The sequence below is a fragment of the Humulus lupulus genome, chromosome 4 (genome assembly GCF_963169125.1).
Source record: "Humulus lupulus chromosome 4, drHumLupu1.1, whole genome shotgun sequence".
NCBI lineage: Eukaryota > Viridiplantae > Streptophyta > Magnoliopsida > Rosales > Cannabaceae > Humulus > Humulus lupulus.
In genome coordinates, this window is record NC_084796.1 from 73,791,712 (window position 1) to 73,863,800 (window position 72,089).

A 72,089-nucleotide genomic window follows, 5' to 3' on the forward strand; every position below is an offset into this window, starting at 1 on the left:
TCAACCCTTAAGAGAACCATCATTCAATCTCTTGCGAGAAGGTATAGATTCCATATCTGTATACTATGTCCCCAACCATCTATATTAATGAGTTCCCAAAACAAAAGTTTCTAGCCTGATCATTCTGACAGACCCTAACAAGTGAATCAAAGAACTCATATAACATAAACAGGAGTTCATAGTAACCTTAGGATTAAGATCTATTTGTATATGATCATCAGTTGATATATTTAATTAATACTTCGAAACGGTATTTAACTAAGTATTACTAAACATATCTGCTCCAGTTCTATATATTCCCTAATATATAAAGCACCTCCACTAAAGTGTCCTACCACACTAGTGATCCAGATCTAGATCACATGTATTCGTAATACTAGTGGACCGTACTTGCAGTAATTAATCTAAAGATTCCATAACTTTATTTTACTGCGAACTATTCAAGTTCATTTATCTCAAACACAATCCTCTCGTACTAATATGTGTTTGAGATTACATACATGAACTTAGGAATTTTCCTGATATTTACATAATATTATCATAGAATAATATAGTCCATAAAATATATGCATAACATATTCAATTTATTTATTTATTTCATAAAAACAATGTCTACTACATATGCTTTCAGGGCACATCTCCAACACCACCATCATCCTTTCAACCTGGATCTAAATGTAACCATGTTCCAGTGCGTAGACCACCTAGTGGTATGCCATGACAATAGTTATTCTAGGGGCACAATCGTATTTGACAACACCCTAAATTTTAGATCCGCCATTTTTGAAGAATACGGGACAAACCGTAGATCTTGGCCTTCTTTGCTCCAGGGTGCATTTGCCCCTGTATTAAGACAATATGTAGATGACTCCAACTTCGAAGAAGAACCTGAACCCCTTAGGATCCAAGAAGTATTAACTGTAGACTCCCCTTCTCCTCCATTAGTTCAAAGGCCAGAGGTCGTGCCTATTTCGGTCAAACCACCAAAGCTGGTGATAATAGACTCCTCCCCCTGCTCGGAGGGTAGGATCTTTGTTTTCTTTCTTTCTTTATAAAAACTTTTTGAAACATTATTTTTGTGAACTAACTCCTTTTTTTCATTTTAGGCAAAGAGATGGAACAACCAGGAGCTCCAGACCTCCGAAAGGCTTTCTAGTCTAAGAAAGTCGGCGTAGGCTTCGTCGTGAAGAGACTCAGGGTGGCAAAGAAGAACACCCCTACAAAAGGGAACACTTCAAAGTCCCCCGCCAAGAATAAAGACATGAGCTCGACTCGGGAGCCAGCTCTAGTGGCCAATGTCACTGTTGGGTAGCTTCCTCCTCCCCCACCTCGATTCATGCCTCCTCCTCCCCAAGTCATCCAAGCTGGGACTGCCACCATCCGGATACCAGTAGATCCTCAGGACCGGGAGAAGATCCATGAAGCCTTTCAGAGTATCATCTATGAGACCGTGAGCCATATGGTGGGGCATGCCTACAAAGCCAGCGTGAGGGACCTGAGAACCATCGAGGAATGTATCCAGGAGAATGTCATGGAATCCGCCATGGGGATGAGCCTCACTGTGAGTTCTCTTTCCTTACTTGGTGATTTTTTTTTACTGTGACTAGGTGTATATATCTGACTTGTTTTGTTATTTTTTAGTCTACCCTGGCTCAATATCGTAGCATAGCTCGTGCTACGGCCAGAAATGAGGAGCTCTAGGTCGAGCTGGACGCTGCCAAAACCTCCTTGACTGCTGCCCAAGAAGGTGAGCAGGCCACAAAAGCTGCTTTGACAGCTGCTCAGAAGAATGAGCATGATGCCAAAGCTGCTCTCGCCACGTCCCAAGAAAATGAGCAGGCGGCAAAGATTGCACTGTCTATCTCCCAAGCTCAAATGGCACAACTTCAGGCCAAGATTGCTGAGGTTAAAGCAAAACTGCTCGAGGCCGAAGTCAGAGCCAAAGAAGAAAAGGTGGCATCATCATCGGCCATGGAGGAGATGTTGTACCATTGCTGGGCCTTCAATCCGGATGGGAACTTCTCTTTTATGGAACCTGGGCTGTGGGATCCGTACCTTGGAAAATTCAAGGCTCGACTCTTGCAAGAATCGTCAGAGACTGGTGATACATCTGGAATGGCAGAGGGAAATGGCGAGAAGTTCACATCTTCGGGGCGAGCTGATGGAGCCCAATGATTCTCCTTTGTATTTGTTTTTCTTTGTAATTATTTATCAGCTTCTTGGATATCAAACAATTGCCTCTGGGCTCAATTTATTTGTCCTATCTTAATATATATCTAACTTTTGATCCATTTCTCTTTCCTTTATTATCTCTCATGCTTATGAATCCTTAGACTTATACATTCGAGATTTTAGGAATCAATTTTTAGATCGGGATAGATTTTATCGAGCTTGGTTATATCCAAGTTCTTGTTTGATTATTTTCATCATAACTGTTAAGAATCAGGCCTCAAACCTAGTTATATCCAGGGTTTTTTAATTATTTAAACTTAGTTCGCGCTAGGTTTTATTGAACACTCAAGCTTTAAAAAGTCGTTGAATACTCAATTTTCTGAAATTTCCAAGTATTTTACCTAGTTATGACCAAGGTTTTAAATGATTTAAACTTAGTTCGCGCTAGGTTTATTGAACACTTGAGCTCTAAAAATCCATTGAACACTCAATTTTTCCAAGCTTCTAAGTTTCGGACTTGGTTATGTCCAAGGTTTTAAATGACTTAAACTTAGTTCACGCTAGGTTTATTGAAAACCCAAGCTTTATAAAGCTGTTGAATAATCAATTTTTCCAAGCTTCTAAGTTTCTTAATCTTATCAAGAAGGATTAATTTTTCCAACCTCGGGTTATGTGCCCCCCCAAGTAACCAGAAAGTAGAAACTTTCTTGGTTGCTTTTACAAATATTAGAACACGAACTAATACAACCTTAAAAAAATTATTTAATAATCCATCTATTATTTAATCAAATGGCTTTTATAAATAAGCCTTACATTGATGGCGGTAATACTGGTAATACTGTTCAAATGTAGGGCATTCCAGGTTCGTGGGACTACTTCCCCATTTAGCCGAGCTATCTTGAAAGTTCCTTCACGCAAAACCTCAACGACCTGATATGGTCCCTCCTAATTCGATCCCCGTCCTTAGGATCCTTATTCGCTAAAAAGACCCTTCAGAGAACCAGATCGCCCAGTCCAAATCTACGCCTCTTAACTTTAGAGTTGAAATAGTGAGTGATTTTTTGTTGATAATGGGCGAGCTATAACTGCGATTTCTCTCGGTTTTCTTCAATCAGATCGAGAGATGCGTTAAGCAGCCCATCATTCTATTCTTGATTAAATGTACTTTGCTTGTGAGTGGCTACCATGGATTTGACTTGAAGCACGACCTCGCTTCCGAAAGTTAAGGAAAAAGGAGTATGCCCCGTGGAGGTTCTGTGAGAAGTTCGGTAGGCCCAAAGTACTTGCAGGAGCTATTCGGACCATAGTCCTTTGGCTTCGTCTAACCTCTTCTTCAGGCTTTCCTTTAGATTTTGTTCACAGCCTCGACCTGCCCGTTGGCCTGAAGATATGCTACTAAGGAGAAACTCTTCGTAATGCCATATTTTCACAGAAATCAGTAAAGAGATTGCTGTCGAATTGTGTCCCATTGTCTGACACGATCTTTTTAGGAAGGCCAAATCGATATATAATACTCTTCACCATGAAGTCTAGGACTCTTTTTGAAGTTATGGTTTCTAGAGGCTCAACTTCTACCCAGTTCGTGAAATAGTCAATCGCCACCACCACATAATGAACTCATCCCTTTCCCATAGGTAGGGAACCTATTAGGTCGATTCCCCATACCGCAAATGGCCATGTGGATGAAATCATCGTTAGCTCGACTGGAGCAGCTTGGGAAACTATGGCGAAACGCTGACATTTCTTGCACTTCTGAACATACAAGATTGAATCTTTCGTTAAAGTGGGCCAAAAAAAGCACTGCCACAGTATTTTCAGTGCTAGGTTTTGCCCCCCAGCATGATCTTCGCAAAAGCCTTCGTGTATTTCTTGTAAAATGATTTTGGCTTCCTTGGGCCAAACGCATCATAGGAGAGGCAACGAATGACCACGTCGATACAAGGTTCCATCCACTATTACGTACCGCAGAGCTTGATAAAGTATTTTTCTTGCATCTTTTCTGTCGTCAGGTAGCTTTCTTGTTGTGAGCTATCAATTATGGGAGTCATCCAAGTCAGTCTTGTGTTGATCATTTTCACTTCTATCATTTCTTCTGTTACACTCGGACTCTCCAAGAACTCCACTGGCACTACATTCAATGTCTCAGCTTCTTTTGTGGTGGTAAGCCATGGCAAGGCATTAGCATTAGTATTTTGCTCGCAGGGTATCTGTTCAACATAACTGTACTCAAATTCAGACAGTTTTCCATTCACCTTAGCTAGGCAAGCCGCCATGTTGGTACATCCAGCTTGATATTATCTCAATACCTGATTGATCATGAGCTAAGAATCACTATAGCATTGGATGGCTTTCCCCTTGAGCTCCCTTGCCACTCTCAGCCCAGCTAGTAAGGCCTCATATTTGGCTTAGTTGTTGGATGCTTCGAATCCGAATCTCAGAGCCGTATGAAATTGATGCCCTTCTAATGAGATCCAAATGATCCCAACTCCTGATCCGTTCTCGTTTGATGATCCATCCATGAATAGTTTCCATAACTCCTGCACTGGCTCCTTCAAGAGCTCCTCTTGAATTCCAGTGCATTCAGCCATAAAATCAGCAAGGGCTTGACTTTTGATTGAGGTCCTCGGCAAGTACAATACCTCAAATTGGCTAAGCTCGATAGCCCATTTTAAAAGACGTCCCAACGTTTCAGTTTTTGCAAAAGCTGCCTTCAAGGTTGTTCGGTCATGACGTTGATTGAATGGGACTGGAAATATGGACAGAGCTTCCTAGAAGCCAATATAAGACAGAATTCTAGTTTTTCTACCAGTGGGTATCGTGACTGGGCTCCAAGAAGTCTCTTGCTTATATAATATACTGGTTTCTGAGCACGGTCTTCTTCTCGAACCAAAATGACATTGACTGCATTCTTTTATCACGACCTGATAAAGAAATAAAGGTTCTCTAGACATAGGCTTAGATAACACTGGGGGCTGGGCCAGGTGCATTTTTAGGTCGAGGAACGCCTGTTCGTACTCCACAGTCTACTCAATTTTTTTTTGTTTCCTTTAAGGAAGTTGTAGAATGGTAGACACTTTTCAATAGATTTTGAAATAAAATGATTCAAAGCCACCACCCTTCCAGTCAGGCTTTGAACTTCTTTACGCGACCTGGGCGAGGGCATTTCTAACAATGATTTGATTTTCTCAGGATTTGCCTCTATCCCCCTTGTGTTGACTATGAAACCTAGAAATTTTCCAGAAGCCACTTTGAAAGTGCACTTCTAAGGATTCCACTTCATGTCATACCTCTTTAAGATCCCAAAACATTCTTCTAGATCGGATCCATGTTTATCAACAGTCTTTGATTTGACAAGTATATCGTTGACATACATTTCCATATTTCTCCCGTTCTGATTAGCAAACATCTTGTTGACCAAGCGCTAATATGTTGCTCCGACATTCTTCAGCCCGAAGGGCATAAATTTATAACAATATACATTATTTGGGGTCATGAAGCTAGTATGTTCTTGGTCCGCAGGATTCATCGTGATCTGGTTATATCCAGAATACGCATCCATGAAGGACATGAGCTTGTGACCTACTGTGGCATCTACCAATTGATCAATCCTTGGCACTGGGAAACAATCCAGACAAAAGCCTCTTCATTTTCTCTTCCATCAGAGCTACTCTCACGAGGGTTTGGTCTCTGGTCCCTAGGTTACCTAAGGGTTGTTCAACATCTCCTATCCTATCGTATGCGTTTGATGGGTTATTCTCCCTCCAAGCTCGAGCTTAGTTTTGTGGGGAATTATTCCCATTATCGCGTACTATGGACGGACCTCCCTCTTGTCGAGTATAACTAACATCTTCATTTCGAGCTAGATTCCCCCTCTGCGAATTCAGACGATCACGCAAATCGGGCTGTGGATCATACCAAGGGCTCTGTGCTGAACTCAACTGATTTCTTAGGTCTCCCTCAGACCTACCACTAGGATGAATTTCGGTCCAGTAACTCCCATTTGCAAAGCTTACAGCTCACGGTTGGGGTCGAGGATCTGGATTTTCAACATGTGTTCGTGGGATGTAAATATTGGCAGATGGGGGAGGATTTCTCCTACTGTCTCCATAAGTTAGAATGTCTCGTGTAGACGAGGTGGTGTCAGATGTCTCATAGGTGATGGGGGATGCCTTATTGGTGAGGAAATCCTTGTTCCATCAGGGCGGACTAAATTAGCCCGCCTATAGTCTACTCCATTGTCTCTAGCTCTCTGCACCTAATGATCCGATCGCGATGTAGGAGGGTTTGTTGGAATATTTTGTCTTTGTGAGCCTATCCCAGCCCCTCCTCGTGGATTTCCATGGGAATTTCTTGGGACCTGTGAAGGAGGCACCGAACTTGGGGTTGCGGTTCTAACCGACTGACTGACATGCTGATGACCCCCATGAGGGAAACTGGGTTGAGCATTCTGGCGATCTCACCCTGTAGGTACAGAACTTGGGGTGGCATTTCTGATAGATCTACTTGGTTTGGATCGATTATTCCTGTGGGACTTGTGAGATCCACTTTGCCACTTTCCAACATTGACGTCGGTTGTAAAAGGGGGTAATCGGGTCAAAACCTTCTCAATCTTCCTGTTTGCCTTAGCGAGATGGCTTCTCAATTGCATGTTTTCCAATTCGATGGTAGTTAGGTATTATGGATTTGGATTCGGTGGCAATGACGCCGAACTCTCAGTATCTCCATGACCCGCCAGTTGCTTTCTCGGACGTTGCTGGATCTTAGGGCCATGCTCGTTCAAAATAGCGGTATGATGGGCCTACTGCCCACTAGGCTGTTCTATCTTATTATCGTGCATTGAACAAGTGAGCACCATGATGAGAATCGACTGGGATTTTGATATAGCACTAATTTGCTCTCAATGAAAGCACCAAAATGATGACGCGGTTTTTTGCCAACAGTGTATTAAGAAATAATAGGGCAGATTAGGGCTTAATAGTAAACCGTAATGAAAAGTAAGCAGAATTCACTCAAGAACACATAGTTTTTACGTGGTTCAGTGGTTAAAATCCACCTAGTCCACGAGTCAATATTATTATTATTTTTCTCTATATTTTGGCAGAGTTCTGGTATTACAGAATAATTCCCCCTTTTCCTGTCCAATATTCCTAGTATTTATAAGGGAATTCCATGGACGGGTTTGGGTAACCATGTGAGTCAATCTCGCATTTACATAATGATTACATTTAATACAAATAACTCCCATTTATATTGGGATATGATTTGACAATAGAATAAAAAGGTTCTCGCTATCTCAGATATTAAATATGACAACCTGGTCATAAATAAACGTATAAATGGATCTTGAGTCTCTGGGGGTCCGCGGGTATGCAATATACTAGAATTACCACGAGCTGGATATAACCTCCACGCTTGTGCTTTGACAGCCATTTAAAATTATGAGCTTGCGCTTCATAGCCATTGCATCCTTAGTTCGAGATTAACTAAGGACGCCTTACAACACGTATGACCACTATGAATCTCGAGTTGTCCACGTAGATAATAAGCGGATATTATTTCCCTTAGACATTTCTCCGTATATTTATCAGCCAGCAGTACTCGAGCTGAGTGCATGTACTCGTGCTAAAATGAGGGTACAATAAGAGGAATTCCTATATTTTATTTTAGTTTTTGTTTTGAGTTTTAATTAGTGGAAAATTTTATTTTGGATTTTCTATAGTTTTGTTATTTTAATTTTATTTATTTTTCAGTATAAAGTTGGTAAAAATCGTGAAAATTGTGAAAAAATGTGAATTTCAATAAGTCATTGGGCCAAGTTGCGACTTGAATTAGCAAGTTGCGATAATACACAAGTTAGAGAGCAATTCAAAATATGAAGAAGAGGGGGGTTGTGACTTGGGCTACTGAGTCGCGACCCTAGGCTGAAACGGAGAGCAAAACAATTCTGGAATTTGGGGCGGGCCGCGACTTGCCCAAGTTGGGTCGCAGCGTGCCTGTGCCAGACAGAAGGAAGAAGGCTTAAAACTCATTTTTTCTGAAACCTTTTCTCTTTTTTTTTTTTTTTTTCTTTTCAAATTCTCTCATTTCAAATCACATTTCCTTAAGAAAAACCTCTACAATTCCCCCCCCCCCCCTTCTTTTCTTCTATTTTAAATTCTCTTCATCTATTTTTCTAATTTCTACTTCATATTTCTTATTAATTTCTTCCATTATTTTTTTCTAACCCTAATTTGTATTCTATTGGTGCTTAGTAAGGAATTCAAGGAGGATTAAAGGATGGCAGATTTTTCAACTTTCAAGGCTTGTAAGTTTTCTTTTTGAGGTTTTTCTTGAGTTGCATTTATATTAAGAGATTGACTTGGATGTTTGGACTGTTTGTTGGTATATTGGGTGAAAATTTTTGGGAGATTTTAGTATGGAAATTTCAGAGTTTTAGGGGAAGTTCTTCATAAATTTTTGTGTGCCACTTTTGAAAAATTGTGAAGGTATTGGACCAAGGAACAAACCCACCAGGGCAGCATCTTCAAAGAACACTAGTTGCCCTTCCTCCTCCCGTTCCCAACCACCCCAAACCCAGTCAAATCCGTTAGCACCTCAGCCAATTTTAGAATATGATCCCGCACGTTTCATTAATAAGGATGCCCATGATCTTTATCAAAGGCTATCCCAACGGCTAGTTATTCAAGAGCGTGGGATGGACATTAAAGAAGAACTATTCCCTAATGATACTTATCATATTATTAGGAATGAAATTTTACGTCGAGGTTAGCAATTTTTTGTGGACGATAAGATGCCAAAAGCCAATTGCTCCTTAGTTTATGAGTTTTACGCCAATTTTCCTGGGGCTGTAAATAGAAAGGTGTTATTTAATGTACCTAAGTTATCTCCAGAAGAGGATGAGTATTATCAATTGGCATATCATAGTAAGGCAAATTGGACTGAGGTGGCTGAGACCTTAGGAGTTCTTGGTGCTTCCTTTGTTATCCAGAATGGGGAGCCGAAACATTTAAGAAGATACCAAATGAATGACATAGCTAAAGCTTGGACTCATTTTGTGAGTGCAAGGCTCATGCCAAACACCCACTTGTCTGAAGTGGGTACTGATAGGTGTCTTTTGGTATATGCCATTATGACAGGGCTCTCCATTGACATTGGGTGAGTTATTTGCCAGAGCATAAGGGATTTATGTAGCATGACCACTACTGTTGGGTTGGGGCATGGTTTCATGATTACTGATCTGTGTGAGATTTGGGGGGTACCAAAATATCTTAGTGATATTTTTAGGAAGGCGATGGGGGTTATTTCTTGGGCTGCAGTGAATAAATACAATGTCCCATCCTTAGAGCCACTAGTACCGATACCCAGAAATGTAAGAGTTGGTAGGGAAGGAGAAGCAGTTGAGGAGCCCATACCAGCCAATGATCAAATAGAGGGAGTGCAAGCAGCTGTGGAAGAGAGAAGAGAAGAATACCCTCAATATTTTGCACTGGAGGCTCCACCGGATCCACACTTGGCCAGACTCGATTGCATCATTCGACAGAACCAGCATACGCACAATTATTTGGGCGAGCTTCATGATTTCCACAGAGCTCAAGTTGATAGGAAAAATGAGTTGGTTTACCGATGGTCGAACCAAGAGATGGACCGCCAGTACTTCCCTTATCCACCGCCTTAGCATCCATTTCCAGACCCACCACCATTCTGAAGTAATTCGCGCTGGTAAGTTTTCTTTTCTTTACTTATTTTTAAACATTGGGGACAATGTTTATTAAGTTTTGGGGAGGGAGCTTATTTTCTGTAAGTGTTGTTTTGTGTGATTTGTTTATTTTAGTGTTTAGAGTTTTGTTTTACTGTGTTTAGTTTGGTACCAACATGAATGAAAATTGCCAACAATTGTCGATGAGAATAAAGTGAATGTTATGAGTATAATTCAAAGAAAATAAAACCTGAAACAAAATCTGTGTGCTTGATTAAACACTTAGTCAGTTCATTTTAGTTTAGATAACATTTGTTGAATATTTTGTCATGATGTTAAATTTATGTTTTTGATATTTATTATGCTTGCTGAAATTGGGTAGTGGAATGATTAATGGAAAGTGAAAATTATTTTCAACAATAATAGAACTTGCTTACTTCTTATTTGAGGCGAAATAATATATCATGTATGCTTAGGAACATGATTTAGGCTATCATTTGGATCGTTTGAGCTTTTCTTGCCAACCTTAAATTACTTAATCCTTTGGTTACCCTTTTTGAGCCTAATTTTGTATCCTTTTTGTTCTAAACAATCATTTAAGCCTAATACTTGCCCATTGGTTATATATCCGTCCCTAATATGCTATGAGCATATGGTTGAGAAATAATTATGGGGATTGATGTGTAATGGGGTTTAATGGTGATTTGAGTGGGTTTATAAAGTGAAAGTGAAAAATCTAGAAAGAATATATATATTGAAAATAAAAAAGAAAAAAAATGATGAAAGATATTTCAATACACTCCCAATATGAGTCTATAAGAAAAATCATGTTTGGGAGAGTGTAGTTGTTATTGAAAAAGAAAAAAATAAAATAAATATATATCTCCCAAAAAGAAAAATATATATATATATATATAAGTAAGAGAGGGGATTATGGGATTTTATTCTTATGGAAATAATGTTGGTGAGTTTTGGTCATGTGCTTATAGTAAAATGAGCTTAAAATTTTATTTTTCATCTACCTTTATCTAAGCCATCGTTACAACCTATAAAAGTCCTATTGTTTCTTATGCATATCATTATCATGATTTATATTAGTGGAGAATAGCAAGTAAGTGAGCTTATGGAATTATTTGGTTTGAATGGAGCGATTGGAAAGAAATTTGATGAGCATAATTGATTTCAAATTCATTTATTTAATGATGATGAGTTGATAATCCAAAATGTTAGTAGACTAAGGTTTGTTGATGAAGTGTTTTGATCAAAATTCTAGATTGAATAAACTGTTGAGTAGTTTTCTGAGAATTATATGATTAACATTCATGATTTTGAGGCATAATTTTTGTTGTTGGTATAGTTCATGTTGTTAGAATTTAGGATTGTTTTGAGTCCTTTGTTTGAGGGCAAACAAAGAGTAAGTTTGGGGGAGTTTGATAACTTCATTTTAGGGTCATTTTAGAAGGTGATTTTGTGGTAATTGTAATGCCCCATGTCACTATGGCTGCGTCTTGGAATGACGATTGGCCCTACAAACCAACACGAGTCTTTCTAGCGTGCTTTGTCCTTGCTCGCATGCTTCCTGGAAAAACTTCCTAGGAGGTCACCCATCTCCAGATTGCTCCAGGTCAAGCACGCTTAACTTTGGAGTTCTCAAGTGATGGGCTACCAAAAAGAAGATGCATCTTGTTGATATAGGTAGTACCCATCAATCCACTTAAGCCCTCTTCAACTGTACACAGTCTTAGAATCATCACACTTGACCTTCCCTAGGCGGTGTGGGATTGCATAGCTTTACTCGGTCTTTCCCCTTACGGATCATGGGATTCTGACTGTCACAGTAATTTTGTGTTTTTATGTGTGTTCTGTGCAAGATTACGCTTTTGTTTGTCTTCGTTGTAGGTTGGTGCAATGAATCACGAGAAAAATTAAAAAAAAAAGTGAAAATGGTGGAAATATGAGGCTTTTGGCGGTTATTAGACTAAAAATGATACCAAGGATGAATTTTGATGAAGAGATGAGCTAAACGATCAAATATGAGAAAAATTTAATTAAAGTCGTGACTTGGACTTATGAGTCACAACTCAAGGTGAAGTCAGAGGTGCATATGCTTGCAGGAAGAAATTAATGTCATGACTTAGGCTTACAAGTCGCTACTCAAGAGGAAAACAGAGGCTTAACTAAGGGGAAATTCAGACACGAGCCGCGACTTGAGATTCCTAAGTCGTGGCGCCTAAAGCCATTAAACGAGAATAAAAGGCCCCAAAACAAACATGGGCTGCGACCCAGAAAAGGCCTAGTCGCGGCCCACACAAGGAAAAACTCGGATTCTTTTAATTTTTTAACTATAAATTTGTGTTTAGGGTTTGATTAAGTCATTAGGTCAGTTTTTTATTACGTTTTTAGAGACTAATTGTGGTTCTTAGGCTAGTTATTTTGCAGTTTCATATTTTTATTTCTTCTTGAAGTTTATTAATCTTATGTTTTTGAATAATTATTTTGTTGATTTAGTCATGTCTGATATGAAGTAAACAATTTTTATCTAGGGTTTAATGTAGTCACTTGGATTTCTATTCAATGTTATTATGATGTTCCATTGATTCTTTTTCTTTATTCTAATATGTATAATGTTAGCTTAATGCTAGTAAATACCTGATCAATATTTTCTTGATTTATGATTTTGATTCAAAATTTGAAAGATGAGAATAGAATATGCTATCGTTATATCATAGGTTACATATTGGACGAAAGTACCTGTATGACTTGTGTAGTAATTAGGTTTCCATGCTTAATGTCTTCTATATGTTTAAGTTTATCACAGAGATGTAGAAAACCTGCATATATGTTGAGATCTTATATCTTGAAAAAGAATAGGAATCGAATTATGTTAACCTGCTATTAGAATAGGAAGAAAGAAATTTAGAATTGATTAATAAAATTAGTAGAATGAAAAGTTGATGAAATTAACACCCTAGGTCTTATTAATAATGATTTAAGTCTTTTAATTAGTGATATCTTTTCTTAGTTTTCTTTTATAATTTTAAAATTAAATTAATTTAAATTTTGATTGCCAAATAGAAATTAAAATAACAATTAGTGGTACTTGGAAGATAGTCTTCGTGGGAACGATACTCTACTTATCATATTACTTGAATCGATTACGTGGACTTGCGTATATATATTTTCAAGATCAAGCGCTCACATCGAAAACTTGTTGTGACACAACCTTCACTAGTAACACAATGGTACTCTAGGAACAAGATATAGCTAAAAGGGTAAAATAATAATTTTATTCCCTTTTAATTATGAACCATCAATAGAGGATTAACGCTATATGTAATGATTATATCAATGGACATTTTATTCTTTAATAAAGTACTCTGTGAATATATGTCTGTATTTATTAAGAGTTCAATCTCAAATTTATAGTGGAGTAATCATGAGAATAATAAATACAATTATTTAATCAAAGAGCTTTGATTAATAATCTAATATTTATTGGAGCTTGATATAATAGGTCCATAGGTCCCAAGGGTGGCTCTATCAACACCATATCAATGTAAGAGTTGATACAAGGGTATACCTATAATTTGAGAATTTTGAGAAGAATTTTATTCTTCGGGTCAACTATATAATTATATGATAATTGATGTTAAATAATTAATTAGTAATTTTAAAAAATATATTTATTAATTTAAATATATAAAATTTTGAATTTCATATATATAAATAAATCAATTAATTATTTTATTTGAGTGGGAGAAAATAAAATTTGTAAGTCAAAAATAATTTTTTGATTTATTTAATTTTAAAAAGAAGATGATAATGATGATCATCAATTTGAATTTTGAATTCAAAATTTAAATTTTGAAATATGGTTGTCATCTTTTCTTTAAAAAGATTAATATCTTATTTTGTAGGAGATATGTTTTAGTTAACTAATTAAATTAAAGAAAAATGCAATATCCCTGAAAAAGGGATATAGCAGTGCACGCATGACACAATCCAAGGACTGTGCATTGCGTGTACCAACTATACAGATATTGTATCTGTCTTGTTTTTATTTATTTAATTATTTAATAATTTGAAAATAGGTTTTTCACATTTGGTAAGTTAGATATTTACCTAAATCAAATCCCATTATCATTATGATATTTTATTATATTACTATTATTATTAGGAATAATAAAGTAATAAAATTATCTCTATATATATGATATAGAAGAAGAAGAGAAAAGAAAACAGACACAAACAACACAACATACACAGATATCAGATACAATTCAGAAAAGTTCTCAGAGGTTTTGTTAGACAAAGCTCTCTCTTCTTCTTCTTCTTCTTTATTCTAGCCATTCTCAGACCATAATCTAAGTTCTCATGTGTTGAGAAATACTTGTCATTTCTAAAATTGCAAACCCATGTTCTCTATGTGCCCACACACATCTTGAGGTGTAGGGAACACTCCAGAAGATCATGGTTTGAGTGCTGAAAGCTTTGGATAGGAAGATCGAAAAATCTACAAAAAGTGTCAAGGATACTTGATAGGCTTCAAGAGGTAATTGTTTATGTTCTTGATTTTTTTTTTGTGTTTATATGTTGTATATAAATATATTATATATTTATATATATATATATCTATTGCATGATTAATAATATTGTATGTTAATGTTTCTGGATTATTTTCTTGGTCATATAAATTGTTTATATTATTAATGAATTTTTTTATTGTTGTTGTTCCTGAGAAAACGGACCCACCACACAAGTTTTCGCTGCATGCTCTGAATGTTTTTCCAACAATTTGTATCAAAGCAAGCCATTATTCTATACATATTATTAATTGCTGTGTGTGATTATATGCATTTTTATTTTGTATGCGATATATGTTTGAATGGATGGATGTTTATTTTCATGATGATAGATTCTTAAATGTTGTTTATTATGCTACTTTTGGGTTTATGGGTTGTTCTTAAAATTTTTAGATGAAATACGTAAGCCATTTTGGGGAATAAATATTGTAATTTTTTTGTTTAAAAATTATGGGTTATAAAAATTTTGTTGGAGCCCTGAGCCCGAGCCCGATCCCAATCTCGAGTTGCTACCTGCGCCCTGAGCCGCAATCCTAGCCAGCCATCGTGCCAACTGCCCAGTCCGCACCTGCGCACTAGCCCGTGCACGCCTGTACATCGCGCCCCTGTGCGCCTAGCTAGTTGTGCCCCTACGCGTTGCAGCCCAAGCCCAATGGCGCCCCTACACGTGCCTCCCTGCTGCCCACTCGCGCCTCTGCGCTCCTCAGCCGCAGCCTACCCCACTCCCAACCGAACCACCTGCTGCCACCGCCCCTTGGTACAACACCTAGTGTGTTGTTACCATAAATATATTTTAATTATTCATTTAATTAAAATTATAAATTGAATTAAAAATATTTTAATTTGGAAATTTCTTTAATTGAAATAATGTTGATTATTTACCTTAATTAAAAATGTTTTAATTGTTATAATTCCATAATTAAAATTGTTATAATTAAAATATCCAACATTAAAATTATCTTGAATTTTAATTTATTATAATTAAATTGTTTAATTTTATTTGTGAATTAAATTACCCAAATTCAAATTGGGCCTTAGAAACTTTTGGGTGTTAAAACCCAAAGTTTAATAATTTAAAAAATTTGTTTAAAATAATTAAAAAGTTGTATAATTCAAAATGGATATGGAAAAATGGTGGGATTGGCTCAACAAGACTACATCTCAAGGTCAAGATCAAAGTGTTCTTAATCAAGCCTTAGTTAGTCTAGATTACATTTTTCATGTATTTTTTTGCAAGTGCTGTAATTTTTTCTAGAAATACCCAAAAGTCACCATACCCTTTTTTCTTATATTTACTTATTATAAATGTTTGAATGTGATTAAAATTTTTAATATTTTTTCATGCATTATAACATGCAATTCATATACCTACACAATATGCAATTAGCATGCATTACATTCGTGTGAAACATGCTATTAGGAACATCGTATATATTGTTATATGCTTAAATTTGATAATTCATATAATAATAAATTTAGTCTTAAATTAGTTAAGATGGTAAATCAAAATTAAAGTTGTTTAATTTGTTGTTTTAATGAAAATGTTTTATTAAAATAAAAATGATATTCTCTTAGTTAAAGCAAAAAAAAAAAAAGAATTAGAATTAAGGGCACAATTTTAATTTTGGTTTTGATTAATTAGATTAGTAATTAATAGAATATCATTTGGTAAAAATAATTAAATTTATTTTTACAACTAAATTAAAAAAATATTGATTTTGTGAAAAACACACTTTTCCAAAATAGTGAGTGGGAGAGGGAGTTATGACAGTAAGTCCCATGGCCTCCATTATTGGTTGAACACCGAGAGGCATAGGAAGGGCCTCATGTCGCCTCTGTTTGTGGCCTCCCTAAGGAAAGACTTCCGAATATGTTTATTTTATCTCAAGGTTGACTTCTCATATGAGAATATATTTAGTCATGTATTTCAAGTATGACTGATCCTAAGGCACACTCTTGAGTTAAGTCATTGATTGAAAATAATGGGACACTCCAAAGATGTACCTAGGCTTTCAAGCACGACTAGTAAATCTTGACCAAACTAGCGGTAGTTCATAAGTCAAAAGATAAAAAGAGGTTTTAAGTTTTCACTTATGAAATTGAGATTTGTCTCAAAATTAATTTAGAGTTTGTTTGACCTACCCTAAGGCCCATTAACTTTTCAAATTAATTTATCGTAGATTAGTATATATTTTTATGTGTATTTTATATGTTGCATTCATGCATCATATTTGCTTTTCCTAATAGAATCTAATATTTATTATATGTTTTAATTCATTATATTTAATTTATTTATTTCCAGCAACAATGGTTAATTCTCTTAATCCCGATCATGTACTTGAAAACTTGAGAAATCAAATCTACCTGATCGACAAACTCTTGGAAATGATTCCATTTAATCTTAACCACATGAGAAGATGGTACAATGGGATTCACATTGTCTTCGGAACACAAAACTAGTATGCAATGATCTATGATCTACCACCACAGGAACCAAGTATTTCATCTAGCTTTGATGAACATGAAAAATATGGTGAATGGATGAGATCGAATCACTACACCAAATACCCCATTCCATAACACATAAATATAACTTTATTAAAAAAGCATTATACTAACTAATGTAAAAATAAAAGCGGTAAATAATAAATAGTTAAAAAAAAAGGCGGGTTAGGAAATTGTTATACTTTCCTTTTCCCTCTCTTCCCGTTCTATTCTCTAGACCTAAACCCAAAGCTCTCATTTTTTTCCTCTAATCTAAAAACCCTGTCTCTAACCCGGTCTCCTCACTCACTCTTCCCCGATCCCTCTCCTTCTTTCTCTCTCTCCTGCTCCCTCAACTACGACGGTGAGGGGATAGACGAGGCTTCAACCACGGTGGAGGTCGACGGGGTTGACAGAGGCTCAGCGGGACTGCCGGAGGCTCGACGACGTGGACTCGGAGACTCGTTGGTGCAGGTAAAGATCTCTCTCTCTCTCTCTTGTTCTGTTGGTGGGTGAAAGATTAATATTAATATATAATAATAATATTACACGATTCAACAATGGCGGAGATCACATGCGAGTGCGACAATGTCCCACCTTCTAAATACCAGTGCCAAGCTCTACTTTGCCCCCAGAGCCCATCTCTTTACCTCTTCTTCTAGCTTTGCTCGTAACCCTTTTCTCCGAATCCCTTCTTCCATTCCAAAGCCCCTTTCTCCTCTCATTGCTAGGGTCTCTCTTTCTTCTAAAACTTCCAATCCCACCATGGGAGACTCTGCCGACGCTGGAATGGACGCTGTCCAAAGACGCCTTATGTTTGAGGACGAGTGCATTTCTGATTACCCTTTTTCCCATTTCTTCTTCTTTTTTGTTTGTCTTCTCGTGGGTTTATTAATTTTTTGTTCTTCATTTTTTTTTTCAATTATTGTACTTTGTTTGTTTGATGTTTTTCTTCTTTTTTTTTTTTCACTGTTGAGGTAACGAAGTATATATATCATGGGGCTTAATTTTCTTCCTCAATCTTGCTTCATTGCCATGATTTGTTTGCTTAATTTTTTTTGGTGCTACAACATTTCTATTATCAGTATCCCCTTTAAAATTTCAGCCAACCGAACTGAACAATTGTTGTGGTTAGAAAGCATCAAGATATTGATTTTAAATCTTATATCTACAGATATGTATTGTGTTTGTTTGTTTTTTGACAAAAAAGTGAATTATTGGATTTTTTTTTCATTGCTTTGATCTCTTATTGTTCTTGATATTATAAAATTCCTTTTCTTGCTCTCTTTGGCTGTTAAAAGTATGAGAAAATGAAAACTTGGGTTTCATTTCTTTGTTGTTTGTTTTTGGTAAGAAATGAAAATTCAGTGACTGAGGTGATACTTTAATTAAGTATTAACTATAATCAAATGAGTTGAGGTCTATTTTGAGCCAAATATTCATGTGGTTTTGAGATTGGAGAACATTCAAAATCTGAATGCAAATTTTACGTTTAGATCTACATATCTTTCTTTGTGTTGTACTGGAGCTGATTATGTTTCTTCATGTGAAATTTCTATAGATGCATTCTAGTGGATGAGAACGACTGGGTTGTTGGTCATGATACAAAATATAATTGTAAGTAAAATTTGATCTGCACAATTCTTTTTGGGTATTATGTCATGTCTTTATGGTACTTTGCATTTTGCATACTCCAAGGCTTTCTATCCTTCCTAAATCTTATACCCTCTTTTGATTTTGGATACCTTCACGTTATGGAAATGAACTGTTTATTCATGTTTTGGGAATTCTACTACATTTTCAAATCATATACTTTGTACATAGATCATGTTCATTCTGTTGGATCAGCTGGACCTCTGTGGTTTGCTAATGCTTTTGTACCCTGTAGGTCACTTGATGGAAAAGATTGAAAAGGAAAATTTGCTGCACAGGGCTTTCAGTGTGTTTTTGTTCAACTCGAAATACGAGTTGCTTCTTCAGGTATTGCTTACAATATTTGAGGGACATCAAGCTATATGATTTGCCAATTAGGTACCTGAACCTTAGATCTTGTGGGAGCAAACAACAGACCTGACTGTTTGAACTGCCCTCCTAGGTGCTTACATTTATAGTAATAAGTGTCATGTGAAGAACCAAGTCAAGATCTAGATCTATTAGGAGGGCATAAATTGAATAATTGTGTCATATTCTATTTCCCATTTTAGTTTTCTATATTCCTGAAATTTCATGAACTCATGACCATGTCTACATATCTTTTCTTTATGGGAAATGTTTCTTGTACTTCTTTATCTAATCTGCATGTTTGGTTTGATAGTGAGTTTGGAGCAAAAGTTGTGCCTCCAAAGAGGATATTAAAGATGTTGCCTGAGCTATTTGACCATCAAGATCAAAATGTTCGTGCATCTTCTATAGGACTTACTCTTGAGCTTTGTCGATGGATTGGAAAGGACCCTGTAAAATCAATATTATTTGAGAAAATGAGGGATAGAATGGTATGATAACTTCTTACATGTACAGCTTTGCGTATGGAATTTTTTGTTGCTCCCTGATCCTTGGAAGTAATGACTTATTTATTATTTTTTATTTTTTGAAGAAAAAAGAATTGGAAGCTGAGCTGGTGAATGTAACAGGGGCAGCTAGGCCATGTCGCAAAATAAGGTGAAAATTCATTTTTTTCATTAGCTGTTTGATCTGCTTGCTGTTTTTATTTCTCTTAACCTAGTTGGTATTGATGTCTTCAGGTCTGAGCAAGAGAAGGAGCCAGAAAAGGAGGTTGTATCTGAAGTTGTGGGTGCTGGCCCATCTGAGGATGATGCAGAAGTAGAGGAAAAATCCAGCGAAGCGTTATTTCTGTGTTGAAAGTAGTAAATTTTAGACTCCTTGAATACTTAAAGAATATTTTGTTGTTGATGACAGTGTTGCATGTTTTAAACTAAATTGTGGATTGTTAATTCAATGTAGAATGTTCTTACTTTTTGTTATTTGAAAATCAAGTTCATTTGATGATGCTAGTATAATATTAGAAAGTTAATTTTAATTATATAAAAAAAATTAAAATATAATAGAATAAATTAGTGTAATATAAATAAAATATATAATGAGAATTTAAATATATCTAAATATAACAATAATACGAAAATTTAGTTATAATATATATTATAATAACACTTTTTATGCAAAGAATTATGTTATGGAAACTTCATTATATAACACAAATAATGTGTTATACTAAAGTGTAGTATAACACAAAAAATGTGTTATAGAAAAGTGTAGTATAACACAAAAAAAGTGTTATACTAAAGTGTAGTATAACACAAAAAAAGTGTTATACTAAAGTGTAGTATAACACAAAAAAAGTGTTCTAGTATCGACTATAAATAACATAATTCAACACTTATCTATATATTAAAATAACACAGAAATTGTGTTATCGTTGACTGTACAATAACACATCTGTATAACACTGATAAAGTGTTATGTAAAGTACCCTGACCTACGATAACATAGTCTGTCTTAACACATCAGAAAGTGTTATCGTAGGTTTTGATAACACATTTTTGGTGTTATTAAAAGCATATTTTCTTGTAGTGAATAACTTGGCACATCAATCCATGTTATTGATCATGCATGGTGACATAAAAGAAATATATATATATATGGTTATTGAAACGACATACGAGATGTGGGCCATAATAAATGATGATGCAATAACACATGCTCAATTTTTTAAATACGGGGTAAATTTGATTTACTCAAAAACTCTTCTTTAATATTTTTGAATGCTTGATTCAAAATTATGCCACTAATAATATTTTTCACATGTTCTTGTTTTCAAGGGTACATAAATCTTTTGAGGAAAAGAGTAGTTGCATTGAAACAAAGTGAAGAAGAGATGATGAAGACAATTGAATAAAGAAAAGATTAGTTTAGAAATTTATTTTCTTTAAGTTTGAAACAATTTAAATTTTGGTCATTTTGAAATAGTTAATTTTCATTATGAAAGAAATTAATAAGTTCTTTTTCTTTAAAGTAGTTCTAGAATTTTTTTTAGAAACTATGTTTTAAGATTCTCTTATTTGATGAATGAACAAGTTTAATATTTCTTTTTAATAATAAATTTAGTTGTTATTTTTTAAATATACTTGTTCCACATATTTCATCAATGAGTATAAATGATAATTATGAGATATTCATTATTGTGCAAATCATAAATTTAATAAGACATCTTATTCCAACCACAATTAAGTGAAACATATATGTGAGTTATTTTTTAGATTGATTTGTAATTAATTAGACACATAAAACAATAAAAGACAATCTTTTTTCGCAACCATTCAATGGTTTTATCCATATTTATATAGTTTATTAATTAAAGTTAACCAAAAGACCTTTCTCTAATAAAGGCTCAAAAATCACATAATCGTTTAGCTAATACATAGAGATGTATTTTGAACCTTTTATGTTCATAGCTAAAAAAAATAATAAATAGTAAGTCAATATTGATTGACATTTATTTTAGATATGTTTAACTTTGATTAAATGCAAAGAAAAATTTCTAGAAATTTTCATGCAACATTCAAAGTAAAGTCACTTAGAGACTTGTTTGATCTGATCGAAAGGAAGTGTAAAGTCGAATTTGGAATTCAAGTAATTTGAATGTGAACTTGGAATTCAAACCCAACTCACATACAACTAGAATGCTAAGCATAATTAGTATTTTAGAAATAGATAATGTGTAATCATTATAGACTTTATTATTTCTATAATTTTAACACTTGTTATGCTCTGTACATGTTTGATTGTACAACATCAAAGACTTAGAAGTTTGGATTCACAAGTGGCTATGTAAATAAAATAAATTTTTTCAATGGAGTCATTTACTGAAACAGTTTAATAATCATAAAAGATTACAAAAGAATTTGTATCTCTTTAAATGCTACTTTGATGAAGCATGGTTATTATAATCACTATATTTTCTAGTTAAGTTGTACTAGAAATAATGGCTACAAATCAAGTAAGCAAGTTACTAATAATAAACAATGATAAAACCAAAGAATATCACAAATTCTGTAAAGCATTGTTGTAGTGGGAGCGTTAGTTAGTAACTACTCCATTACAAATGTAAAGATAGTTAAATTGTGTGTAACATAATCTAATCTATATTTCATTTACATACTAGTATATGAAATGAAAAGGTTTTTACAGAAAACAATGGTTGAAATACCATGAATTTAGAGATTGAATTTGGAATTTAGAGATTGAAATACAATGATAAAACCAAATAATATCATAAATTCTGTAAAGCATTGTTGTAGTGGGAGCGTTAGTTAGTAACTACTCCATTACAAAAGTAAAGATAGTGAAATTGTGTGTAACATAATCTAATCTATATTTCATTTACATACTAGTATATGAAATGAAAAGGTTTTTACGGAAAACAATGGTTGAAATACCATGAATTTAGAGATTGAATTTGGAATTATATGACATATGGGTTCTTGAACATTCAACTAAAGTTCATTGAACTTCAATTTGAAACAGGATATTCAAGATGAAGAGAAGAGAGGAAAGTACAGAATTTTCAAATTTAGGTTAATAGCCATAGGCTATGAATAGAAAGAAGAATTTATTACTTGAATAGATGTCTTCTACTGTAACCAAACTTAAATCTATTTACATACTCTTATTCACTGCTTTATGCATGGATTATGAGATTAATTTAAATGGATGTCTAAGTAGTCTTTACTGAATGGCTAACATGGCAAAATCATTTGAAGATCTCGACCAGAAAGATTCTGTTGTGATTCTTATTCTTAATATTGACAACGTTCTAATCATTGGGAATGATGTAGAATAACCGTCAATAGAATAGAAATAGTTAGCTAAACATTTCTAAATATTAGATTTACAAAAGCCAAGAATGTTCTATACATTCAATTCTGTAGAGATTGAAAGAACATTCCTTAGGCTCTGTCTCAAGCAACTTATATAGATAAGAAGCTTAAATACTTTAGTTTACAAAAATCCAAGAAATGATTTTTGCCTTGCCGGCAAGAAGAATGTATTATCTAAATAATAAATGTCTATTTATTATTTTACTAGAAAAGACGACATGAGACAGTTATTCCTACAACTCAGTGATAGACTGTTTAATATATCAAATTTTATATTTTCGAATTGACATTTGTTAAATGATGGGAATGGTCAGCTGTTATCAATCCAATGATGGATTGAGTCATTGAATAATTATAAGGACTTAATTTTGAGTATCTTAAATATAATAAAGATTATATGTATGTGTATTTAGGCAGATACCTAAAATCCCAATGGATGATCTGATATTAAATCTTCAAAGATTGATATCAGAATCAACTTCCATAACTGTGGAGGAACACATTAATCTAGAATTGTGTTAGACATTTCAGATTTGTATGTTACACCACAAAAGCCAAAATGTAACAGCTACGAGCAGTTAACTAGGCTATTTGCTTTAGTTAAGTTCTTTGACATTCTGGAAAGGTTTTCAGACTATAATAAATAGCTGGCATCTCATTGCAAAAGTAATGGAGATAGAACTATTCTAGAAGAACTAGAAATCATGAGAGAGTCAAGCACATGAAATGAAGTATCATTAAATACAAGACAATTTTACATAATTGATGTAATAATCTTGAAGATAACTTAAAAATAGTTTCTTACAAAACTGTTACAAGGACTTTGTTAGACAAAATCAGTCAGGAGAATATGATTGACATATTAAAAGAGATGCCTCAATTTTCTTTAGGGCAAGTGGGAGATTGTTGGGAATAATGCCCTTAAAGCAATTGTAGTTGAAAAATGCTTTGAATGAAATAAATAATTGAATTGAATTATTATACATATATAGACTATGTATGATATTATATGATAATATTAAGTGAATATAAGAAAATTCCAAAGTTTCTCTATGTGGTCTTAATCTCATATTGGTATGGGAGGATCGAGATTAAGATAATAAACTTAAATAGTTCGTAGTAAAATAAAGTTATGGAATATTTAGATTAATTACTACCAGTATGGTCCACTATTATTATGAATACATGTGACCTAGATTCGGGTTACTAGTGTAGTAGGACATTTTAGTGGAGGTACTTTGCATGTTGAGAGTATGTAGAACTGCACCAGATGTGATTTTGTTAATACTTGTTTAAACACCGTTTCATAGTACTAATCAAACACATCAAACGATGATCATATACATGATGATCTTAATCCTGAGGTTGCTATGAACTCTTATATATGTCATCTGATCCTTTGATTCATGCGTTAAGGTTTGTTAGAATGATCAAACTAAGAACAATTATTTTAAGGACTCAATGATGTATATGGCTTGTGATGTAGTTTAACAAATATGGAATCTATACCTTCTTATCGATTGTGTTTACCCAAAAATGGACTACTTGATGACCTGGCAGGATTGGACTACACGTGGGATGCACGTGGCAGTTTTAAGTGAGATAATCTGCTCGACCATCGACCTGAAGAGAATTCGCTCATCAGATAGGATAATTATGGACGACCAGCCTAGTCGTATATATTCATTTATTTCCTTCAGATATGTGATCTTGTAATTACGTATTGATTGTAATTTCCATTATTATTTATATACGCAAGTATTAAAAATAATTAAGGCCCATTGGCCCATGTAAAACTCCTTGAGCCTATAAATAAGAATGAAAGGGCTCAAGAGAAGGGACTTTTGGCTTTAGAACGCTTGAGCTTAGAGATTCTAAGAGAGAAAAAGAGTGTTGCTATCCACATCAATTTTATTCATCTAAGAGCTTGTGAAACTCGTGAACCCTAGTTCATTGATCACTATTCTTGGAATTCTATATTAATAAGAACACTAAGTGGACGTAGGTCATTACCATTTTATTAGGGTCGAACCACTATAAATCTTTTGTGTTATTAATCTTTTCGTCTTGATTTCATCTCATTTTCATATTATTTTCTATTGTTTTATCTTACTTTGTGTCGTTGACCATTTCGAGGGTCAACATTTTGGTGCTTTCATTGAGAGCTGAACTTAAGACTTTCAACAAGATCAAATGGCGAAAACATCCAGAAAGACTGGAAAAAACTTATAGTGCTGCACTAACCTAGCGTCTTCCATAAAACATGGCTGAGGATGAGCCATAAGTGGAGTTTGAAGAGGAGGAATTGGATTCTGAGACCTGACAACACTGATTGTGTTGCAGGAGGAGTTAGCCAATCTGCGGGCTAATCAGTAGAATGTGGCTGAAACAATGGAATTGCAGCTGAGAGAAATTGACCGACAACGTCAGGAGTTGAATGAGCGGCAGACCGACATGGACCACCGACAGAGAGACGCCACTATCACACTGGAGGCAACCATTCAGTTGGCCCGGGGAAAACTTGCGCCAACCTCTCAACCAGATCAGCCACCATGTGCACCACCACAACAAGGTCCACATCCAAATCATCCACAATATCACCACACTCCACCTCAACCAGCAAACCCTCAGAGGCTAGAGCAACCTCCTGCTGCTCAACAGGGTGTTCCATTTCAAGATCCCGAGCAACAGCCACCTTTTCATGCTGGTCGAGATAATCCCCAACATCAAAGGCAGACTAGGGTCGGGCAGCCTCCCCGAAGCCCTAGACACCAAACTGCTGAGGAGCCAAATCCATCAAACAGGCGACAGCGTCCTTCTGCTAGCAGAAGACAAGTCGAGTCAGGCTCTGCAGTCAGGGGCTCCCCACGACATAATAATGCCCAGGGACCCACCGAACAACACATGCCTCCCCTTGACGCTCGGGACATGCCAGTAAGAGGAGGAAATAGTGCGATAAGCAGGTCGCGCCATAGCCGGTCGCATTTTAGGGATGGCCATGACTACAATGAAGTTGATTCTGGCAGAGGAAATGCTAGTCGAAGGCAATGAGAGAGGGGTGGAGAACGGAATCCCCTACCAAGAGAAAATAGGCTGACGAGCTAGAATGCTGGGGGGCAGCCTAGAAAACCCAACGTCTTTGATCAACTGGGTGCTAGCGAGCAAAGGCATAGGGATGACGACTTGAGGGTCATGCTCAATGACAGACGAGAAAGGCACGATGAGTATGCCCCTCCAGCACCAGTCGCCCCAACAATACCAGACGCTGTACATGCCCAGATTGATGTGCTAAATCAGGTCGTCCAGTAGTTAGTGGGGAGCCGAACATCCCACATCGAGTATGATCGGAGAAGAGGCACTCCATTCATATAAAGAATAACGATGGCAGAAACCCCAAGAAATTTAAGATGTCGGTCTTGCCCAACTTCGTCGGATTTGGAGACCTAGTATCTCATGTGAATAAATTCAAAATACAAATGGACATCCAAAAGGTATCAGATGATGCTCCCTGCAGAATCTTTCCGGCCACCCTATCCGATACTACTCAGGAGTGGTTTTTCAAATTCCCTCCTACTAGCATAGTGTCATGGGAAATGTTCGTGAAAGAATTTTATGGGCAGTTTTACGCTGGTTGAGTACATCCGACCGAAGCCAACCAACTAGTCGAGATACGCCAGAAGGAGGACAAATCCTTGAAGGTATATGTCCAGCATTTTATGCTAAGAAAATTGGTGATAAGGAGAAATGATGGCACTTACTGCTGGAGTATGACGCCACTCACCTCTTGGGAACATTTTAAGGAAGAATGGGGTGAAGAGTACCCAAGAATTTCTGGACTGAGCAGACCGATACATCAAGCTCAAAGAGGTGATTGCTAACGAAGGAAAGGCGCTTGCAGACGACAAGGGACCAAAGGAAGATCCCGCCAAAGCCGCCAATAGGTCGGATAAAACCAATGGAAACGGCTAAACAACGGGAAAAATGGTGGAAAAAGGGCGAACCAGGAACCGTCAACTTCTGAGAATAAGGGCCCTAAAAGTAACAGATACGAGCAAAGGTTCACCAACTACACGCCCCTAGTTGAAAGATACCAGGCGACCAACACCACTGTCCCTTACAAGCGACCAGCGCCGATAAGGAAAGATATCTCGAAGAAAGATACAACCAAGTTTTGTCGGTTTCACAACGACTATGGTCATGACACCAACGAGTGCAACCAGCTTAAGGATGAGATCAAGTTTCTCATCAGACAAGGACACTTGACAAGGTATGTACAAGAAACTAGAGGTTCTTAACAAGAGGCTCAAGGAGGCAATGAGCAAACACCTGTACGCCAATTCTCAACCTCTTTACAGCCAGTTTCAGTGGCAGGTAAATTATTGACCATCTATGGTGGCCCACACTTAGCAGATGATAATGGGAAGGCAAGGGAGCGATATGCCTGAACCTTATGCCATGACCAGGACATTGAAATGCTTAATGTAGAGGAGCGAACTCCCAAGAAAGCTCGAACATATGAAGAGCTGATAACTTTCTCTGAGCTTGATGCTCAGCATGCCTGGTTTCCCCATTCGGACCCTCTGGTCGTGGACGTCCAAATTGCCAATATGATGGTTAAGCAGGTGTTAGTGGACACAAGGAGCTCGATAAACATCCTGTACAAGTCTTATATGGAAAGGATGAAGTTCTCAGTGAAGGATTTGGAGCCATGCAACCAAACCATTTATGGTTTTTCTGGCGAAGGGCTTGCGCCAACGGGGTCGATTAGGCTTATAGTCACAGCAGGAACTGCACCTGCGAACATGACATTACTCACTACTTTTATAGCAGTTGATTGTCATTCTGCATATAATGCTGTGATTGGAAGGCCTATTCTAGTTGACTTGCGAGCTGTAACCTTGGTTTGGCACCTAGCCATGAAGTTTCCAACCGACACAGGGGTAGGATGCGTGTTGGGAAACCAGCGAGAAGTGCGAGAATGCTATAATTCCTCGATTACTAAGGCGAAAAGGGGTGGATCGAGGGAAGGAGCCGAGAAAAGGTTGCTATTGTCCAATGAAATACAAGCCAAATCAGGTGAGCAGGTCACCAAATAGGGTGTTGCCCAAAGTGAGGATAGAGATTTAGATCCTCTCTTTGGGGATTTTGAGGAAGATATAGGACCAGTCGAGGACATCGAGGAGGTCCAACTTGATGAGGTAGATCTGACTAGGGTTGTGAAAGTTGGTAAAAACTTAGAGACAACAACAAAACATAAACTAGTGGAATTTTTGAAGAAGAACCAGGAGGTGTTTGCCTGGTCGCATAAAGATATGGTTGGGATTGACCTTGCAGTTATCAGGCACGTCTTGAACACGGATAAAAGTTTTCCACCAGTACAGCATAAGAGGAGGCTGCTCGACAAAGACAGATCAAAAGCATTAAAAGAAGAAGCCGAGAAGCTAATGGAGAATGGGTTCATCAGGGTAGCGTTTTATCCATCTTGGGTCTCTAATCCCATGCTGGTTCCCAAACCGAATGGCAAGTGGAGAACATGCATGGATTTCACATACCTCAATAAAGCTTGCCCAAAGGATTGTTTCCCACTCCCAAGGATCGACACCTCGGGGCTTGAGATCTTATCATTCATGGATGCATACTCTAGATACAATCAGATCAGTATGCACCCACCTAATGAGGATCACACTAGCTTTCAGACTGATACATGGCTTTACTATTACAAAGTAATGCCTTTCGGTTTGAAAAATGCTGATGCGACTTACCAGCGATTAGTCAATACATGTTCAAAGAGCTGATCGGTGTAAACATGGATGTATATGTTGATGACATTCTGGTTAAGTTGAAGAGGGCAGAAGAACACATCGGGGGCCTGCAAGAGTGCTTCAATGTCTTAAATAAGTATCAGATGAAGCTGAATCCCTTTAAGTGTTCATTCGGAGTTGGATCAGGGAAATTTTTGGGATTCATAGTGAACTCACGAGGTATTGAAGCTAATCCCAAAAAGATCAAGGCCCTGATCGAGATGAAGTCACCAATAAAAATAAAAGATGTTTAAAGTTTAACCGGGAGGATTGCTGCTTTAAGTATATTTATTTCCAAATCAACAGACAAGTGCGTTCCATTTTTTAATCTACTTAGGGGCAATAAGAAATTCGAGTGGACGGAAGAGTGTGAGCAGGCTTTCCAAGCTCTAATATCTTATATGTCGCAGCCACCAATTTTTTCCAAGTCGGTCGAGAAATAAATTTTGTTCATCTATTTGGCAGTCACCGAGTATGCTGCTAGTGCTGTCCTGATCAGAGAGGAGGAACATGTGAAAAAAGCTGTGTATTATATAAGCAAGAGGATAATAGGAGCAGAACTGTGATATCCGCCCATTGAGAAATTAGCCTATTGCTTGATCTTAGCCTCTAGAAAGCTGTGACCATACTTCCAAGCTCACCCCATTGTAGTACTTACCGACTAGCCACTACGGCAAGTCCTACAAAAACTAGAAGCCACCAGTCGATTTTTGAAATGGGCCATTGAACTTGGACAATTTGATATCTCTTGCTCGCCACGAGCAGCTGTGAAGGGACAGGCTCTAGTAGACTTTGTTGCAGAACTTATCGGGCTCCAGGATACCGAGCCGATAGAAGAGCCTGAACTCCAAAGCCAAACTCCTTCCTGGAAGTTATTTGTAGATGGCTCTTCCAACGAACATAATGTTGGAGCAGGGTTGATCTTAGTCACACCTGAAGGACATCGATTCCACTACGCAATCAGATTCGACTTCACAGCGTCCAATAACGAAGTCGAATACGAAGCTTTACTCGCAGGATTAAGATAAGCCAAGGATATGAACATAAAATCACTCAAAATCTATAGCGCTCTTAGTTAGTGGTTAATCAAATCATTGGAGAATATCAAGCTAGGGGTCTGAAGATGGTTGCTTATTTGAACAAAGCAAAGGACTTATGGGCATAGTTCAAAAAATATACTATCCAGCAAGTACATCGCGACCAGAACTCAAACGCTGATTCTTTGGCCAAGTTAGCAAGTGCGAGGGATGTAGACACCTTAAATATAGTGCCTGTTGAACGTTTGTCTACACCAAGCATCCAAGCAGAAGAGTACTCCCTGGTAATTCAAGCAACAAATACATGGATGACACCTTTCATTGAATACTTAGAGCAGGAGTACTGTCAACGGACAAAAACAAAGCATGAGCCCTCCAAAGGAAATCGACTCGGTTCATCCTAGTCGACGGAGTTTTATACAGAAGGGGGTACTCAATGCCACTTCTAAGGTGTGTTTCAAAGGAAAAGGCCAATGAATTAATGCGAGAAGTCCATGAAGGTTTCTGCGGGGATCATGCTGGGGGCAGAGTTTATTGAAAAAGATCTTAAGGAAAGGGTACTTATGGCCAACGATGAATGAAGACTCTGTGGATTTTTTTCGAAAGTGCGACAACTGCCAAAGATTCTCCAAGATACCACAAGCAGCCCCTAATGAGCTAAAACAGATGTAAAGCCCATGGCCATTCGCAGTATGGGGGATAGATTTGATCGGGTCTTTGCCCACGAGAAAAGGCAACGTCAAGTATGCTGTGGTTGTTATTGACTACTTCACAAAGTGGGCCTAAGTTGAGCCACTTGCAACAATAACGATCAAGAAAGTGCTGGATTTTGTGGTCAAGAACAACGTGTGTAGCTATGAGTTGCCAAGAAAGATCATCTCAGATAATGGCACACAGTTTGACAGTGATCTAGTTATAGATTTTTGTGAAAGGAACGGGATTGTCAAGATTTTTTCTTCAGTAGCTCTTCCACAGGCAAACGGATAGGTTGACACTGTGAACAAGACAATGAAGGATACCCTAAAGAAAAGGCTTGAAGATGCGAATGGGGCATGGCCAGAGTAGTTACCTGAAGTCATTTGGTCATACAAAACATCCCATCGAACAGCAACAAGCCATACTCCATTTTCTTTGGCTTATGGATATGAAGCCATGTTCCCTGTTGAATTGGACCCACCATCGCATCGAAGGTTGGCATACGATCAAAGTGTTAATAGTAAGTTATTAATGAAATCTCTGGATTCGGTCGATGAAGGCATGAGCAAGCTCAACTCCGAGTAGCAACTTATTAGCAAAAGGTCATCGGTATTTCAACTATAAAGTACGCGAAAGAAAATTTAATGTGGGAGATTTGGTACTTAGAAGAGTTTTTCTTAACACCCGCGATCAAGCTGCTGGGGTGCTTGGACCTAACTGGGAAGGTCCATACCAAACCAAAGAATTCCTTCAACCAGGCACCTATAAACTTGCTCGCTTAAATGGAGATCTCGTTCCTTGCTATTGGAATGGAGAACACCTGCACAAGTATTATCAATAAAAAATTCTTTTTAAAGAATTGGCTTGTATTAATTTTACTTTTTACAAGTTTATGAACAAGGGTTAGTCAGTCATATGAATAATCACTTATAAGTGTAAGATCAAATCTTTGATCACCTGTACAGATATGATTGTCCATTTATTACAAGAAATAAAAGGAACTGTGCGCAACCAGTTATTCTTGCCAATTATTATATTTATTACAAGTATTTTCTCATTACGTGTGTTGTTTTGCTATATTTTATAAGTATTTATTACGAGCAGTAATGTTCGAACAACTCTTGGTCAAGGAAAGTGACCAAGGACCTTAAGCTCCTCAATCACTTGGGGGCATATAAGGTACTATGTAAGCAAAGCATATCAACAAGTATATGTAAACACACAAGCAAAATAAGGGAAAGCATATCAACAAGTATATGTAAACACACGAACAAAATTTTGTTAAACCAAAACAAAGTACTATGCTAAGTTCGGTCATGTGAACAGATGTTATAATAAAGTGCAAATATTATAATATCAAAAGTAAAATCTTTTACACCGCGAGCAGTTTCTGCTCGGATGTAATTGTTTATTTAAAGGAAAAGCTGCCCACATAGAAATTTTTTTTCGTGACATCACGTGGTTCGTGTGTCCTAAGTTACAAAATAAAAAAGTTAAAATTATGGAGGTGCCAGAGGATCTTGTTGGATCTGCTGGTCAAGGAGGCCCCAAATTCCTCGTCGACGCCTTAAATACCCGTTGCCAAAGAGATTTCGGGGGATGATTGAGCTTTCCCCTCCTCTTCAAGGCGAGCAACGCATTTGGTCAGCTCAAACTGTTTCATAAGCTTTGGTAAATAGTCAAAGTTTGCCTCGCGGTTGTGTTTCCAGAATATATAAAAGCAGTTGCTCCCCTGAACCTCTCCAAGTCACTGGCGTTGGTTTCTTCGAGTGATTTAACTCGCTCCTCCAACTCAGCAGTTTCTTTCCTGTTGATAACCAACTCGTCTTGGAGTTTGGAGGCCTCTTTGTTGTTCAACAATGAAGACTCCTTATACCTCTCTTTAGACTCCGTGACTTTGACCAGGGTCTCCTTATGTTGTTTCAACTCTTCGCCCAGCTTGGCATTCTTCTCCAGCATTTCAGCATTTTTCTCCTCGGTCGCCTTGAGCTGCTCGCAAAGTCTTTCCTCATACTTAGCAGCCATTGTCTCCGAGCGGCGCCAACCAGTACTCATGGTTAGAATTCCATGTGATTAGAAAAAAGATAAAGTTGTTAATGGAAATAAAAGGACAAGGTAAACAAATAAAGCACAACAAAAATGTCAACTTACGCTGAGTACTTCGTTCAATGCGCAGCTAAAGATTTGGTCAACTTTTAGGGAGCCACTGTTGCTGATGGCTTCTCGGCTGTGAAGGTGCCTTGATAGCTTCTTCAGCTTATCGTTGGCTGAGTTGAAAGCTATGTTCATGAGGGCCTCTCCTTAAGTATTTCTTGTCTGATCAGGAAGAGTTTGGTCGATGGGAGCTGGGGAAGGAGTCTGGTCGATGAGTGTTGGTGGAGAAGTCTGGTCGACGGGAGCTGGAGGAGGTATTGTTTCCTTGGAAGGAATAGGTACAGGAGGATCCTCAGTCCGAGTCCTTTTGCTTGAGGGATTGCTGCTGCTTTCCCCAGGATGCTGCCTGCTTTCCTTCTTTCTCCTCGCAGGAGCAGTAGTTTTGGGCTTGCTCTATAGATCAAATGGGTCTTCGGTAGACATGACTGCTAGATAGAAACAAACAATCAGGAAATATAAATTGAGGCACTTACTAAAGCAAGGGAATAAGAGTAAGAAAATTCTAAGTAATATACCCGAGCCCTTATTATTGGTCGATACATTATCTATACTACTGCTACACTCACTCTCTACCTTGAAGAAGTCTGAATTTAAACTAGTCGCGCATTTAAAGTTGCCATCCCCGTAAAATAAATGACAGGGAATGGGAAAACTGTCAAAGAGTGAGAAGTTAGTACCTTCCCATTCAAGGACTCAAGTATGGGTTCGGGGTGTTCAGGAAGCTTCTGCTTGCCCTTCCCATGTTGAACAGGGGCAGCAACTACTCGCAGAGTGCTAGAACGTTCCCTGATGGTCACTCCTGTAGCGTGCCTCCTCGGGGGATGGGACACATCCTGGTGCTGCTCGGGAATCTAGCACTTCCTGCTGTTGATTCCCTCACATCCTAGTGAGGTGCAAGAAGGCCGACTAGCCTTAGATTGTTCTCTGTGACTAGCTCTTTAACACTCTTCTCAATGTTTGTCATGCTGGCCAAGGCTGCTGCCCTTATCTCCATTTTTGGAGTAGGTTCTGGTCGATACCATGGACCTGAACAACATTGAAGTTCTAAAGAATGTATAGAAAAGCTTAAAGAAATCAAGCAAATAGTGAATAAAAGATTTACCTCCTTGAGTGAAGGCCAGGTTATTAGTGACCATGTGTGTTGTAAGGAAGTACTCCTAGAAGTACTTCCCTACATTAAAATTGTGGGTGATGTCACTCAAGAAGGTGCGACCGGACTCCTGGTGGAAGAAATGGAAGAATCCCGTGTTGTTGTGGATGTGGTTAGACTTGAGATCGAACAGGTAGTTGATCTCATGTAGCATAGGAACGAGCCACTTCTTATGGTTATAGAGGATATAGAGTCCAGAAAGTACTCTATATCCATTTTGGGTGATTTGAAAAGGGGCGACCTCGAAATAATTGGCCACCCCCTGGAAGAATAGTTGCAGAGGCAAGGTTGCCCCTGCCTCTATGTGATACCTCAACTAGGTGCTGAAGGGGCCCCCAGGCACATTTTCCTGCTGGTCGGGGTGAGGGTTTGATGAGGGTTATCCCAGGAAGGCCATACTTCCTAAGATAGTTGTTTACCATCCTAGCTGAAATAATGCTAGGAGGCGCTACAAACCATTCAACCTCTTGCCTAAGGCCATCACGAGGTCAGGCTTTAGGTTGCAATTCTGGTGGTGAAGTGTTTACAGGTTGAGGGTTGGTAGGAGGAGCCTCAGTGCGAGGGGCAGGCTAATTAGCAGAAGGCTTTGCTGTTTTCTTTTTTCTTTGAGCAATGGACTTTACGCGACCCATATTTGTTGGGCTGGTCGAAGGTCTGTTTGTGGGGTTGTGTTGAGAAAAAGGAACTCTTGAGAATGGAAACGATGGCTGTGCTTGATCTTTGAACAATAGTGCGAGCAAGTCGTCGTCAATCAGCCTCTCACCTCTCCATGGGTCATGCATGAAAATCTGCGAACAGAGAAGGGGAATTGAGAATCTACGACCAACAGACAGAAGAAGTGGAAACATTGGGATAACGTTGCTCGTGTATAAAAGTTAAGCTTTTATACGACTAGCAGCATTCTAACGAAAACACTACAAATGTGCGAACAATTTGGAAAATGGATTAAAAAGCAAAAGTGAAAAGTTTTTTTAGGGAAAATTTTCGACTCCGAGAAAGGGCGGGAAAAACCCAGATTTTTCCAGTGCTTAAAAATCTAATTTTTACTTCAATTTTATGCCCTAAAACAGTAATCCTAACTGACAAGCCAATTCCTAAGCCTCATTTATTGTTTTTTCCCAATCTTATCATGCTAATACCTATGAGCCTGATTACCCCCAATTAATTTTTCTCAAGAACATTCGAAAACTCAGATACCAAAATACTAGAAAACTCAAGAGATAATTATTGCATGGCACACCAGAGACAAAGAAGCTCAGGAAACTTACTTGGATAGAAGATAAAAACAAAATCACAGGCGTTGATGCGTGGGATGGACAGATACACCTCGGATCACCAAGTCTTTTCTGGGTTCTTCATAATTTGTTCTTCACCGCTCTTGATACTTTGTTCTTCACTGTTCTTGAGGAAGAGAAGAAGAGTAAAAAGTGAAAAAGAGGGGATGAGTTTTCGAAATGTGGGGAAATGTGTTAGCCGTCAAAATGTTTTTTGGGAAACTGCAACGACATGATTGGTTACCCTTTTCAAAAAGGCACTGACAGCTCTGACAGGTCACATGAAGGGGCAGTTGGTTAAGTTTACTTTATGCTGGTTGCACTAAAATAAACTTGGGGGGAAAATGTTTACCGAAAAATGGACTACCTGGTGATGTTGCAGGATTGGACTACACGTGGGATGCACGTGGTAGTTTTAAGTGAGTATAATCTGCTTGACCATCGACCAGAAGAGAATTAGCTCATCAGACATCATAATTATGGACGACCAGCCTAGTCGCATATATTCATTTATTTTATTCAGATATTTGATCTTGTAATTACGTATTGATTGTAATTTCCATTATTATTTAGATATGCCCATATTAAATATAATTAACGCCCATTGGCCCATGTAAAATTCCTTGAGCCTATAAATAAGAACGAAAGGGCTCAAGAGAAGGGACTTTTGGCTTTTTTACGCTTGAGCTTAGAGATTCTAAAAAAGAAAAAGAGTGTTGTTATCCACGACAATTGTACTCATCTAAGAGCTTGTGAAACTCATGAACCCTAGTTCATTGATCACCATTCTTAGAATTTTACATCAATAAGAACACTAAGTGGACGTAGGTCATTATCACTTTATTGGGGCCGAACCACTATAAATCTTTTGTGTTATTTATCTTTTCGTCTTAATTTCATCTCATTTTCATCTTATTTTCTACTGTTTTATCTGACTCTGTGTCGTTAACCATTTCGAGGGTCAACAGATTGAATAATGGTTCCCTATTGGGTTGACTTTTGGAACTGAAAAGGTTATGAGCGCTCACATCGCAAACTTGTTGTAACACAACCTTCACTAGTAAAGTCAATGGTACTATAGGAACAAGATATAGCTAAATGGGTAAAACAGTAATTTTATTCCCTTTAAATTATGAACCATTAATAGAGGATTAACACTGTATGTAATGATTATATCAATGGACACTTTATTCTTTAATAAAGTACTCAGTAAATATATGTCTGTAATTATCAAGAGTTCAATCTCAGATTTATAGTGGAGTAATCTTGAGATTAATAAATATAATTATTTAATGAAAGAGCTTTGATTAATAATCTAATATTTATTGGAGCTTGGTATTATAGGTCCATAGGTCCCAAAGGTGGCTCTATCAACACCATATCAAGGTAAGAGTTGATACAAGGGTATAACTATTATTTGGGAATTTGAAAAGAATTTTATTCTTCGGGTCAAGTATACAATTATATGATGTTGTACCCTAATTTTAGCACGAGTTCACTCACTTTGATTAGATATTGCTGGTAGGTAAATACGTGGAAAAATAACCAAGTAGAATATCTGGTTATTAACCATGTGAGCAGCTCGAGACGTGAAGTGGTCAAACCCAGTATTTGGCGTCCTGGACTTATTACGAGTTCGGAGTTAGATAGTTGTCAAGCTTGAGCTCGTATGAGATATTCAAATCGTGAGGACCTAGATATAACGCATACTGAAGGATCCCAAGAGACTCAGGGATTCTTTGTACGCTCATTAATGACCAGGCTGCATTGTATTTATGTCATATATTTACCAAGATAGCAGGAACGTGTTTATTATGTTATCAAATCATATCCCAATGTAAATGGGAATAATATGTATTAATTATCTACCATATGTTTAGTTATGCGGTTTGTTTACACGGTTACCCAAACCTGTCCTTGGAATTCCCTTATAAATATTGAGAATATTGGACAGGAAAGGGGACCCATTATTTTGTATTACTGAAACTCTGCCAAAATAGAGAGAGAAACAACAATAATATTGACTAATGGACTATGTGAATTTTAACCACTGAACCACGTAAAAGTTCTGTGCTTTTGAGTGAGTTCTTGTTATTTCATTACGGTTTACTACTAAGCACTAATTTACCCATTTTATTTCTTAATATCTCATTGGCGGAAAACTGCGTCAACAGTTTGGTGCTTTCATTGAGAGTAAATTAGTGCTACACAAGTTTCAGTCCTTTTTCATCATGGTGGTCACTCGCTCAATGCACGATAATGAGGCATAACAACCTAGTGGGCAGGAGGCCCATCATACTACTTTTCCCAATGAAAGGGGTTCGAATGTTCAACAACGTCCGAGAAAACAACCAGCGGGTCAGGGCGATACTGGGAGTTTGGTGTCATTACCACCAAATCCTAATCCAGGCTATTTGACTACCATCGAGATGGAAAACATGCCGCTGAGGAGCCATCTCACTAGGGAAAACAGGCAAATAGAGGAGGTTTTGGCTTGGTTACCCCCTCTTGCAACTGACGTTAATGTCAAAAAAAGATGAAGTGGATCTTATAAGTCCCACGGGAATAACCAATCTAAAGCAAATCGATTTGTCAGGACAGCCACTCCAAGTTTTGTGCATGTGGGGCGAGATCACCAGAATTCTCAGCCCAGTGACCATCACAGGAGTCGTCAGCATGTCAGTTGGTCAGTCAGGACTGCAACCCCAGGTTCGGTGCCTTCTTCACAGGTCCCCAAGAATGTCGATGACAATCCATGAGGAGGGGCTGGGACAGGCTCATGAAGGCATAATGCTCCAACAAATCCTTTTGTGCCACGATCGGATCACCAGGCACCGAGACCTAGGGACGTTGGAGTAGAAGAGAGGTGGGCTAATTTAGTCCATCCTGATGGACAAAGGATACCTTCACCAATAAGGCATCCCCCGTCACCTGTAAGACATCTGACACCACCTCATCCTCAACGAGATATTCCAGCTTATGGGGACAACAGGAGAAATCCTCCCCCATCCGCGAATACTTCCTCTCCACAAACGCGTGTTGAGAATCCAGGCCCTCGATCTCCACTGCGAGCTATAAGCTTTGCAAATGGAAGTTACTGAACCGAAAGTCATCGTAGCGGTAGGTCCTTGAGCAACCTAAGAAATCATTTGAGTTCAGCGCAAAGCCCTCGGCATGTACCGCAACCTGACTTGCGTGATCATCTGAACTCGCAAAGAAGGTATCCAGCTCAGGATGAAGATAATAGATATACTCGACACGAAGGAGGTCCATCCATAGTATGCAACAACGAGAATGCCCCACCAAACCAAGCTCGAGCTTGGAGGGACAATAACCCGTCAAACGCGTACGATAGGATGGGAGCTGTTGAATAGCCCCCAGTTAACCTAGGGACTAGGGACCAAACCCTCGAGAGACTAGCTCTAATGGAAGAGAAAATGAAAAGACTCTTGTCCAGAAAAGAAAAGGATGATTGTGAATCAGATGAGGAGCTTGAGCCTTTTGCTCCAAACATTGCGGTGACAACATATCTTGTAGGTTTTAGGATTACACATATGTCAAAGTTTGATGGAGATGGAGATCAATCCGATATCCTTGGAATGTTTAACACCATGATGATGGCCCAAAATTTTGGGCTCGATCTAAGGTGTGTCTTGTTCCCTGCAAATTTTGTTGGGCCTACCAGGCAGTGGTTTAAACAATACAAGAGGCATTCTATTAGCTCGTGGAAATTTTTTCTTCTGATTTCAAAAAAGCATTCCGAGCTTCCCAGGCAGCTCGGGTTGAGGCTGATTCATTAGCCAATGTAAAGTAACAATCTGGCAAAACGTTGAAGGCATATCTGAGCAAATTTGCCAATGTTGCTTGTAACGACCCCAAATTCGCTATTAAGGCTTAAGGGCCTGGAGTAGTGTGCCTGGAGGGCATAATGGGATTCTGTGTGTGAATTTTATGAATTTAATGCATGATTATGACTTATTGCACGTTATATGACTATTTGATTATTTGAGATGCATGACTATGTGAATTAGTATGCATGTAGACCTGATTGTCTTAGAATGAGCATGATTGTAATTTGGCCATTTTAGAGCACAACTGTGATAATTGTATTATGTGATCGTGCCATGTGAGTGTGATTTTATTATCAGGATGCACACATCGAGACGGTCCTAGTGAGCCAGTTAGTCTAAAATTCACAACGGGATGTTGTACCCGGCTCGGGAGGAGCCTAGGGGTACTTCAGGAATCTTATAAGTGAGTTGAGAATGAGTGGTTAGTTATTGGTAATTGGGTAACCTGGGTAACTATTTATAACTGCTGTGAGTAACAAGTTTTAGATAGAAAATGGTAGAAATGAAATAGAAGTGAAAGGACTTAAGTGCCCTTGAAGGTTTAGTTAGGAAGGGTTATGAAGAAGGGGTAAAATGGTCTTTTGGCAAGGGAAATAGACAAATTGCAGCTGGGATTTAGGGGGGGCACGGTTTGGGCATTGGGCATTTGAGTGTTTGATAAAATTAGAAGAGAAGAAAAAGAAGAAGAAGGAAAGGTTAGGGCAAGAAGAAGAAGAAGAAGAGAAGGAGAAGTGGGAGTCTAGGAGGAGATCAAGGAAGCTTTGTGTGAATTCTCCATTTGAGGTAAGGGTTTTATACACATTTAAGTTTGGGTTCTATTTTGATTTGAGGAATTTAAAGCCTAAGCTAAGCATTGTTAAGTTTTGGGTTAGTTGCTGAAAGTAGAGATCAAAGGTGTGGATCTTGGGTGTGTTGATGTTTTGATCTTGATTCTAGTGTCTATAGGTTGATAGATTATTCATATGAAGTTTGGATTTGAGTTTTGGGGTTTAGGTATTGGTTTGGGGTGATTTGGAGAGGTTGAAGCTCGGGAAAACGCGAAGGAAAACCCAGAATTCTGGGTATACGAAGGCGTGCCGCGGCACAGATTTTGCGTGCCGCGGCGTGGAGCCCCTGACTTGTTGGGTGCCGCGGCACAAGAAAGTTGTGCCGCGGCACAAGGCCAATTTCAGGATATCATTTTTGGCAATTTTAGGCCTTTGCTCCGGGGGTTCGGGGGATGTCTCCGGGGTGTTGTTTTAAGGTTTTAGAGGTCCTGGGAGTACGGGATTGGTCCCGGGAAGTGGTTTTGGGCTTGGTTAATATTAAAAGTGTTTTATGTGTGTTGTGACTAGGATTTCGGAGAGGCTCGTGCTAGAGGACCGTGCTCGTGATTGTGGTGCATCGGAAAGCAAGGGATACAGGTAAGAAAACCGTAACACCCGAGAATAGGGCATGGGCCCATTGTGTGATTGTAGGGCACGGCCCTAGCTTGTATTGTGTGCAAATGTGTAATCTTAGATGAACTATTGTATGTTTGAATGGTTATTTCATAATGTATGATATGTGTGATTATAATGGAATGAACGGCAAGGCCGAGAGCGGCAAAGGCCGAGTACGGCAGTGGGGCCGGAAGTAACGCTCAGCACATGGGATGCTATAGCCAGGGTGGGACCTAAGGGATACATGAGTTATCCTACGGTGAGGACCGAGACCCCAAGCTTTGGTAAGGCCTCTGGGGCGGCATGGCCGTGCTTGTTTAATCTGATGATTTTCCTATATATCTGTGAATTATGCCAGTTATATTATTTGCATATGTTATGTGCTATTTGGGTTTTCTTGCTGGGCTTCGGCTCACGGGTGCTCCGTGTGGCAGGTAAAAGCAAGGAGTTAGTCAACCGGCCATGAGTATGGAGAGCGTGGGGGCGGCGCGTACATGTTCGGCCTGCCCGACTGCTTTGGTTGGGGGCATTTTTGTAAATGGTTGTATTAATCCATTCTTTTGATAGTTAACCTGGTGTAAATCTATTTTTGAGTTGTAAATATTTTGTAAACCTTATTTTGGGATCCCAGATGTTTTATACTTAACGTTTTCAATGAAGTTAAACATTTTAAAAGAATACAGCCTTAAATTCTGATTTATCCACACTTTTGGTTTTAGAAACCACTTAGAGTCAGTCAAAAGCACGATTTCTATTTTAAACTCACTAAGTAACGGCTCTAAGGTAGTAGGGCGTTACAACTTGGTATCAGAGCGAGCCAAGGTTTATTGGTTCTGGAGATTAACCGAACATGTACGCACGCTGCCATTGAAAAGCTCGACTCAGGGTTGATTGGTATGGTCGATTGATATATTCTTGAATATGTGATTGAATGCTTTGTATGCCTGCTTAAGTTATTAGGAGCATGATGATTGTAATAACATATGCATGATGCCAGGGCAAGGCCCGTTGTATGCTGTATGATATTTGTATGACATTTTGGTCGATTGATCTTGGTTGTCGTTGAGATTGAGAGGTGGAAATCGGACCTTGTTATCATGCATAATGAGCGGTGTCACTGATTGTAGGCATTTAGTTGTAATGCCTCGCCAATCGTCGAGACTCCGCGACATTCTGGCCGAGGATGATAACCAGGGGCAGGACCCCCCACCTGCTCCTCAGAACTGGCAGCAGATTTTAGCCGAGATGGAGGCTAGGTTGAAGAAAACAGAGGAAGGACTTAGTCAGTTGAGGCAACCAGCTCCTCCACCAGCCACTGGGTTACCACCACCGCCGAGTGTGGTACCGGCTCCGGTTCGACCTGTGACTGAGAACAGGTTGGAACCTCTATATGAAAGATTCAGAAAACAGCAACCCCCTACCTTTGAGGGCGGAGCAGACCCACTGCAGGCTGAGCAGTGGATGAGTACAATGTCTGTGATCCTGGACTTCATGAGGGTTGAAGGAAGGGATAGGGTTGATTGCGCCAGTTATATGCTTAGAAATGATGCACGAATATGGTGGGAGGTAGTAGGGCAGCGAAGGGATACTGCAACTATGTCTTGGGAAGAATTCAAGAGCATTTTTAACGAGAAATACTACAGCGTAGCCGTTCGAGCTACGAAGGCGGATGAGTTCAACAACCTGACTCAGTGCAGGTTATCCGTCACCGAGTACGCCCTGGTATTCGACAGATTGGCGAAGTTTGCGCCAGAGCTTGTGCCGACTGATGCGGCCAGAAGGGACAGGTTTATACGGGGATTGAACGTAATGATCGCCCGTGACGTGAGTATTACAATGACTCCAGAGACTACTTATGCGCAAGTGGTAGACAAAGCCCTCACTACTGAGAGGGCTGAGGATCAGATCTGGAAAGATAGCGCTGCTAGGCGCGATACCAGGAGGGTAGTGCCTTCTTCTTCTGGGCCTAGTCGGGGCAGCAGCCCCAGTGAGCAGAAGAGGAGAGTACCAGACTCATTTGCTCCTTATGGTTCTGACAGGAGGGTTCGCGGTTCTGTGGGTGGCCGCCAGGGCGAAAATGACAGCTGGAGAAGCCTTCCGATGTGTCCTCGATACAGGCGACGCCATCAGGGCGAGTGCCGGACCAGGGCATGCTTTGTTTGTGGGAGCACCAGTCACTTGAAGAAAGAGTGCCCGCAGGCTAGGAAGGAGGAGCCTAGGCAGAGAGACAGCCTCGCACCTGCTAGGGTTTTCACCTTGACTCAGACTGAGGCAGAGGCCAGTCCTTCAGTGGTCACAGGTCAGATTTTTAGCGCTGGATCCTTGTTTACTGCATTGATTGATTCTAGTGCTACGCACTCATTTGTTTCTGCTAGGGTGATTGATCAGCTGTGTAGACCTAGTATTTCGTATGCTAGGGGTTTTCAGACTATATTGCCTACAGGAGAACTGGTAGTCTCTAGGAGGTGGGTTAGAGCCTTACCAGTAGTGGTAGATGGTAGAGAATTGTTTGTTGACCTGATTGAACTAGACATGGACGATTTTGATATAATACTAGGAATGGATTGGTTGTCGCGGTATGGAGCAACAATTGATTGTAGGCGACGAATAGTGACCTTTGAACCGGAAGGTGAGGCACCCTTTGTGTTTGTGGGGACGGTGAATGGACCACGGGTGCCTCTGATCTCAGCACTAAAGGCTAGAGACCTGATGCAGGAGGGTTGCATAGGATTCCTAGTGAGTATAGTAGATTCCTCCAAGGTGGCGGCAGTGGGACCGAATGAAACCATGGTGGTCTGTGAGTTTCCAGACTTGTTTCCAGCAGATCTGCCGGGATTGCCGCCACAGCGGGAGATTGAGTTCATCATAGAGTTGGCTCTGGGAGCGGAGCCAGTATCCAAAGCACCTTACAGAATGGCTCCGGCAGAATTAAAGGAATTGAAGATTCAGTTGCAGGAACTACTTGATTTGGGGTTTGTCAGACCAAGTTTCTCGCCATGGGGTGCTCCAGTATTATTTGTTAAGAAAAAGGATGGATCACTCCGGATGTGCATAGACTACAGGGAGTTGAATAAGCTGACCATCAAGAACAAGTATCCATTGCCTAGGATCGACGATTTATTTGACTAGCTTCAAGGGAGTACGGTGTTTTCAAAGATTGATCTTCGATCAGGCTACTATCAGTTGAGGATCAAAGAGGAGGACGTACCAAAGACTTCTTTTCGGACGCGGTACGGGCATTAATGAAAGGAAGGGCAATGGTGAGGGCGACCAGTACAGGACGAAGAAAAACAAGTCCGGGGAGAAATTCAAACATGTCTACGCTACCTATACCGACCTAACAGACATCCGAGAGCACATTGTTCTGGAAAATTCTAATCGCCTTCCATGGAAGAAGCCAGAACCTTTGAGGAACTGGAGGGCGAAGATAGATCCCTCAAAATTCTATGAATTCTATAACGACATCAGTCATAGCACTGATGACTTTCAGAAACTAAAAGGATGAGATTGAAACTCTCATCAGTGCTGAACCATTGGTCCAATACGCCCAAAATTGGGTAATCCCTAATCATCCCGCCGGGCAGAACCATCAATCAGTCCCTGAAGCTCCGATAAGCCAAATCGGAGCTCACGAAAATTAGGTCGAACCCCCTCCAATAGTAGGGGGAGACAACCACTACTGCAGGAGGGCCACATTTGGCAGGCACGAGTAGTAGGTCCCAAAAGTGGTACATTAACGAACTAAAGGCTCATAATGGGGTAAAGTTCGTCCCAGAGCAACGATTATCGAAATAGCAGCAATTGAAAAAGCAACCAATCAATTTCATGGAAGAGGATGCTAGCCACGTCCAATTCCCACATAATGATCCACTGGTGGTTGTCGTTCAGCTTGCCAATAGAAGGGTCTGAAGAACACTAGTGGATAATGAAAGCTCTGTAAATGTACTTTCTAGGTCTACCATGGAAAAAATGGGATTATCCGTAACTGATTTAAAGGCAACCTCAATGACTTTGTATGGGTTTTTGGGTGAAGGGTCAGTGCCCATCTGGACATTCGGACTAGTGGTGACATTGGGAGAAGAGTCACACACTATTTCCAAAGTACTCGAGCTCGTGGTAATCGATTGTCCGGTCGCATACAATGTGATTTTGGGCCCACCTGGCAATGAAATTCCCTTCAGCTACAGGGATACGCATAGTCAGAGGTGATCAACACGCTGCCAAGGAATGCTATAGCATTTCCATTTCTATGAAGAGAAAGTTACAACCCAGGAAGCAAGCGATTGTCATAAATGACGGAGGTGAGGAGTCCTAGGAAGTAGAAGTTACTCGTGGGACTGAAGAACCTCATCAGGAAGTGGATTGTGAGGTCGCCCAATGCGATGACATTGACCCGCGAATAGGCGAAGACAGATCAGAGCTAAAAGCCATACAAGAGCTCAAGGAAGTAAACATCGATCCCAAAGAAGCTTCAAGAATCGTAAAGATTAAAAAGAATCTTGACGACAAAATAAAGACAGAGCTGGTCAATTTTTAATAGAAAAACATGGACGTCTTCGCTTGGTCGCATGGGGATATGGTGGGAATCTATTCGAATATAATTATGCACACTTTAAATTTGGACAAGAATGTGCCTGCAAAATCCCAAAAATGGAGACTTTTGGGAACAGTCCATGCTGAAGCCCTTGAGGAAGAAGTAGCTCAGTTACTAAAATGTAGGTTTATTTGGGAGGCAAAATACTTGATCTGGGTTGCCAATCCCGTGCTAGTACCGAAGCCGAAAGGGAAGTGGAGAACCTGTATCGACTTCTCTGACCTAAACAAGGCTTGTCCCAAGGACTGTTTCCCACTACCTAGGATCGACCAGTTGGTAGATGCTACGGCAGGTCACGAGCTCATGTCTTTCATGGACGCGTACTCTGGATATAACCAGATCACGATGAACCCTATGGACCAGGAGCATACTAGTTTTATGACTCAGCATAACATATATTGTTACAAAGTTATGCCATTCAGATTGAAGAATGTCGGGGCTACATACCTATGCTTTGTCAACAAAATGTTCACTAACCAGATCGGGAGAAATATGGAAGTGTATGTCGATGACATGCTTGTCAAATCGAAGACTACCAATAACCATGTATTCGAACTGGAAGAATGTTTTGGAATATTGAGGAAATATGACATGAAGCTAAATCCCTAGAAATGCACTTTCAGGATGGCATTTGGAAAGTTTATGGGGTTCATAGTCAACATGAGGGGAATAAAGGTGAATCTTGAAAAAATCAGATAGTTATTGGAAATGCCTTCACCCAGGTCGCGAAAAGAAGTTCAAAGACTAACTAGAAGGGTGGCGGCTTTGAATCTCTTCATTTCGAAATCCACTGACAAGTGTTCGCCATTCTACAACTTGCTCAGAGGAAACAAGAAATTTGAGTGGATCGAGGAGTGTGAACTAGCATTCCATGACCTAAAAATGCAATTGGTCGAGCCCCCGGTATTATCTAAACCAATACCTGGAGAGCCTCTGTTCCTTTATTTGGCCGTGACAGAGAATGCAGTCAGTGCTGTGTTAGTTCAAGAAGAAGACCGTGCTCAGAAACCAGTGTATGACGTAAGCAAGAGGCTTCTCGAAGCTGAGTCACGATACTCACTGATAGAGAAGCTGGCATTCAGTCTGGTATTGGCATCCAGAAAGCTCCTGCCATACTTCCAGTCCCATTCTATCAACGTCTTAATCGACCAACCTTTAAGGTAGGTTTTGCAAAAACCTGAAATGTCAGGATGTCTTTTAAAATGAGCCATTGAACTTAGCCAGTTCAAGATATTGTACATGCCATGGAATTCAATCAAGAGTCAGGCCCTTGCTCATTTTATGGCTAAATGCACCGGTTTTCAAGACGAGCTCATGAGGGAGCCGATGCAGGAATTATGGAAAATCTTCGTTGATGGATCGTCGAACGAGAACAAATTAGGAGTTGGGATAATCTTAATCTTTCCAGAGGAACATCGATTTTGTACAACTCTAAGATTTGGATTTGAGGCATCTAACAACGAAGCATAATATGAGGCCTTATTGGCAGGGCTGAGGGTGGCAAGAGAGTTGAAGGCAAAAGCCATCCAATGCTACAATGATTCACAACTCGTGGTAAATATGGTATTGGGGGAGTACCAAGCTTGAGGCATCAAGATGCAGGCCTACCTAGCTAAGGTAAAGGAGGAACTTTCTGAATTTGAGTACAACTCTATTGAACAGATACCCCGCGTGAATGTCAAAAAGTGACGACATCAAACACGAGCATGAGCTTGAGGGGCAAATGTTGCACCCTAATTTTATCACGAGTTCAGTCACTCAGCTCAGATACAACTGGTAGGTAAATACATGAAAAAATAACCAAGTAGAATATCTGGTTATTAACCATGTGAGTAGCTCGAGACTCGAAGTGGTCAAATCTTGTATTAGGCGTCCTGGACTTATTACGAGCTTGGAGTTAGATAGCTATCAAGCTTGAACTTGTATGAGATATTCAACTCGTGTGGACCTAGATATAACGCATACTGAAGGATCCCAAGAGACTTAGGGATTCTTTATACGCTCATTAATGACCAAGCTGCATCGTATTTATGTCATTTATTACTCGCAATAGTAGAAGCGTGTTTATTATGTTATCAAATCATATCCCAATGTAAATGGGAATAATTTGTATTAATTATATACCATATGTGTAGTTATGCGGTTTATTTACATGGTTACCCAAACCTGACCATGGAATTCCCCTATAAATACTGAGAATATTGGACAGGAAAGGGGACCCATTATTCTGTATTATCGAAATTCTGCCAAAATAGAGAGAGAAACAATAATAATATTGACTCGTGGACTAGGTGGATTTTAACCACTGAACCACGTAAAAGTTATGTGCTTTTGAGTGAGTTCTTGTTATTTCGTTACAGTTTACTATTAAGCACTAATTTACCTACTTTTTTCTTATTATCTTGTTGGCGAAAAACCGCGTCAACATATGATAATTGAGGTTAAATAATTAATTTGGAATTAATTATTAATTTTCAAAAATATATTTATTAACTTTTGAAATTAATTATTTTATTTAAGTGGGAGAAAATAAAATTGGTAAGTCAAAAATATTTTTTGATTTATTTAATTTTAAAAAGATGATGATAATGATGATTGTCAATTTGAATTTTGAATTTAAAATTTAAATTTTGAAATATGGTTGTCATTTTTTCCTTAAAAAGATTAATACCTTATTTTGTGGGAGATTGGTTTTAGTTAAATAATTAAATAAACGAAAAATGCCATAAAGGGATAGAGTTGTGCACTCATGACACAGTCCAAGGACTGTGCCTTGCGTGTACCAACTATACAGACATTGTATCTGTTTACCCAAAAAAAGATTTACCTGATGACGTGGCAGAATTAACATACACGTGGGATACATGTGACCGTTTAAGTGAGTACGTTCTATTCGACCATCGACCAGAAGAGAATTCACTCAGAAGGCGACATATTTTATGGGAGACCAGTATGGTCGCATCATTTCAGATATTTTCTATAGATAAGTAATCTTGTATTTATGTAATAATTGTGATTTCCATTATTCTTTGGATGCACATGTATTAAATGTAATTAAGGCCCATCGGCTCATGAGGAACTCATTGAGCCTATAAAGAAGACTCAAAGGGCTCAAGAGGGGGGACTTTTGGATTTGTAGAGAGAAATATAGTGTTTTTATCCACCAAATTTGTATTCGTCTCCAAGCTTGTGAAACTCGTGAACCCTAGTTCATTGATCACAGTTTCCGGAGTTCTACATTAATAAGAACACTAAGTGGACGTAGGTTATTACCATTACTTGGGGCCGAACCACTCTAAAACTTTGGTGTCGTTTATCTTTTTGGCTTGAATTCATCTTGTTTTTATCGTTTTACTTGACTTCGTGTCATTGACCAAATCAAAGGTCAACAGTATCTATGTTGTTTTTATTTTATTTATTTAATTATTTAATAATTTGAAAATAGGTTTTTCAAATTATGTAAGTTAGATATTTACCTAAATCAAATCCTATCATCATTATGATATTTTGTTATATTACTATTATTATTAGGAATAATAAAGTAATAAAATAATCTCCATATATATGATATAGAAGAAGAAGAGGAAAAAAAAAAGACGTAGACAACACAACATACAGAGATATCAAATACAATTTAGAAAAGTTCATAGAGTTTTTGTTAGACAAAACTCTTTCTTCTTCTTCTTCTTCTTCTTTATTATAGTCATTCTCAAACCATAATCAAAGTTCTTATGTGTTAAGAAATACTTGTGATTCATAAAATTGCAAACCCATGTACTCTATGTGCCACACACATTTTGAGGTGTAGAGAACACTCCGGAAGATCGTGGTTTGAGTGTTGAAAGCTTTGGATAGGAATATCGAAAAATATATAAAAAGAGTCAAGGACACTTGATAGGCTTCAATAGGTAATTGTTCATGTTCTTGAATTTTTTTTGTGTTTATATGTTTTGTATAAATATATTGTATATTTATATATATTTATTGCATGATTAATAATATTGTATGTTAATGTTTCTGGAGTGTTTTCTTGGTCATATAAACTGTTTATATGATTAATGAAATTTTTTTATTGTTGTTGTTCCTGACAAAACGGGCCCACCACCCAAGTTTTCGCTGTGTGCTCTGAATGTTTTTCCAACAACACATACCAAAATCTTTACTAATGAAACAATAAAATGAGTAACAGATCAAATTATAGGTATACAACATACTCAAACTATCCATGCGGACAAGAAACTCCTGGATAATTTAGAGAATCGTATTTAAGAGTCCTTACTGACTCAACCTCTCCGAACAGTCTAAGGCTTTTCGAGATTAAAATAATAAAGAAAGCATTATCACTACGTGATAATTTGTCACTCTTCTATCCGATCTTTGGTCATAAAATTTTATCACCAAAGAGTAAAACAACAAAATTTAAATATTTTCTCAACACATTTTATGATGTCTTACGATGTCTTATGATTTGTTTAAATTATGATGTCAAACATATTAAGATTATTGTAAAATGTTTAATATTAAATGTTAATAAATAATACCTATGTATTTATGAAGTACAATTCATTCGAATTTAGATTTATTTAATTCACATTATAATTATTATTTAATTATCTTATTAATTATTAAATTATTACTTTATAATTTAATTATCTTATTAATAATTAAATTAATATTTTATTATTTAATTATCTTATCAGTTATTAAATTATTGCGTAGTTATTGGATTATCTTATTAATTACTCAATTAAAAATTTTATTTTTCTAAATAACTAATTAACTATTAAATTAATAATTTTCTTATTCTGAACTCCCAACTCCCGACCCCCGACCCTTGACCTCCGAACCCCAACCCCCTTCCCTGACCTCGACCACCAACCCCAACCCCAACCCCGATCCCAAACCCAAACCCTGACCCACGACCTCTAACCACGACAACTGACCCCCGACCACGACTCCCAACCCCAAACCCCGACCCTGACCCCAAACCCAAACCCATGAGCCCCAATGTTTTTGTATAATTTTTTAATTTAAAAATGACAAACAAAAATTTTAAAAAACATATATATTCTTACATATAATTAGTGTTATAAAGATTTGTCTTAATTCTACCAAAATTTGGGCAGCATAGTAACTATATTCTAACTTATCCCAAAATTTTAAACCTTGCAATTACCACTTAGAAACACCCAGAACTGTTCACAATATACATATTAATAACAATAATCTTTTCACCCTACACCATAAACACAAATCTTTAAACAAATTGAAACACTAATTGTAATGCCCTACTACCTTAGAGCCGTTACTAAGTGAGTTTTAAGACAAAACTTTGTGCACTTAACTCGCTAACCGAGGTTTTGAAACGAAAGTGTGACTAATTAAAAGTTAGGGCTGTAATCTTTAAAAATGCATTGTTTCAATAAAAACTTCTAGTAATAAACATTTGGGATCCCAAAATAAAGTTTGAAAACTATTTACATCTTGAAATAAGTTTACAGTTGATCAGTTCTAAAATCATAGATTATTACAGCCATTTTCGAATAAACCCCCAACCAAAGCAGTCGGGCAGGCCAAACATGTACGCGTCGCTTCACGCTCTCCGTACTCATGGTTGGTTGACTCAGTCATTGCCCTTACCTACAACACGGAGCACCCGTGAGCCGAAGCCCAGCAAGAAAACTCAAGCAGAACATAACATATGCAATTTATGCAGTTTATCATAACAGATAATCCACATATAAACAAGTCAACCATTAGACTAAGCAAACACGGCCATGCCGCCCCATAAGCCTTACCGAAGCCTGGGGTCTCGGTCCTCACCGTAGGGATATCACACGTATCCCCTGGGTCCTACCCTGACCATAAGCATCCCATGTGCTAGGTGTTACTTCCGGCCCCGCTGCCGTTCTCGGCCTTGCCGCCCTCGGCCATAGCCGTTCATTTCACTATAATCATATATAGCATAAATCAAACAACATTCAAACAAATATCATTTCATTTAAATCTGCACCCTAACATGTAATGCAATATAGGGCCGTGCCCTGGAATCATCTCATCATGCAACAAGCAATATAGGGCCGTGCCCCGCAATCACACTATGGGCCCGTGCCCCATCCTACGAGTGTTATAGTTTTCTTACCTGCTTCCCGAGCTTTCCGATGCACCAAGGCCACAAGCACGGTCCTCTAGCACGAGCCTCCTCGAAATCCTAGTCACAACACACATACAACACTTTTAATACTAACCAACCCAAAACCACTTCCCGGGACCAATCCCGCACTCTCGGGACCTCTAAAACCTTAAAACAACACCCCGGAGACATCCCCCGAACCCCCGGAGCAAAGGCCTAAAATTGCCAAAAATGACATCCTGAAATTGGCCTTGTGCCGCGGCACCCAGCAAGACAGGGGCTCCACGCCGCGGCACGCAAAAACTGTGCCGCGGCACCCCTTCACAGACCCAGAATTCTGGGTTTTCCTTCGCGTTTTCACCGAGTTAAAACCTTCCCAAATCATACCAAACCAATAACCTAAGCCCCAAAACCAATTCCAAACTTCAAATAGACCATACATCAACCCATAAACATCATAACCCAACTCAATAACACAATCATACTCAAAATCCACCCATTTAATCTCAACTTAAGAAATCTAAACCCATAAACCAAAAACATAAACCAAAGCTTGAAAAGCTTAAACCATGCATCAAATTCCTAAACCACAACAGAAATAAATCTTAAAATTGCATAGAACCTTACCTTGAATGAAGAATCCAACCTTAAGCTTCCTTGGTTCATCCCCTAAGTCCTCAAGTTTTCAGCTCCCTTCTTCTTCTTCATGCCCTAGCTTTTTCCCTCTCCTTTTTCTTCTCTTCAAATATCAAAGCATCAAATGACTAAGTCCCCAAACTGTGTACCCCTTAATACCCAGCTGCAAAATGTCAATTGCCCAGCCAAATGACCATTTTACCCCCTCATCAAAACCCTTTGCTAACTACACCTCAAGGGCACTCTAGTCCTTTCTCCTATATTGCAATTTTACCATTTCTTTCACCTAACTTGTTACTCTCAGCAGTAACTAATGGTTACCCAGGTTACTAAGTCTCCAATAACCATTACCCGCTAAATCTCAACTTAACCATAAAATTCCCAAGGTACCCCTAGGCTCCTCCCGAGTCGGGTATAGAAATCCCGTTGTGACTCTTAAGTTAATTTGCTCTCTAGGACCGTCTCGGCACGTGCATCACAACAATAACACCACTCTCACGTGGTACAAACCACGGATTACAATTATCACATATATGCCCTCAGCGGGCTAAAATTACAATTATGCCCTTCAAACACAATCAGGGCCTACATGCATACTAATACACATAGTCATGCATCTCAGATAAACATATAGTCAAATAACATGCTTTAAATCATATCCATGCATTTAACTCATAAAATCACACATAAATCCCAACATGCCCTCCTGGCACACTAATCAAGACCCTTAAGCCTTATTAGTGAATTCGGGTCGTTACAACTATCCCCTCCTCATAAAAATTTCGTCCTCGAAATTTATCCAAACACATCAGTCAGCAAACCCGCAACTCTGACCCTGAATCCCAAGGTCCACCGCCTTTACTTTACTTTTCAACAACACTCTTACAAGAGTAACAATCTTGCCCCACAAGATCTTGTCTAATAGCCATGCTCTCGATAGCTCCTTGTTAACCCTGCAACCCTGCCGAAGCCCAGGGTCTTCCTAGATTACAATGACCAATTCATTGTCTTATTCCTGATTCCAGAGATACTCAAAAGTCATCACCTCTACCAGGTGGGATCGACTTGTAGGCCCCGCTGGCCTAACCCTTAGTACAACTTCGGAATTTTATGTTGAATCAAGAGTCAGAACTCTCCCTTCTTTCTCTGAACACCTTACAGATCCTCGTCTGTTATTACGCAGAGATGCAACTCTTTCCTTCCGGAGCTTTATTTCCTCATAATTTAACAATTTACCAGCTGTTTATTCTTTCAAATAGGCAGACACTCCTGCCTTAAGAAGTTTCAACGACCTTCTTGGCTTTCTCTCTGAACTAAAGCCAAACTGTAGTATTCACTATCTTTCACCTCTTACCAAGCCCTATGTCGCGTTATATTATCAAGACACCAGCAACTGCCACAACGACTAACTCATCAGGGATTACACTTCCCTTAATACCTCAAGTATTTGCCTACTCAGCGCTCAATTCTTTAAGATATCTGATAAACTTTCAGACTGTCATTTCACTTGCAATCAACCAATAATCCCAGATTCCCACTCTGTTCTTTTTGTTCTCTATATCCATTCCAAAATTAAAAAAAAAAAAAAACTATTGGGTCCCAATTCAGTATCATCGGCGTTCTACCCTGAAACCAGTTCACCTGAACTAGCTACATTAACTCCATTAACTGAGTTAAAACTTTTCATGTCTGGATACCTTTCTTAAGGTCTATTGTGGTCCATTTCCACGATACACCACCACATCACTTAACCCCTCAGGGTCCAAAGGAAAACACTAGATCCTGACACCCGCTCAACCCTCCCGGTACCGCGTACCCTAGGAGGTGGAATGATGTCCATTCAGAACCCTCATTCAAAACCAAATCCTAACTGGATCCCTCACTCGATCCTGGTATCCTACTTGTACCACCATGTCAGGGTCCTTAACTCAAGCCAACACTTTGAATTCCATAGATCAATGACACTCACCAACTAATTATTACCTACTAACGTTATGCCCATCTCAGTCGTTGCTTGTCCATTCTATTACAATCTATGGCGTTATTCCTTGACTGATACACGCCTCCCAGCTAGGAGTTCCGCCTCCCATTAAATTTCCCTCGCTCAATCGAGGATTTCAACCACTGATCATTTGTCTGTTACTTTTCACCACCTCTGTGTCCCAACGCTATCTTTCTTACTAGTACCCAATACTTAAGTACCTTATGCCCTGCACAACAGTCGACTTAACGTTCTAAGTGTATCAACCGTGATCCATTCAGTCGTCTCCCGCAAGGTTCAATCCATGCTCGCGTCAATTATACCTGGGCGTGCCCAAATCGTGGTACACTCCCCCCACTTCCATGTCCTTACCATAGATCAGGTCCTTTATGCAATCACTCTCTCCTTAACCCAAAACACGCATATATTCTAGCATCACCAGATATCAATCAATTCTTACCTTGTCTTCTGAATTTCTTTCTGATGTGACACCACTCAGTCCGTCTAACCTCAAGTTTTACTGTTCTCCTCGTCTCTGATGTAGTTGTCTCCCGGAGATGCTTGTGCAATAGATGACGCGCTTACCAGTCTTGTTATGCCTTCAATTCTTCAGACGCTCTTCATTAGCTTCTTTGCGGCTTCAGATCAATTCTTCTCTTACCTGTCCTTTCTCCTTGTAGCTCTAGTCTGAGTACTCCTGACGACATCCAAACTAACACTCCGTAGAACCTTACCTGTGACTTCGCCTTCTGGGTACAACGTCTTCAGCATAATCATTGCTCACCATTTCCGTCTGGGAGTAATCCGCATGTACTGCTCGTGAGCTTGAAGGGGACTTGCCCATACCGTTCACGCATTCTCTGCCTAAAGAACTTACCTGTGCTGCTGCAGCTTGAACCATTCCAGAGTCTTTGTTACCAACCCTTCACACCCTACCTGCTGCAAACTAGACAAATTCCTGAAATGTCTCTGTCCGTGGTTTCCAACTGGTAATAACCAGGTCATAGATCGACTCTTGGGGACATCGTCCCATATTGTATCCAACATTAAACTTTTTGTTCTAACCCGACGATGCTAACAATCCCCGCAGTATAACACTCTGGCTACCCCAAGGTTGAATTCCCTCGTTGCTTCAATAGATTTTCTGTCAGCCAAAACCGTCTTTTACAACATTCCTTATACCAATCCTATCTGTAGTCCGACCTTGAAGTATTCCCTAAATCTTTCTTCGCATACCTACATAACTTTCCCACTGGTCAGCTCTGTCTCCTTTACGTACTACAGATGATATCCTCAACCATCCATCTGCCAGAGTTCTAATTCCTTCTCAATAGGTATTACTGTCCTCAGCCTCTTAAATGGCACCTTTGAGGCAACCTCTCTATGTCCATCTCCCTCTCGGAACATTTTCAACACCGAGCCCTTCCAGTTCGTTACATGACCAAAGCATAACCCAGCCAGTTAAATACTCATTCTCGAGGAATCAGCCTCGAACTTCGAATGTATCGCTGCATTCTAGTTCTCCGTTTCCCTCACCATGGGAAATCCATCCTAACATAGCGAGTCATTATATGTAGAGGTCATGCCCTCACCTGACCTCCTCTCAGGTGGCACCCTCTCCCTCATGCATACCAAATAACTTCCTGGTTCCTGTCGCCGTCTCGATAACTACCTATTCGATCAGGCTTCTTTCCAATCTCAATCTAGGTGCCCAAGCACTGTCTGGGGTCCTTCTACCTCAAAAATCGAGAATCCTTCCTTGCGGCATTCTAACAATAAAAGTACCATCTTTATCAACCAGACTTTTCCCCCTTTCTGGCAAACCAGAAGCCATAGAACTATCCGGGGTTCCTTTAACTCGATTATCACAAATCTATCCTTACTAATTCCATCAAAAGGAAGCACTGCCAATGCAGCTCTAGCACTCATGCTCTATACATCAACCATCAGTTCCTTGAACAACATGGCCCTCTCCACCATCCACATACAGACGATAATTCCTTACATCAGGGCGGCCCAAATTCCTTAGAATATTCCAGATCTCATATCCTTAAATGGGTCGCCATCCATTCCAGGTACATCCATCAGTATAACTTCCTGAAATGAATTACCCGATTCACCAACCCATTGATTTACACTGTTGTTACTCACAACAATCCAAACCAAACTTATAAGCCCACCAGTCTCCACGGTTCTAATCATGTCTTTAAAATCTCTTCTAACCATTCATCATCTAGGTTCTTTCCAACCCATTAAGCCAGTACCTCAGCCCGAGTACCATTTCCAGGCATCTCCCTGCCTCAATATTTAACACAACCCTCTAATCAGGATCTCTCATCCTCTTAACCAAGGGTGGAATCAACTCTGCTCATCTATTGATAAATTCCTTGTCAACTCATACCTTTCTCAACACTAGAGGATAACACCCTTTACGCCTTTCATATAATACCCTTATCTGTACATACCTCACAGTAAACCATCACCGGTAACCTTACTGTTAAAACATCTAAATCAGCCATCTCCCCAGAGAATCCGCTGTTCTTCTATCCCATCTCAACTAACAAACTCCACAGCTTACTCACACACTAGTGACCCTTTGCTGCTGCTCTCAGGGATAACTAGAGATCTTAACTCCAACTCATATCTAGAATCTCCCTCTCCACACAATATCAGGTCCCCAAACCCTTCTAGGACAAACAACTCGAGTTCATCCATCAAACTGACCAAACTACTGAACTCTGTGGTTCCTACTCTGAACCAAACCACCACTAGGTCCAAATATCCACAGGTATAATGCACACACAAGCATATACTAGGTCAAATCCACAATGTCATACATTTAGCTACCAAATTTTTATCACCACTAAGTGTATCCACACTCATCATGCTTCATACAAGCAAATAAACAGATATAACATATGAATTTAATTCAGAAAATTAACCACATATGCTCAATATGCGAACAATTATGCCAATATTCATCCATATGCATAAAAATACTATTCAGCATGCATCAATCTCAACATGCAATAATCAAGGGCCCAGCCCAACCGTATCTCCTGCATATGTCAACTCATTACTCATGCTCCATATAAATAAGCAGGCAAACAGGGCATTCAAACATATATTCAAACATGTTAATCAATCATACCAACCAACCCTGAGTCGAGCTTGTCACTGACAGCGAGCGTACATGTTCGGTTGATCTCCACAACCAATAAACCTTGGCTCGCTCTGATACCAAGTTGTAACGTCCTACTACCTTAGAGCCGTTACTAAGTGAGTTTTAAGACAAAACTTTGTGCACTTAACTCGCTAACCGAGGTTTTGAAATGAAAGTGTGACAAATTAAAAGTTAGGGCTGTAATCTTTAAAAATGCGTTGTTTCAATAAAAACTTCTAGTAATAAACATTTGGGATCCCCAAATAAAGTTTGAAAACTATTTACATCTTGAAATAAGTTTACAGGTGATCAGTTCTAAAATCATAGATTATTACAGCCATTTTCGAATAAACCCCAAACCAAAGCAGTCGGGCAGGCCAAACATGTACGCGTCGCTTCACGCTCTCCATACTCATGGTTGGTTGACTCAGTCATTGCCCTTCCCTACAACACGGAGCACCCGTGAGCCGAAGCCCAGCAAGAAAACTCATGCAGAACATAACATATGCAGTTTATCATAACAGATAATCCACAAATAAACAAGTCAACCATTAGACTAAGCAAACACGGCCATGCCGCCCCAGAAGCCTTACCGAAGCCTGGGGTCTCGGTCCTCACCGTAGGGATATCACACGTATCCCCTGGGTCCTACCCTGACCATAAGCATCCCATGTGCTAGGTGTTACTTCCGGCCCCGCTGCCGTTCTCGGCCTTGCCGCCCTCGGCCATAGCCGTTCATTTCACTATAATCATATATAGCATAAATCAAACAACATTCAAACAAATATCAATTCATTTAAATCTGCACCCTAACATGTAATGCAATATAGGGCCGTGCCCTGGAATCATCTCATCATGCAACAAGCAATATAGGGCCGTGCCCCGCAATCACACTATGGGCCCGTGCCCCATCCTACGAGTGTTATAGTTTTCTTACCTGCTTCCCGAGCTTTCCGATGCACCAAGGCCACAAGCACGGTCCTCTAGCACGAGCCTCCTCGAAATCCTAGTCACAACACACATACAACACTTTTAATACTAACCAACCCAAAACCACTTCCTGGGACCAATCCCGCACTCTCGGGACCTCTAAAACCTTAAAACAACACCCCGGAGACATCCCCCGAACCCTCGGAGCAAAGGCCTAAAATTGCCAAAAATGACATCCTGAAATTGGCCTTGTGCCGCGGCACCCAGCAAGACAGGGGCTCCACGCCGCGGCACGCAAAAACTGTGCCGCGGCACCCCTTCACAGACCCAGAATTCTGGGTTTTCCTTCGCGTTTTCACCGAGTTAAAACCTTCCCAAATCATACCAAACCAATAACCTAAGCCCCAAAACCAATTCCAAACTTCAAATAGACCATACATCAACCCATAAACATCATAACCCAACTCAATAACACAATCATACTCAAAATCCACCCATTTAATCTCAACTTAAGAAATCTAAACCCATAAACCAAAAACATAAACCAAAGCTTGAAAAGCTTAAACCATGCATCAAATTCCTAAACCACAACAGATATAAATCTTAAAATTGCATAGAACCTTACCTTGAATGAAGAATCCAACCTTAAGCTTCCTTGGTTCATCCCCTAAGTCCTCAAGTTTTCAGCTCCCTTCTTCTTCTTCATGCCCTAGCTTTTTCCCTCTCCTTTTTCTTCTCTTCAAATATCAAAGCATCAAATGACTAAGTCCCCAAACCGTGTACCCCTTAATACCCAGCTGCAAAATGTCAATTGCCCAGCCAAATGACCATTTTACCCCCTCATCAAAACCCTTTGCTAACTACACCTCAAGGGCACTCTAGTCCTTTCTCCTATATTGCAATTCTACCATTTCTTTCACCTAACTTGTTACTCTCAGCAGTAACTAATGGTTACCCAGGTTACTAAGTCTCCAATAACCATTACCCGCTAAATCTCAACTTAACCATAAAATTCCCAAGGTACCCCTAGGCTCCTCCCGAGCCGGGTATAGAAATCCCGTTGTGACTCTTAAGTTAATTTTCTCTCTAGGACCGTCTCGGCACGTGCATCACAACAATAACACCACTCTCACGTGGTACAAATCACGGATTACAATTATCACATATATGCCCTCAGCGGGCTAAAATTACAATTATGCCCTTCAAACACAATCAGGGCCTACATGCATACTAATACACATAGTCATGCATCTCAGATAAACATATAGTCAAATAACATGCTTTAAATCATATCTATGCATTTAACTCATAAAATCACACATAAATCCCAACATGCCCTCCTGGCACACTAATCAAGGCCCTTAAGCCTTATTAGTGAATTCGGGTCGTTACACTAATATTTCAAGTTCACATATTATTATCCAAAATCAAACACTTATATTTCAAGTTCACATATTAAATCTACATACAACTAATATTTCTAAAATTACCAATTTCAAATACAATTACATATACCCAAATTAATACATACATAGAAAAATCTAAAAAAAACTAATAAACACACAGAAACACATATTAAATTTTAATGAACAATAAAAATAGAAATTTTCTTATGTCCCAAACCTTGGTATATATGAGGTAGAGACTTGAACACCAACACCCCAATATGGGTACGACAGTGGAGGTGGTGGAAGTTGTGGAATTTTTTTTTTTAGGGATTTAGGGCAATTAGGGTCACATTTGGGGGAAATTGGAAGAAGAAAAAAGGGGGAAAAAGAAGAAGGGGTCCGTGAGAGTGGTGGGCACGGCGGTGAAGGGGTGTGCTCGGTTGGTGCGGCGGTGGAGGGTGTTTTTTGCCTATGCAATGGCGTTTTTGGGTGAGGTTTTCGAGTGGGATTTTCGATTCTGTATGAGAAATGAGGAAGGGGACAAGTGTACTTCGGATATATCAAGCCCTCTTTTAGGTGCGACACATGTCGCCGCTAATAAATTAATGAGTAGTCGTTGATGTATTACATCGTTTCCATGTAACTTAAATGATGCTACAAAAAACATTAAGGTCGATTAGTCCCTGCTAATGAAATCATAAAAAAAAATACTGCCAATTTTCCCATAAAAAAATCATTCCAACATTCGCGGCGACAAATCACGTACCGATAATAATTTTTAAATAATTGCCACAATAATCAGCGACGAAAAATTCTCACACTAGCATCGACGTGTCACCGTTGATAATGGATGAAAATAATTTGTTAATGGAGACATTTATCTGCGGCGACAAAGCATCGTCACCGCTAATAATTGTGTTATCTGTGGCGGAGCTTTGTCCTTGCAGATAATGTCGCCGCTGGAAAACCTTTTTCATGTAGTGTAATTCAATCAGTTCTGTCATATATAATCGCTATTATATACAATACCTATACCAAGATGTCTATCCACGTCAATAATTTAAATCTAGACTACTTGCATCTTATATGCTTAGTAAATCGTACTAATAACCATTTATTACAGATTATTTACTTTAATATATTACTGACTATTTTATTTATTGTATGATCATAATTCTCTTATACTAATACAAGATCATATCCTCATAAATAAATATGGAATTTGCTTGATATTTCTATAAAGTATTCAAATAATAATTATAACATTTAAATATAATAAAAATGTATTTTTATTTAAATCAATAAAATGTCTTTCTACATGCTTTTAGAGTATAAATTCTAATATTTCCCACAAAGAAACAACAAATAAGAACATATAGTTGGCGAAAATTAATTGTTAACAACAATGAAATCATTGTGGTCCTGTGAAGATGCACAAGAAAAAATATAAATTGGTGGCAAACCAGTGGAATAATTTGGTAGGTAGTTGTATGAAAATTCTACTTGAGGTAAGGTAATGTCCCATTGTTTTGGTCCATCACTAGCAATGCTCCTAATCATATTGTTGAGAGTTCAATTAACAGCTTTAGTTTGGTCGTCCGTTTAAGGATGATAGGTGCTACTAAAGTTAAGAGTAGAACTGTTACAACAAAAACAAAGTCGCCATGCCTTACAATTAGAGGAAGGACAAGAACAAAATCTAGGGTGAAGTCTTCCAAATGTGCTTTGGAGTGGGAAAAGGAAGGTAAAGCCTAATATTCTAGTGATGGCCTTTCGAACTCTAACAAATACCACATTTTTCAACAAAACATCCTGCATGGCATTTAAGGTGAGGCCAATAGAACTGACCCTTGAGGAAGACACTCGTTTTGTCTTGGCCAGGATGAGTTATAAGTCTGCTAGAATATCTAGTATTCACATAGATAATAATTTGATATATACAGTTGGTTCCTCGAAAGAGATAGCTGGTGTACACATGAAAATATTTTATAGCAGTACGTGTTAAAAATCATATTTACAAACACACTGTAGTTCTTTAAACATCACCTAGTGAATTTTTTTTAAAAAAAATTTAACACTTTTTGACGATCCTGTATAGTACATATATTAGAACTTGAAGATAGTTAGAAATAACCACCTTAATGAAGAAAACAAAAATCAAATTTGACTTCTCAAAATCTTTCCAATGATCGACCAATCTACAGGTATGGCTTCTTAAAGTCTCAGTACTTAACCTATATTGAGCGTATTCTCAAGATAATAAGATACACATGGTAGTATGAGTGATAAGGATTGATTAAGGAAACCTAGTTATTCTCAACACATGAACCCTAGAAGTTTTGGTCAAGAGTACAAAGCAGAGAATAATAGTTTCTTTTTCACTCTTAGTTGGTCTTTCATGGTTTCACAAAATCTAACCAGAAGTATATTATGTAAAGTATCTTCCAGGGTTTTCTAATCTTATTAGAATAAATTTATACTTTTATCCTAATAATATTTTAATTAATTGAATTATCTTATCATTCTAATATTGTAAGAAGTTGGGTTCAATTAGGAAATTGCCAAACTAACCCAACATAGATACTAGGATTTTTCCAACCATTGTATTTCTACAATGATGGGTCCATGATGAGGAGGGTCACACTTTCTTAATTATTATCTCTTTCTTTAAAAAAACAAATAAAAAAAAGAATATATCTGCTTTAATCTTCAAATTTGAGAATATATATTAATTTCTTAAAATAATCTAAAGATAAGATGAACTTATAATTCAAATAATTAGTCATTTTGAAAATCAATTATTTAAATTATACTTTTTAATTAATTAATCTTAATTGTCTTATAATAACTTAATTGATAAAAAAAAACTATTTTATTTGCAACTATGCTTTTAGTTAATTTCTTTATCACTTTAACTTTGTACAATATGTTTACATAGATAACTTGGACTTATTGACCTATAATTTCAAGGTTCAATAATTTTAGATTATTAATTAAATTGTTTCATTCAACAAATACAATATCCAAAGTTATTCCACTAAAAACCAATAACTTAACTTTTGAAATTAGAGAAACTTATTCTCAAATACTCCATTGATTCAATCATTACATACAATTTGTTCCTCCAATAATTTAGGGGTAAGTTAAATTACAATTTCACCCCTATAATTACTTATTTATTATTAAGCTCCATTAATCCACTAATGAACATGTAATTTTTATGCATATAATAATAATAATAATAGTATGATTACATTAATAAACCTAGAATTTTATGGTATTTAAATATATTACACAATAATAATATACTCAATCAATTATAGAAAATTGTTACTTTTATTAAATTCATATAATCTATACATATACAAGAATTTAGAGCATCATAACCCAACAATACCGTCCTTGCATTATGACAAGATAGCCATAAAATCCCTATCATTCTCATAATGGGATGGAAGATCTTTATGACCAATCACCTCTTTGTAAAGGACTCTAAAAAGATAGTATATTATGAATTGAAGGAATAATAAGTCATTGCGATGCGTTCTAAAAGATGATAAAGAGAAGAGCTGGGTGGTCACAATGTAATACAATTCTCGCATAATCAGGTATGTCTCCCAATGGTATAATATAAACAATGGCCAAAAACACTTGATCATGAATAGGCCATTGCTGACATGCATCATTGAGTTTCTCATTAAAGAACTCAATGAGTTTACCATCCGGAGAGAGAACAACCTCTACCTATACCCATCATAGAGGCATTTGTTACTACCTCAAAAACTTTATCCAAGTTGAGAAGTCCTGGGAATGGTGTATGTCAAAGCTTTTGCTTGATTACATTGAATTTGTCCTCTTATATATACATAAACCCATTCAAAATTTGTGAGAGGCACTACAATCACTATAACAAAATAGACATTTAATAGCCTTATGGGGAAGACATTGTAGACATTTAATGTCTCTTCCCAGAGGAGACATTATTGGAGGAGTCATCATAAGTGACCCTATGATGACTTCCATGGGAATGCTTGGTAGACAATAAACGTCCCCCTCTGGGAGTCATCATAGAGTGTACTATTTTCACCCTACGATGACTTCCAGAGGGAGACTTTGTAGACATTCAACGTCTCCCTCTTGGAGTCATCATAGGGTACCTACAAGATCTCCCTTGGAAAGACCTTGTATACATTCAATGTCTCATATAGCGAGTCATCATTGGTTTTTGTATTTTTTTTAAATAATTAATTAATTCTTTTTAGTATATTAATTAATAGAATTAAAAATATTAATTTTTTAAAAATAGAATTAAATATATTAATTAAAAAATATATATTATATGCAAATTTAAATTGTAAAGTTTCTTTAATAAAATTAAAATGTGTATATAATATCTTTTTGTTAGCTAAATATACAAAAATATAATATTTGTTGTTAAACATACAAAATTAACAAATATTATATTAGATAGCTATATATATAGTAAGAAAGAAAAAGTAAACAACAACAAAATCCTAATGTGTGGGACGATGACTTTGAACTATCGATAACATATGGTTTGCCCAATGTTGTCGCATTTTATTAATCTGTACTGGTGTATATGGCGTAGTATTTAGCTACAAAAAATACAAATAATATATTAGTTAATTATTGATATTTAATTATATATAATTTAATAATAAATAAATTTTTAACTTTGTATAAATTTATATACATACATCTTTCTTCAAGTTACGTCCAAGTCGTGAATGTTCAGTGTAATCCTTCAACATCCTCATCACATAAAATCCACATGCCATATTTTCTGGTTGGTGTGGACACTAATATTTAAATAAAAGGTCAAGCAATTAATATAAACAATATTAGTAAAATTCAAGTATAGATTTTCAAAATAATTAAAGTCGTAGTTACTTACTTTCAGCTGCACAATTTCTATAATTTTTGGAATCTCGAGAGGTTTTGATAGACTGGTCAGAAAAAAGTTGAAAGCATTGACTATTACTGCCACACTTTCTTCATGGTTTTCTAGTTTTGACTTCACTGGATCACAACAACAAACGTAATATGCATATGGGGCTAATATAATCAACATCCAATGCTCACTACACAAGAAAAAAAATACTAGATATAAGTCCAACGCAAATGTTATAAGGACTAAGTATCTGACAATAACAGCTTTTTGAACTTACCAATGGTTCCAAGGGACAATATAAGTTGCTCACTTGATCTTAATTAACGACAGCTCTTGAACAAACCTTGAACACGCTCTTTGAATGAACTTCCTCTAGTGGCTACAACATTAGGATTGCTAAATAAAAGCTTATTTTGGCGCTATTGTTCTACCAAAAAATTGTATAACAAACAACCTATTCAGAAAAAAAAGTAGTAAAAAATATAATTTGGGAAATTTGTTGTTAAAATAAATCAAATAAGAAAGGTTAATTAAAAAACTTGTGAAATACCTCATGTAGCAAACGACAACTCCTTGTCCAATATTTTCTATTCGAATAAATTGAAGCATGTCGTCTTTGCATACGTAAAGACTTAAAATATCCTGACCAAATACATCATCATCTATGCTTGGATTGACACAGTCGTTGTCATCCCAACGAGATATAATATTGTATATCTGTTCCAAAGGAATAGTGTCTTGTGTCAGAGGATCACTCAAATGTTGTATCCTTTCTCGTGGTCGTTGTGTTGAGGGAGCAATTGGTCGTTCTAATATGTTAATACTTCTAGAACAAGTTTGTAAAATAATATTAATAATTAAAAAATTTACAAAAAAATTGAAATATATAATAACAAATATGATTATATAAGCATGACACATCACGTGTTCATGTGTATCATCAGATACGATGACCAATTCCCTAGGCCACGATATAGGATGCCCAATAGCCTGAATGACTATGTACATATTCTGATCAGGATATGCAAGAGGAAGAGGTATCTTCGACTTAATAGCGTCAGTAATAACCACTTGGTAGTTGTTACCTGACTCTTTGTCAATGAGTTTGCCTGATGCAACAATATTGGATAGCGAACCAATGGCTAACTGACAACTAGATACCTGGACATTATAATAAGCAACATTATATATATATATATGTGTATGCATGTACATAGATAGTCATTTTCAACTATCGAATTGAAATTACCTTAGGCACAAATGGTGTTGGTGGGTCGGGTTGATAGTAAGACAGCGCTGGCGGGTTGGGCACATAGCAAGATGGCGCTGGTGGGTTAGGCACATAGTAAGATGGCACCGGTGGGTTGGACACAAATGGTGGGACTCCAATATTGGATCTTGAACCGCTCTATTGGGCCATGAAAGATCTCAATATTTCCTCTTGTTTACGAAAACGTTCTTCTAGATGCGCTTCTTGTTGACGATGTCGTTCTTCTTGTTGACGAACTCTTTCCTCAAACTCATTTCTCATAGCGCTAGCCGAACCAATCGCTTTCGTATTCTCTTTCATGTTGGTGTGTTTCGGAGTATCCCAAAACAATGCGGGGGACACACCGTGACCTTTAGCTCGAACACACAATCGTGGCTTGCGGGCGCCCAATGCTCTCGTCAACACATAATTAGGGCCTTGGGGGTTCCCATTGGCCCTCCTCAATGATTTTTCGATAATGAGCCTGTAAAATAGAAGTAATTAATTTGAGTTAGTTATATATAAATAAATATAATTTATATAAGTTCAAAATATAAAATGATAATGAATATAGCAAGTAACGATATATATAAAAACTTTCAATATTTTTTTGAACCTCAGATGCCTCTCCAATAAGTTCTCCTTCTTTATTCTTCGGTCGCCCTGTCGTCCATAAGTCAGCTCTATCAATATCAGATAATTGTAACGACCCAAAATCGCTAATAAGGCTTAGGGGCCTTGATTAGTGTGCCTGGAGGGCATATTGGGATTTGTGTGTGACTTTAATGATTAAAATGCATGGTTATGATTTAAAGCATGTTATATGACTATTTGACTATTTGAGATGCATGACTATGTGTATTAGTATGCATGTAGGCCCTGATCGTGTTAGAAGGGCATAATTGTAATTTTGGCCATTTTGGGCATAACTGTATTGGTATGTGATGATGGTTGAGACCACATTGTGATGTGGATGTATCTGTGATTTGTGACCCGAGACGATCCCAGAGCGCAGGTTAGCGGAAAAGTCCAGGCGGGAATTTATACCCGGCTCGGGGCGGGCCTGGGGGTATAAACAGGAATTTAGAGAATATATTGAGATTAATTTTGATGATGAGGAATACATATTTGGTGATTTATTAGGTATTGGGAAGCAATCGGGAAAATCTTAGAGACACTTGAGGAATTAGCGGGAATTGGGTAAAATGACTAAAATGGCCCTACATGGACAAAAGGGTTTAGAATTAATAGGGAGGGCATTTTGGTCAATTGGCTTCTTAGAGATAAGTTTGTTGAGGCTTTATATACTTAGTGGGATTGATAGAGAGAGTGAGAGGGCTATGGAAAAGAAAGAAAAAGGAAGAAAAAGAAAAAGAGAGAAAACAGAGGGGTTTTTCCAAAAGGGGCGGTTTGTGGATTCTAGCACCATTTCTCTTCAAATTTCTTGGAGCAAAGCTCAGTGGAGAGCTAGGATAGGCTGAGAATCAAGGATCCTAAGTTGGACTTGAAGATTTGGCAAGGGATTAGCAAGAACACATCAACTTTTGAGGTAAGTTTTTAGAGTTTTCAGTTTTGGGTTTGGCTGGTTTAAGTTGTGTAATTAAGCTGAATGATGGGAACTTTAGGGGAATTTCTGGGCAAGCTTTGAGGAAGAGCAAGCTAAGGAGGTCTAGGAATTGAATCAAGGTCGAAATTGCATCAACGGTATGAATTCTAAGCCTTTAACTTTGATGTTTGACTGAATTTCTGGGTTTAGGGTTAATCATGATAAATTTTGAGATTTGGGATGAATGTGCTTGGGTTTTGAGGATTTGGGATGCTTGGGATGAGTGGAGAGTGTTTATAAGCTTGATTTTGAGTTTGGTAAAGATTTGAGGAAGTTTGGGTTGAGATTGGCTCAAAGAAATCGCAGAAAAAGAATTTGGGAGTTGCCTGCCTGCAACTAGCGCTACAGCGCTAGGCCCTGGTTCTGGGGTGGTGCGGTTCTGCTTGTAGCGCTATAGCGCCCTCGTTTGAGCGCTGTAGCGCTACCCTATTCCCAGAAAGGGGTTTTTGGGTTATTTTTGAGGGATTTTGACCTAGGGTTCGGGGTTCGATTCCACCATCTTGTTTTGTGGATCTAGGACTTCCCGGGGGGCTCGGGATTGGTCCCGAGGCTAGGTTTTCTGACTTGAGGTTCGGTGATGAATTTGACCTATGGTTGTGTTTAGGTGTGTGCAAGAGCATGTGTGGGATCGTGCTCAAGAAGTCAAGTGATGAAAGCTATCAAATTGACAGGTAAGAAAACTATAGCACCCGTAGGACAGGGCACGGGCCCATAGTGTGATTGCAGGGCACGACCCTATATTGTGTTACATGTTAGGGTGCAGACTTAATTGAATTGATATCAGGGCACGACCCTATATTGCATTATATGTTAGGGTGCAGACTTAATTGAAATGATATATGTTTGAATGTTATTTGAGTTATGCTATTTGTGATTATAGTAAGAATGAATGGCAAAGGAGTCGGGAACGACAATGGAGCCGGGAACGGCAAAAGAGCCGAAACGGCAAGGAGCCGAGAACGGCAAGGGAGCCGAGAACGGCAGTGGGGCCGGAAGTAACACTTAGCACGTGAAGTGCTTGTAGACAGGGTGGGACCCCAATGGATACAGGGGATATCCTTACGGTGAGGACCGAGACCCCAGGCTTAGGTAATGCCTTTGGGACGGCATAGCCATGTTTGTTTAGTTTGATGGAATACTCATTGATGGAATACTCATATAATCCGCATATGTTATATACTGTATGAGTTTTCTTGCTGGGCTTCGGCTCACGGGTGCTCTGTGTTGCAAGTAAGGGCAAAGATTGAGTCAACCAGCCATGAGTACGGAGAGCGTGAAGCGACGCGTACATGTTTGGCCTGCCCGACTGCTTTGGTTGGGGGTTTATTCGAGAAATGGCTGTAATAATCTGTGATTTTAATAACTAATCAACCGTAAACTTATTCTAAGTTGTATATAGTTTTCAAACCTTATTTTGGGATCCCAAATGTTAAATACTAGAAGTTTTCAATGAAACAACGAATTTTTAAAGATTACAGCCTTAACTTTTGCTTAGTCACACTTTTGTTTTAAAAACCTCGGTTAGCGAGTCCATTGCACTTAGTAACGGCTCTAAGGTAGTAGGGCATTACAATAATTGTTGCCCAGTCTATTTGTATGCCCTGATTTTCCCCCGGGCTGATTAGCAGGCCCAGCTTCGGACTAATCATGGTTAGTCCATAAACATCCCCCAGGTCGGAGCTCCTGTCTTGAGGTCGTACCCCCCTTAGCTCGAGGAATCCTCAAGGACTCACCAAGACTGGAGCAAGGAATCGAAAGGCCAAAGGTCGGGTCAGATGCACAGCTCGTGGTACGAGCTAGATATGGAGGCCATGACCCCTTGTAAAGTCAACACACGCAAGATAAACGTGCATATATCTGACATCACATGCCCGATATCTCCCTGACTTCTCGGACACGCTGCAGGAACGTGCGTGTTCAGACACCCACGGCTGGGTTGGGCCGTGCGGCCCATTATCTCCTTATCTATCGATTTGACCATACTTATGTGTCAGGTTTAGGAATTAATCATGAATGTCACAGAGTTGATATGACAAATAAGAAGGTCACGGGATGACCTCCTTACCAACTTCCAGGTGCCTTCTCCTATAAATATGGAGACCCTGGGAGTTGATAAGGGTTGGAAAAAATAGTCTCTAGAGAGATATACTTTGTAACCAAATACCCAGAATATATCAATAATATTGACTAGTGGAGTAGAAGGATTTTAACCTTTGAACCACTCAAAAACGTGTCTTGAGTCACCTATTTCATTCACTAAGATCTTATATCTGTTACGGTTTTACATTCGGCACTAATCCCTTCCTCTCTTTCTCTTAATTACCTGTTGGCGAAGAACCGCGTCAATAGTTTGGTGCTTTCATTGAGAGCAAGTTCGATTAGTGCTGCTACAAACATCCAACTATGGTGACTACTCGATCCAGGCATGGAAACGAGACAGAACAACATGATGGGCAGGAGGCTCATCATACCGCCATCCCTGATGAACAAATTCCTGAAGTCCAGCAGCGCCCAGGAAAGCAGTCGGCGGGCCAAGATGATACTGGTAGTTCGGCGCCCCGGCCACCTAATCCGAACCCGTGTTATTATACTGCGGTGGAGATGGAGAACGCTCAGCTGAGGAGCCAGTTAGCAACTGCTAGTCAGCAAATCCAGGATATCCTGGCCCGACTACCCCCTCTCACAACCAACGTTAACGTTGGAGAGAGGCAAGGGGAGGCTCCTAAGTCTCGCCGGGGTAATCGGTCCAGGCATAGCCGTTCGGATAGACTTCCAGCAGCCAAATCCACCCCTTCATCGCACCATCGAGACGCAAACTTCGGGAAAACGCCTGGGACCGGACAACGGCAGTACATCCGTTCAGTTAGGACGTCAACTCCTAGCTCTCAACCATCCTTGAGGACGCCCAGGAGAGCTCGAGGAAATTCCCGGAGGAGATCCTGGGAGGGCCCACGACGTCAGCCCGTCCCCGAAGACCATCCTGCGCCTCATCCAGATCGCCCGGCGCGAGACCAGCAAGTTGGCAGGGCCGAAAGGCCCCCACCAAATTTGATCCGTCCAGACGGAACCAGGATCGCTTCTCCAGTCAGGCATCCTCCATCTCCGATCAGATATTCGTCTCCTCCTCGGCCCGTCCGAGACATCCCAGCTTACGGGAGTAGTAGGAGAAACCCACCATCAGCGGGACCTTCTCGGCGTAGCAGGGCACCGGAAGAAAGCTCAGGTCCTCGCCACCAAAGACGGACTCCAAGCCTATCCAGCAGGAGTCATTGGACCGGCAGTCGCTGGAGTGATCTCTCTGGAGGAGACCTACGTCAGCGACTAAGTTCGGCACAAAGTCACCAGACCACCCAGGGAAGCGACCTTCAAGATCGCCTCAACTCTCACAGAGAGGATCGGGCTAGAGATTGTAGTCAGGCTCGCTCGGGGGGGGGGGGGGGCGATCCGAAGTCTATCTCAAGATAGGAGGGGTAATAACCCACCTAATATGTACAATGGATCCGGAGCTGTTGAGCAGCCCCGGAATAACCAAGGATCTCAGGACCAAACCCTCGAGCGCCTAACTCAGATGGAGGAATTGAAGAGGAAGCTCCTGTCAGAAAAAGAAAAAGACGAATATGATTCGGGAGATGAGATGGAACTCTTCGCCCCCAACATAGCAGTGACGGCATACCCATCTGGCTTCCGTATGCCTCACTTGTCGAAGTTCAACGGGGACGGAGATCCGTCGGACCATTTAGGGATGTTCAACACCCTAATGATGGCCCATAATATTGGCCCAGAGCTGAGATGCTTGATCTTCCCCTCCACACTGACCGGACCTGCCAGACAGTGGTTCAAGCAAAGTAAAAGACAGTCAATCAGCTCATGGAAGACCTTCTCAGCTGACTTCAAAAGGGCATTTCGCGCCTCCCAGGCCGCCCGTGTTCAGGCCGACTCCCTCGCCAATGTGAGACAGTAGCCCGGCGAGACGCTGAAGGCCTACCTGAGCAGATTCGCGAACTTCGCTGCCCGAGCTAGGGACGCGGATGAAAGCTCCAAGCTCATGGCCATGAGAACCGGAATCCTTGTTGGAGGAGATCTCTGGAAGGATATACAAAAGAAGGGAGTCAGTTCGGTCAACGAATTCCTTAATAGAGCCTAAGAATGGATAAATTTGGAAGAAGTCGAAGCCTCAGCCGCGGGAACCAGCCAGGTTCCCCAGCAGCCCGCTGGAGTGGGGACGGAGGTCGTGGTAGCGACCCCAGACGTCACACAGAATAACCAGCCCGGCGGAAGCAAAAGAAAGGGGAATGGTGAAAACAATCAACACGGCCAAAAGAAGAATAAGTCTGTAGACAAGTTCAAGCCCATGTTCACGACATATACCGAACTCACCCAGTCCAGGGAAAGTATCTTCCTGGCCAACTCTACTCGGGTCCCCTGGAAGAGGCCGGAACCATTGAAACACCACAAGGGAAAGAGAGACACTTCCAAATTCTGCCGTTTTCATAACGACGTCGGACACAATACCGACGATTGCAGGCATCTCAAAGATGAGATAGAGACTCTCATCCGAGCAGGCCCCTTGGCTCAATACTCAAGGAACAGGGTCCCGGCGAGTCGGCCTGCTCCAGACGCCCCAGCCAGTCAGCCCGGGACTCGGATAGATCAGGACGTCCCTCCTCCCGTGGTCGGAGGAGAGATATCCACCATCTCTGGAGGCCCGCACATGGCTGGCACGAGCAGAGGCGCCCAGAAGAGATACGTGAATGAACTAAAAGCCCACAATGGAGTGGAGTTCGTCCCGAAGCAGCGTCAGTCAAAACATCAACGATTAGAGAAGCAACTGATCACTTTTACGGAGGAAGATGCAGGCCATGTCCAGTTCCCTCACAATGATCCCTTGGTTGTAGCACTCCAGCTTGCCAACCGGAAAGTAAGAAGGGTGCTGATAGACAATGGGAGTTCGGTGAACCTTTTATTCCGATCCACCTTAGAGAAGATGGGTCTGACTGTCGCCGATCTAAAGGCAACCACCATGATCCTATATGGTTTTTCGGGAGAAGGATCGGCAGCGATAGGGACGATCGAGCTGGTGATCACCCTAGGAGAAAAGTCTTGGACAGTCTCTAAACTACTCGAGTTCGTGGTCATTGACTGCTCCGTGGCCTACAACGCCATTTTGGGCCGACCTACGCTCATAGCTTTCGAGGCTATCACTTCCATTCGACACCTCGCCATGAAATTCCCTACTTCAACAGGAATCTGCACCATCCAGGGCGATCAGCTCGCTGCCAGGGAA

At 39.2% G+C, this 72,089-nt stretch overlaps 1 protein-coding gene across 2 annotated transcripts; it reads left to right on the plus strand.

The window, feature by feature from the left end:
* Window positions 1–17,188: 17,188 nt before the first annotated feature.
* LOC133829026 (isopentenyl-diphosphate Delta-isomerase II-like) lies at window positions 17,189–19,413 on the plus strand. 2 transcript variants are annotated; one of them, XM_062259003.1, is made up of 4 exons: window positions 17,192–17,762; window positions 18,497–18,552; window positions 18,824–18,915; window positions 19,250–19,413. In XM_062259003.1, the coding sequence occupies exons 1-4, from the start codon at window positions 17,524–17,526 to the stop codon at window positions 19,250–19,252; spliced, it is 390 nt and encodes a 129-aa protein (XP_062114987.1). In that variant the 5' UTR covers window positions 17,192–17,523; the 3' UTR covers window positions 19,253–19,413. The 2 variants fall into 2 exon arrangements, with proteins under 2 accessions (XP_062114988.1, XP_062114987.1); XM_062259004.1 differs by lacking the exon at window positions 19,250–19,413 and having other exon boundaries at window positions 17,189–17,762; window positions 18,760–18,906.
* The last annotated feature ends 52,676 nt before the right edge of the window (window positions 19,414–72,089 follow it).

Coding starts and splice junctions, on each gene's coding strand:
- LOC133829026 (XM_062259003.1), top strand. CDS start 17,524: ATGTCCCACCTTCTAAATACCAGTGCCAAGCTCTACTTTGCCCCCAGA. Junction 17,763..18,496: donor CGCCTTATGTTTGAGGACGA/GTGCATTTCTGA, acceptor AAATTTCTATAG/ATGCATTCTAGTGGATGAGA. Junction 18,553..18,823: donor TCATGATACAAAATATAATT/GTAAGTAAAATT, acceptor TGTACCCTGTAG/GTCACTTGATGGAAAAGATT.